The sequence below is a fragment of the Lampetra planeri genome, chromosome 17, assembly GCF_965212315.1.
Source record: "Lampetra planeri chromosome 17, kcLamPlan1.2.h2, whole genome shotgun sequence".
In the NCBI taxonomy this organism is placed as follows: Eukaryota; Metazoa; Chordata; class Hyperoartia; order Petromyzontiformes; family Petromyzontidae; genus Lampetra; species Lampetra planeri.
The window spans coordinates 12,692,213-12,764,301 of record NC_136123.1 but is presented as its reverse complement, the minus strand read 5'-3'; the positions used below and the strand labels follow the sequence as shown (position 1 = coordinate 12,764,301).

Genomic DNA, 72,089 nt, shown 5'->3' with positions numbered 1-72,089 from the left:
CATTGCTCTCTCTCGGCTTCTCCGTCTCACTCCGACTGCCTTTTTCGTTCCCATTCCACTGCTAGCCTATCCATCCTCTCATCTCCTCTTCTTCCCCTGCTCCACTGCTACCCTATTCTACCTCTAATCTCTTCCTCGTCTCCGTCTCTACTGCTACCCTATACTTCTTCTACTCCACTGCTACCCTATACTTCTTCTTCTACTCCACTGCTACCCTATACTTCTTCTTACACTCCACTGCTACCCTATACTTCTTCTCGTATCTTCTTCTTCTGCTCCAACCGTCTCCGTCTAGCTCCTAGTACAACTCCCCCTCTTGCTCTGACGCTCACGTATTTATCCCCGTCCCTATTAATTTCCAATTAATTAACTGGCGCTCCCCCAATGCTCCGCGGCCCCTGCCGCCACCTGTTCCCATTCCCAGACTTTTAGGCGCCACCACGTCCCTGATAACAACAACCGGCCAATCACTGCCCCGCATCCCATAATTACCTAATGGGCCATCTCTGTCCAGCCGTTGTCCCCCAGCAACACCAGCATGTCCTGATACGACCCCACTGTCCCCAACCCGCACGTGTTTACAATTACCCCCCTTGGCGCGCGTTAAACCACTACATATATACTGTGGCCTGCTGATGCGAGTATTTCCGTACATCACAGTTACCCTTTTCTGCCAGCAACCAGCGCTATACCCCTACAAATGTATGGTAAAAGGATGCTGAAATGTTATACTAAAGTTAAAAGGAATAAACTGTGTTATCCAAAATGTTGCTTAATTATTGTGATGTGTATATAAAGTATATCTGGAAAGACATTTTAAACTAATTTCAGAATCCACAATGGCTAAAACAGTACATTAATATTCTTAGTTCCTTTGGTAAAGTGACATAGATAGAAAATAAAAATAAAATATAAATTAAAATTACAAATAAAAGCAAAAAAAACCACGACGTTTCGATCGCAACACAAGCGATCTTCTCTCCGCCTCATGAAGACCGCTTGTGTTGTGATCAAAACGTCGTGGAGGCAGGACGGCAGGGAGTGGGTCTTGACAGTCCAGAGGTTGAAGACAAGAAACCGAAAATCGTCCTGGGCTACTCTTTTTATTCCATAAACTTCAAAGGTCCAGCGTGACGTCACACCGTGCAGCCAATCGTGCACGCTTACCTGCACCGTCGCGGCTTTGGAACTTCTCTCCCAGGGCGTAATCCCCTCACTTCAAAGGGCCGAGATGGCGTTATACCAATCGTGCGCCTACCTGTAGTTACCGCCCACCCCCCCCCCGTTACTGTGTCCTCCGTCGAGTGCCGCGGGAACGGCGCTGGCCATCCATTGTCCCTCGAGTGTCGAGGTGGTGGTGCCAGCCACCCATTATCTCTCACTGCAGGGGATCTGGAAGGGCACTCGGCTGGCGAACACACAGCCTGCGAGTGGGTATTCGGTATGAGGGCTGAGATGGGGGGCGGCAGTGGCGCTGCGATTCTCCTGACCTCATGCTCTTCTCGCTTAATATTCCACCCTCAGTTTCCCCCCCCCCCCCCCAATGTTGTTAATAACTTATTTCGGTTGGCCCAGTGAACCTTTTATTTTTGCGCCCATACAATGTTAAGCCAATTTTATGGGCACCGCAATGTAACCTGTCCTGTGAGGGTTGGCCAATCTCTTGGCACTGGGAAACTGTGGAACTTTCTCTCTAGGGGCCCTTCGGATTAAAACCCGATGTGCCAAGCAATCCCCCGCCAGGACACTACGTCTGTTTGCTGCGTCTGTGTGTGCTCAGTGTAGGGGTCAGGGGGGAGTCACGGCGATTGTGGAGTTGCTTCGCGGCCATGGCACCACACATCTAAGTTAAACAAAATTAAATCTAGGCCTACATTATAGGTCCCTCAGTGTGGATACAGGTAGTCCCCGATTAATACGGCAGATGCGTTCTTGAAAATCTTCGTGTAAGGTGAAATCTAGTGAACCGAACACTAACTTTCCTTAGCTAATTATGTAATCGGTGAGGTTGTGTTCCAAGCCCCAACTCAATCGACAAATGTATCATTATTCATTTATGACTATATTTTGGGCTGTTTCCACTTTTCTAATTGTATTACTTGCACTACCACTAGAAGCATCACCACCACGCTTCTTATCCTTACCACGCATTATGAATACACTATTTTGAATATTAAAGTAAATGCAGAGGCATATAATTGTGAGATAAAACGCGCACAGGTCTTAGCTAGCACAAGGCGGACTGAGTGGGGTGGCTCACTGCTGCTGCCCGTGACACACGTGTTGCCTCACGCTTGGGGACTGTACTGTATGTGGGAACGTGGTGGAAAATTCCGCTCCTGGAAAATGTCACAAAAATTGTGTGAAATCGTGTTAAGTCGAGCACGCAAATCGGGTTCTATACCTAGTTTGTAAATCGTGTGAAAACGGATTTGTGCTAAATGGACGCGTGTTAATCGGGGAGTACCTGTACTTACGAAGCACAATATTGTAATTTATTTGAACTTACATTGAAACACCACATTTACTTGAGAGTACATATTTATTATTTCTTAAAACTAAATTATTCACTTAAATTATATATATTTTACATACATCATTTAAATTGTATAATTCAGTTGAATTACTGGTGACCAAGTTTGAACTCTGATAATCCTCAAAATATAGTTAAGGTTAACCCTCACTCTAACAAAATATGTAATGAAGTTTGGAAAATCCCTCTTTACCTGTTCTTATTCATTTAAACGCTGGTGTTTACAAAACAACTGTCTTTAACTTCAACAGAATTTGATCTTGGTTGGACACCCATTTCCAAAATGGCATGTTTAAACCAAAGGGTGTAAAATAAATTTGTTGCTCCATATCGCTATGTGTGTTTTTCAGCCGACCTTCGCAATATTGGTTGTTCATGGGAAGATATAGATTAATGGCATGTGGCACTGGTACTCCAATGCTTATCCAGGGGCAAGGCCAACCGCTAAAATTCTAAATAAAGGTTTAAACTCGCTGCCACGCGGCATATTTTCTGTATAAAAGGGGCTGCCCAACAGCAGGGGGACAGCACCGTCTACCACAGTAGCAATGTCTCTCTTCTGGCTCGTCTCCTGCTTCGCCTTCATCGGCGCCGCCTTCGGTAAGGACTCTACTGCCGTTGCACACCTGTTGAACTCAAACACTCACAACATAAAATGGGAGTCGCACGCAGCGTGGTAAGAAGGGAAATTTACGCTTTAAGACTTAGATTGAATTCCTTTATAAGAAAAAAACATTATAGAGGCTCTTAAAGATGCGCCAGCTAATTTTTTATTCATCAATCGTCAAGCGAGAGAACCATTTGAACATGTACGCCATATTGAGGGATCCACTGAACCCTGAGTAATTTTTAGTCGATAAACCAAGACATGGTGTACTCCCAATTTGCCAGAATACTTTAACGAAATACATTCATAAATCCCCTAATTGACATGACAGCTGGGGAAGATGTACATGCATTTTGCATTGGGATGAAACTCAAAAGAAATATACTTTTTAAACTATTCTTTGGTTTTTTTTCGGTTAAGTCACGTCTAAAAATAAAATAATAAATTAAAATAACATATTACGACGTTTCGATTGCAAAACAAGCAATCATCATCAGGTATAAAAGAAATAGCAACAAAAATCTAACTAGAAAACTATAGACAGACATGCAAGCAGACAGACATCACAACGGCACACAGAGAGAGGACACAAATCGGCACAAAGAGAGGGGTCGACTTTTTAAACTATCAAGATTGTGTAGACAGTCAGTCTCAAGGGTTACAGAAGGGTTAGGTTCCCGAGAAATATCCGTAACCCGAATTTTTTTTATGTTGGAAACTAAACAATTTTCCCCAAAATCAAGGATAAAATCCATATCTGGAAATAGTTGTGCCTCCATTACCGTTTTCTCTGAGTATTGTATCACACTGTGATCAAATATCTACCCTAACACTGCCCATAATTCAACGAATGGAACATACACTGTACTGTCTAATTGTTTATGAATACCACGAAGCATAAAAAACAAACAATTACGTAATGCTCCAAAAGGAATCGAGACGATGTGACGGGTAGTCTACTCAGGGTACCAATGTGACAGCGTAACTCAAAGTGCTGTACAGGACACCACCACCTTGGGGAATATGCGGCCCAGCTTTACCCCTCCCTCCTCTGCATTCATCCGCAACCTCACCACGCTGCACCATTTGCGCTTACATAACTAATGCAGACATTTATGCACACAGTATTTCAAATTTTTTTACGTAAAGTCGGATTTCGGAAGTCGGGTCTTCCATAACAAGGGGACCGCATGCACTATAGTTTTATACACATAGCTCAAACTGCTGTCTAACTATAATTATTTAATATTGTATGTATGTAATCATGGGCAATGATCTATCCGCTGGTGGATGAATGCCCCGGCAAGCCGTCGACTTCTCTCATGGTCTAATGATGCAACAATATTTACATAGCTCCTCCACAATAGCTTTGTAGGTAAATCATTCAAGGAGCCTCTGCAGACTGCATCAGCAGTAGGCAATGCTTTCCCACCTGATGACGGACGCTTGTGTCGCGCCCGAAACGTCGTGATTTAATTTAGTTGTTTTCATTTATTTTATTTTATTTTTTACCGACGTGACTTTACCGACAAAATGAATCCTTGCAGTCACGAAAGCTTCAAATCGAGAACTGAGCATCTGTAATGTTCACGATAAATGACCGTTATCTTTACACATCACAGGGTGCGGTGTCCCGGCCATCAAGCCGGTCATCACCGGCTACTCCCGCATCGTCAACGGCGAGAATGCGGTGTCGGGCTCCTGGCCCTGGCAGGTGTCCCTGCAGGTGAGTGCTCAATGTTAGTATATCATGAGTCCACATTGACATGAACCGTATCGCGGTGTCCACGACACAAGTGAAAGTCGGCCTGTACGAACTGCTGTTTGGTATGTGAGGTGTGCTACGCGTGTCCCAGAGTGCGACACGACACCAATTCTGTCGCGTCTTGCCACTACAGGATTCCACCACATGGCACTATTGCGGTGGCTCCCTCATCGACCCCTCGTGGGTGGTGACCGCTGCCCACTGCGAGTTCAAGTAAGCGCATGCAGGAGTCACTGCACCAGCATAGCACCGCTCATTGTTAACGACTTTAAAACGAGGAAAAATATCTTTATCAATCAGTAAATGTTCGGTTTTCTTAAATGCGTCCGCAGCCCGTCCCGTGACCGCGTCGTCCTGGGCGAGCACGACAGGAACTCCAACGCCGAGAACATCCAGTCTCTTGTCGTCTCTAAGGTAAACTTGCGAGCCATGAATTGACCTCATGAACATTCCCTGCAACTTCCTAGACATTGCAATAGATGAAGTTCAACTGAGAAAAATTGTGTTGATCAAGTACCCTGAATTTAACAAATGTAGTGAGTTTAAGGTATTATAACATCTCGTTCTGTTTGCACACACAGGCCATCACTCACCAGCAGTGGGACTCCTATAACATCAACAACGACATCATGTTGCTGAAGCTGGCTCAGCCCGCTCAGATCGTGGACCGTGTCTCTCCCGTCTGCCTGCCCGCCGCCTCGGATGTCTTCGAAGATAACATGATGTGTGTCACCTCTGGCTGGGGCAAGGTCCGCTCTTCCGGTGAGCATCAAAGACCAATAATTAACACAATTTACTTTGCGCAGGATATTCATTCAGACTTCCTACAGCTAGTAGGCCTATACAACTTTGACAGTAATTCGTGCCAAATAGTTATTCAGAAATATTATTAAAGATATGATCTAACCATTATTATGTTATTTGGCATTCTTCTATGTGTGTGTTCACAGCCTTCAACACGCCTCCAATCCTGCAGCAGACCGCTCTGCCCATTGTGCCTACCCCCATCTGCCAGCAGAAGTGGGGCACCGTGAACGTCATCACCAGTGTCATGATCTGCGCTGGTGGTGCTGGAGCCAGCTCCTGCATGGTAAACGTTAACGGCCTTCCATTAGGTAGCTAAAGTGGTATCTGAAGTCAGCGTTTTAATGCCTACACCAGAAGGTAGGCGATCATCATTGGATGTATGAGGGATGGTGGGGTTTATGGGACTATGTTGTAAAAATGTAACATGTTTGAAAGTAAACCATTGATGAAAGTAGTTGTTGACAATTTAATAGGATTGAACTTTGATATATACCTCAATACTTAATTTTAAGTGTCAATATATTTAGTATTTCATCATCTAATGTAAATTGGTGACATCTCATTATTACCATGCACAATGCACATACATTATTTAAAAAAAAAAATGTAATGATTGCAGACCTGCACCACCATATAAGTGAAGTGTATCTCAACACAACTTAATTGTCATCAAAGATGGGTAGGACGGTTTTATTTTACTTTATTCTGTCTCGATATCGAAGCTCATTTTAATATGCTTGTGGCTATGCACCTTGCGTGTCTTCTCTCCAGGGCGACTCTGGCGGCCCCCTGGTGTGCGAGAAGAACGGCGTGTGGAACCTCGTGGGGATCGTGTCGTGGGGCAGCAGCTCGTGCTCCACCAGCATGCCGGCCGTGTACGCGCGCGTCACCGCCCTGCGAAGCTGGATGGACCAGACCATTGCTGCCAACTAGACACACCGATGGGCAACGATTCAGTAATTGCTTTCAATTGGTCGCATTGGATTCGTGATTGTAAAAACCTTGGATATTGTACGAGTCAATTTGTTGATGACATGTTGTATCATTAATAAAATTGTTGACCAATATTTTTTCCCAAAAAGTTTGATTTATTTTATCCTTGACTTGTTTTGGTTTAACACGTAGGCTTTCGCGACCAATATCATCCATAATACAGGTTTTTTTGGGTTAGATCGCGTATTCCATTTGTAGTCAGTTTAAGGAATACGAGTTTAAAAAATAGGAAATGTAATCTAAACATATCATACAATATAAACCACAGATTTTTTTACATCAGTTACATAGCTAATATTCCAACAAGCTAGTCGACTTTCCCAATTGCAATTCTAAATTTATACTCATGTATATTCTTCATTTATTTATAAATTGCTTTCCGTGCACATCTGAAGTTTTATTTTTTAAAGAGGATGACGTCGTCATGATTGGACTAGAGTTTGGAAACCCATGGAGAATGTTATATGTAATGAACTCTGTCATATCACTGCAATTAAACTCTAATCGTAACGTGAACAAAACTTCAAAATTTCAACTTCAAGATTAGCTTAAAACCGAGTATAATCATACACTCAGACATCGTCGAACGCAGGGGTAAGGTTCTTGGAAAATGCCATATTGGGAAAAACCACGTTCGACAATAAAGTTTATGGAAGTTGCATTTCTGTGTTTGAAATGATCAACCCCTCCCATTTTAACTAAATATACATGATTTCCACCCTTGTTATTATGCTAAAGGATGCTGAGTTACTCTCCATTTCTTGTGTTTGTGTGTACACTCTTGATTTTTCAATTTCACCTCAATTTAAACCCCCATCTCCATTCCTCTTTCCGCACCGTGACACTCATGCCCATAACTCGCCCCCGACATGTAATTGCCAGCGCGGTGCTGGCCCCTAACAAAGTCACTTGAACGTGAATGATTTGCCATTTAGGCGTCCATATGAACTGACACATTTCCTGCGTGTTCTGACTCGTAAGGATTTTTAGAATTTCTTCATTTTTGTAAAAAAATCTCCAGGACAAATAGCGCTTTGACGAATTAGCGTTGTACGGGGTCGCGCTTAGCGAGATCTGCCTGTATGTTATACCAGGCAGACAGATCTCGCTAAGAGCGACCCCATCGAACGCTAATTCGTTACAGCACTCTGTTACTATAACATATAGCACGGCCGGCCGGGCTGCAAGGACACAGCACCTATGGTGGCGGCAGTGAGGCTGGTACAACAGAATGGGGAGCCCTTCTGATGCCAGCAGGGTGTGCGGCAACAGGGCGAAAAGCCCAGAGCAGCGGGATGATGGCTGCCCGCGTCATCCCACAAACACCCACGCACACAGTGAAATAGTGCTCACCACCAAACCTATCCACATGGGTTTTTATCCTGGCAGCCTTGAAGGTTATTTTTCCATGAGTTTTTCACATGAGAGGCGAGTAGGGGGCATTGGGGGTGATAGAAAACCATTGTGTGTATGATTGAAAAATGTGAACCCAGTGTGAGGTCACCTTCAGGAAACCCCAAATAACAATTATAGTTACGTTATAAAATGAGAGGGGAGCCTGTCCTACAGATGCGTTATATTCTCCATCGGCTCAGTCCTCTTCTCTCAACTATTCTCTGCTATTGACTCCATCTCTCCTCTGTTGGTCACTCTCACCCACCGGACACTACTCACCTGATGTTCGCTGCTCACATCAGGCTTTTCACTGGCCAATGATTCTATCAGCTTCGACAATTGCGCACCATCCATCGTGCATTGATTAAAGAGATAGCGAGGATGCTTTTCCATGTGAAGTATAGTAAACTACGGCGGGAAACCACTTGACGGGTAGCACACTTTATTCACACTTGGGTTGTCACAATAACACGTGTTGTCACTACAGCTCACGCTACACGTTCCACCTGACACGGGTGGCAACTACTGCTCACGCTACACGTTCCACCTGACACGGGTGGTAACTATTGCTCACGCTACACGTTCCACCCGGCTACACACACACGGGCATTCCAGCCCCGTAGCATCCGGGGGAACCTCTAGACCCACCCAGCTTGGGTACGGATCACGACTACTGGGTCCCGTGGCCCGGTCCTCACACGGACGTCCGGCCCCCGGGTCCCAAGGTCCCGCCTCTGAGCCACACAGGGCCCCGGTCCTTACAAGGACAACGGGACTAGGTGTCTCAGGGCCCTATCTCTTCCTCCTCCGACTTCCGTTTTCACTGGTCACCAACTTCTCCCCGAGCGCCCGCGCGCACCGCCTTATATAGCCCTCCGCTCCAAGGAGACGGAGCCTATGCGGACCGCGATGCGAGCACCCACCCTAACCGACCAATCATCACGCGCTGCCACACGATCCCTTCTTGTGCCAGCGCACATAACCAATCCCCACGCGCTGCCACACGATCCATCACTGTCAGTGCGCGTCACCAACACACAGCCAATCACCATCACATAACCCATGACCCCGCGCTGACCTACGATCCCTCACCGTCAGCGCGCGTCACCAACACACAGCCAATCACCACGCGCTACCCCACGATCCTTACTACCAGCGCGTATCACCACTACACATGCATTCATCATCAGTCGCATGGACGATTGCGACAGCATCTTTTGCTGTTCTAGCACTGTGCATCTACGTCCATTCTGGCCAGTGTTCAATGCTACGGCTCACCTGATAGATCGGACGCGGAAATTTTAATATGATAACGACCTCGATATGAGACGACTTAGATTGGCTATTAAATCTAGATTTTATAAACAAAAATAAACTTTGCTTACTATTTTACAAGATGTTGCACCAATCCACTCTGTCTTATCTCACTGAGCAATGTATACTCGCCTCAATGGACCCCAGACGATGCACTCTACAATTCACAGCTCATGGTGATCTACTTTACCCATGCACACACATTGTGCTGTTTTGGGGTCTTTGGTCCGAAGACCGGTTACTTGCATATGTTCTGGATCCATCCTTGAGTCTGAGTCAGCTTGCAACAGACTTAAAAGAGTAAAACTTAGTATGCAAGATCAGTGCGCATTTACATCGTACATAGCTAACCGTGCTAATCGGAGGTGCGGGATGCTCACCTGACATCTAATGCTCACGAAACACCCCCAATACTCCCATGACACCATTCACCAGTCATCCACTTGACCCTCACCATATACCACTGACACCTAACTACTTGGTAGACACCACACCACTCTGCTGACATTTAGACACTCAACTCCTGAATTCAGTAGACATCACCCACCACTCACCTGCCACCAGCCTCATCGTTAATACATACTCACCAGACCAATTGACTTGATTATTACACCACTAAACTACATCCTCAACTCCAACTACACCAAACTGTACTCCAACAAGGCACTGCACAACGTCACAATTGTAGACTACACCACATCACTCTTAGTGTGTCATTCCTCAGCACAGGTCAACCGAAATTAAGAACCGACTTTTACCAATAAAACTTGAACAAAACAAAACACAACTTAACAATCACAATAACCAACCCACTCGCAACTCCCCCAAAAAGTCACCCAACCTCACAATAGTGTCTTGACTCTGGAAATTCTTCCGGGCCTCACGTCGGAGCAGCTTACAGTCTCAGTCAAGACTTCTGGGCTCAGGAACAACTTGCAGTCTCAGACCGCTGAGTTAGATTCAGTGAAGACAGGTGCATCTGTTCATTGTGGGACTTTAAGAAGCATTGTCTGTAAGGTCGTTTGTATATTTATAATACTGTGAATGCTGTTATAATGTTAGATTGCCATTACAATGCTGTAAATGCCTTTATAATGCTGTAAATTGTTATGATAAATATGAGGCCTAGTTAACAACGAAGCCTGCCACTTGCATTATCGTGAATGTTATTTGTAGTTGGATAAGTCGTGCCAGACTTGTGGCCATGTAACTTTAATGCAATCTTGAGAGCAAGGATGAATAAGTATCTCATCCACAGTTCAGTGTTATATGCAGCACTGTACATTTAGGCTACAGTATGGTGATTACACAAAGTGACCTTATTTAACACAGTCGCTTATTCTCTTGCTGTATAGTTATGCAGTGCTAATGTAGGTTCCTGGTCCAGCCAGGACCTATTGTTGAGATTCATGTTATCTAAGACAATGTTATGATGCTGCAATGTCCATTCATTGTATTGATATTGTAAGTATTAACAGATGCTGTATTTTGTGCTGTGTTTCTCCATCAGTTTTATTTCGTTCTATTCATTAAATACGTTGGAGTCGGATTTTCACTCTGGCTCTGAAAATGTATTGAATGCCAGGTAAACTACTTCGTGCAACGCAGCGCACAGTGAGGCCGTGACAGTAAAAATACATTCTTCTTGGAGCTCTCAACCAGCCAGCTCCTCAGGCTTAGAACTCTCAAGCAGCCAGCTCCTCAGGCTTGGAGCTCTCAAGCAGCCAGCTCTGCAGTGAGTCTACATTAAACTTGTGTTCTAAGCATCGCAGAATGGAAAGCCACAGTTCAGCAGGGAGAGATGCTGAAACAAGTGATTTAACCAATCCAGGACCTCCAATCATGCCTCAAGATAACCAAGGGAGTTCAAGGCCCCAAAGAGAAGTCAGGCTGACACAACAGGCTTTGGAAAGCTATGATGCTGAGAAGCAAGACTTTGATGCCAGGATACAAAGGGCATGGGACCGGGTTGAAGCAGGTATAACTGAAGGTCACAAAGCCTCAGACACAGTGGCCTCAATTCAGCGGGCCATACATCGAGTGAAGGTCGGCAGTTCAAGCTACAAGCTGCTGGCAAATAAATATATCTCCCACCTGAAGAAGGTGAAGACAGACGAGGGCATCGAGGGAGTGCGCATTCAAGAGCACTTCTTTAAACTGCTCGATGATAATGTGAAGGCAGTGATACAAGACACAATGGACCGTGTGGAGGGCTTAAGAGAGACACGATCTCAGCACTCTGTCTCATTCAAGTCCATCACAAGATCTAAAGGCTCAGCTCACTCACAGTTATCATCTGCCAGGATGGCAGCAGCTCAGACACGTGCAGCAGCAGAAGCAGCAAACGGCCCGTATATCCTACATGGCTGAAGAGGAAGCCATGATAATTGAAAAGGCCCGATTTCATGAAAAAGCAAGCGTAACCAAGAGTACATTGGTGGCTACTGCCACACGGAAGAAAGCAGAGCTGGATGCTAGTTAAGCACCCTACGACTCAAAAAAGAATCAGCTGCTGCAATGGCCCAGGCAGAGGTGCTCGAATCAGCAGCCAATCTGGATAAGGAAGAGAATTGGAGTGGGTTTGGCACTCAGATATCTGGCAAGGACCGTGATCAACTTACCAGAAAAAATATTTTGGACTGGTCTGAACAACGCACCAATGCTCTACCACCAACCGATACTTAGCAAAAGGCAGATGTTGAGACATCACCACCTCCATGCCGAGTGAACATGAATGATGTCCACGGGAATGGTGAAAATGCATACCCTGCCCTGGCAGTTAATCACCAACTCAGCATCTTACACGTGGGGTCAGACAAGGATGCATTAAGTCAGACCCACATTACATACAGTCACATAAAGAGATCAAACCAACGTGATCAAAGCCTTTTGGGCCCATAATCCAATGCCATCGCGAATGATGGCATGCAAGGCAATACAGCCAATAATAGCACCTCACAAGCGCCAGTATGGACACACCCTGGATTAGCAGGCATAGGGGACTTTGCTAGGTACTTGGCTCACCGCGAACTAATCAACGCAGGACTCGTAAAGTTTGATGACCACTCTGATAACTGTCGAGCCTGGAGATCTACCTTCAGGAACGCAATCAGGAATGCAGATATCTCAGCAAGTGAAGGACTCAACCTGTTGGTGAAATGGTTAAGAAACAAATCTGCAGAGTATGCAAAAAGGATCTGGTAGGCAAACATGGACGACCCTGCCTCAAGCCTGCATGCGGTGTGGGAGAGGCTTGAGGAGTGCTATGGTAGCCCATAAACCATTGAGAAGGCTCTCTTCAAGAAGTTGCAGAACTTTTCAAAAATCTCTGGTCGAGACAATAAAAGGTTACATGAGCTTGGATATCTTCTGATGGAACTTCAATCAGCCCAGGCTTATCCCTACTTACCAGGTCTCATGTTCCTGAATACCTACCATTGAGTGAACCCCATCGAAGAGAAATTGGCATTCGACGTGCAGGAGAAATGAAGAACAAAGGGTTCCAGATACAAGTCAGAGCATCAGGTTGCATTCCCCCCATTCTCGTTTTTCTCAAGGTTTATCCACAACCTGGGTCGGACCAGAAATGACCCGAGTTTCATATGAAGCACCACGGGGATCTCCAGTCCAGATCTCCCAAAATTGAAAGAGCAACGGCGAAACGAGGAACAGCGAGAATGCCATTCTCTGTACACAAGACTGAGGTCTCTCCTACATTATTCGCAAATACCGTCCAGGCAACCATCACAAAGAAAAAGATAGAAGATCCAGAAAGGCAATGCCCATTGCATGATGAACCTCACTCTCTCCAGAAATGCCGTGAGTTCAGGAGGAAGCCATTGGAAGAGCATAAGAATATGGGGGAAATCCCGTTAGGGTGTTGGTGGACACAGAAGCATCAGTCACCATAATTTCTGCGCTCATGTTCGAAATGTTACAAGTGGATAAACGTCGCCTAAAACCCGTTTCTATTAAATTTGTCACAAACGGCGGTAGTGTGGGAATTGCTGGGAAAGTAAAAACGTAAATCCACATAGGAGAAATGTGTTTATCGGGCCCCATATTGGTCTCTTTGGCCATAGCAGTACCATGCTTATTGGAAACTGATTATTTCAGTTGGCTACCCATTAAAATACTAATGGATCAGGGCTGTATTGGCACGCTGTCAGGAAGACAGATATATTTTTTGCAGCCTGACACAGAGACAGGGAAGGCCGCTAGAGTCACGCCCTGGTGAGAAAGTTGATGTCAATTCTGCTCCTAGCACAGGTTCCCTTGCAACATCGATCGCCACTAATTACCTCGGGTGCGGAATACCAATTACAGTGTCACCATTGGGACCAAAGATCAGTCGACATTTCCTAACGGCAGCGAACACCATTTTTAAATGGAACCAGTGATTATATATGCAAGTTTTGAACACATCAGAGCAAGTGCTAACAGTAATTGCACAGATTTACCTCGCAAGTGAAATAAAAAAAGATGAAGTAGTGACAGGGATACAAGAAGTTATGGATGGGGTAGGGTTTCCCTGGGCAGGGGAAATCGTTCATCGGAACCCTGATTTGACTCAAGGTCAAAGAGACCGGCTTGAAAGTCTCCTTCCCGAAATCAATTATATGTTCAATAAGGACCCGTATGATTTGGGATGCACTGACTTGATGCAGCACCACATTGAAACGTGGAATGCTCAACCCGTGAGACAGAACTCATATAGAGTGGGTCCGGCAGAAAAGGAGCAGATCATCGAGCTATAGACGAGATGTTAAAAGCATAATTCATTTCTCCATCGACCAGCCCTTGGGGAGCACCAGTAGGACTGGTGATAAAACCAGATGGCTCCATGCGGTTTTGCATGGATTTTCGACAACTAAAACAGGACCCTGCGGGGTGGGCTGGTAGGAATAATACTAATACCGGTACAGGGATATCGACCGGGTATAGAGGAGTTAAAAAGAAAATTATTTGTGCATGGGGGGTGAGCGATGACGTCCACACCCCCCTCCCCACTGACTTGCGCGCCCACAGAGCAAGGATTGCAACAGGCGATGTCATTGGCTGCGCCGGATGCGACGGCTATCTTGTTTAGTTCATTTAGTTCACTGATCGCAGGGGGAGTGGGCGGCCATCTTGTCGGACAGACGGACGGCCTTGCGAAGCCTGTCGCAGTAGGCCTCACGAAGCCTCCTGCACTAGGCCTCGCGAAGCCTCCTGCAGTAGGCCTCGCGAAGCCTTCTGCACTAGGCCTCGCGAAGCCTTCTATGCAGTAGGCCTCGCGAAGCCTTCTCTGCAGTAGGTCTCGCGAAGCCTTCTCTGCAGTAGGCCTCGCGAAGCCTTCTCTGCAGTAGACCTAGCGAAGCCTTCTGCACTAGGCCTCACGAAGCCTTCTCTGCAGTAGGCCTCGCGAAGCCTTCCCTGCAGTCGGCCTCGCGAAGCCTTCTCTGCAGTAGGTCTCGCAATGCCTTTTCTGCAGTAGGCCTCGCAAAGCCTGCCGCACTAGGCCTCGCGAAGCCTGCCGCACTAGGCCTCGCGAAGCCTGCTGCACTGGGCCTCGCAAAGCCTTCTTTGCAGTAGACTTAGCGAAGCCTTCTGCACTAGGCCTCGCGAAGCCTCTGCAGTAGGCCTCGCGAAGCCGCGCTTTTCGTGCACAAATAAGGCGATTAAATGTATCTCGTCTCTGTGTTAATAAGCCTGCCGCACTAGGCCTCGCGAAGCCTGCCGCACTAGACCTCGCGCCGTGCTTTTCGTGCACAAATAAGGCGATTAAATGTATCTCGTCTCTGTGTTAATAAATGTTTCTTGTCTCTGTGTTAAAAAAAACGTGCTGCGTTTCAGTAAAGTAATTTTTTTAAAAAACGTGCTGCGTTTCAGTAAAGTAATTTTGAAGCGAAGTTTAAAGTTTCGCCATGAGGCGCCGGAAGCGACGGCCATCTTGTTTAGCTTTAAATGTAAATGTTGCTATTTAAAAACATCAGGGAATGTAACATTGTAATTAAAAGCTATCTGAGGGAATTATAAGGGAATGTTACACTTGTTTTGCCAGGATAGCGTCACTGAGTCTAAAGGTTTTTGTAGGGTCATGCCAAGTGTTTGCAGTAGGGAGCGATGTTGATACACGGATGGACGGACGGACACATTAATCTATTGGTGGTCTGGTCCACTTCGTTCCTACCAATATAAAGAAACGATAGACGGCAACCTTCCACTGCCATGTGAAGCTTGTACTGTCGGGCCTACAATGAGAGATATGTTTGATTTGTTTATACAACGTCATTGTTTTGAGTAGGTCGTTTGAGGAACACCTGGTGAGGTTACGTCAAGTTATCTTGAAAGTGAGAGCTGCTAGACTGAAACTGAAACGCTCAGTGGGAAGGGGATATCAACAGACCCTGAGAAAACGTTTGCCGTAAAAAATTGCCCGACACCTACTTCGGTACAGGAAGTGTGACTATTCCTAGAATTTTTTCCTATTATCGTAGATTTGTACCCTCGTTTCGCTATAATAGCGAAATTCTTGCAAACCCTCACATCAAATGGGATGTGATTCCAGTGGGGGGAGGAAGAAGAGTCGTCATTCCAAGCGCTTCGCTCGAGGTTGACTGATGCTCCCCCACTAGCATATCCAGATTTCTCACTACCATTCATTTTGGATACAGATGCTAGTGATGTCGGTATAGGTGCTGTGTTGTCAGAAAAATAAGGGAAAACAGAAGTGGTAATTGTGTACGGGGGTCACGTGCTTTCCACCACTGAACAGTGCTATTTTGTGACTCATAGAGAACTTATGGCAGCGGCAAATTTTGGCACGTTTTGGTTACCAATCATGTGGCATTGCAATTCTCGCTCAGAATGGATCAACCTTTGGGACAGTTGGCGAGGTGGATTGATGTCACACACAGGAAGGGTACCCATTATCTAGGTTACCGTGCAAATACACATGCGTGTGTACAATGGGAGCGGCACAGTGGAAACTGACCAGCGACATCAATAAATGTGTAGTGGCATAACGCGCGGAGTTAGCAAAGAGAGGGTGCAACTGAGGTCGCGCAGAGGTAATAGGGGAGAAGCAATGATTTGAGCGGGTGCATTTGGGGATGAACAGGTGCAAGCGTCGAGACTTGACTTAGGCTCTGGAGAGGCGGCAGAAATTAGGTAGAAAAGCATTAATTAAGCGGGTGCATTTGGGAACAGGCAGGTGCAAGCGTTGGAACACGGGGTAAACGCCGGCGAGGTGGGATATGGAGGTGATAAGAGAGAGAGCGTGTGCTGGAGGCGCCGTAGAGGTGCCAGCTTAATGGCGGGTAATTGAGAACCCCTAATGAGGAGGGATATATAAGGGAGTGTGCGGAGCAACACCGGGTGGTTGTTGGTTTGAGGTCAAGGAATGAAGAACACAAGAGTCGGGGAAAAGACGCCTGGGACCTCGCCCTCCTCACCTCGTCCTTCCCAGCAGTGTTGGCTGATCCCCTGCTGGGGGCAGGGATAATGGTGGAAGTGTGAGCGAAGCAGGACAGATTAGTGGAGTATGGAGTGAGAGGTTAGCGGAGTATAGAGTGAGAGCATAGTTGAGTACAGAGTGAGAGGTTGGCGGAGTATCGAGTGAGAGAGATATTGGAGTATAGAGTTAGAGAGATATCGGAGTATAGAGTGAGAAAGATAGCGGAACAGGGAGTTCGGAACAAGGGTGTGTGTATGTTAGTGTAAGTGAGGAGCATCCACACTGGATGCAATGTAAATAAAGTGACACAGGAGAAAAGCTAAGAGTGTCCGTCTGAGTACTTCGCTACATTTGGTGTAGAAGTGGTCAAGAACCTATGTCGACGTCATGTCAAAGAAAGTGGCTAAGAAAATACACCTATTCGTCAACTTCTCCGATGATGAAAATGATGAAGACATCATTGTCGCCATGGCACCCGACAAGAGGGAGAGCTTGGGGAAAGTCCGGTCCACCCGCCAACAAAGGGTTGGCAGAACGTCACTAGGCATCTGGAGAGGACGCTGTTGCGCTCTTGCGCGATTGCCGTCGTTGAAGTGGCGGGAAGAGTCGGCGCATCCGCCAGTGCCACCGCCAAAGTCGTCGCCTGGGTTGCCATCATCAGCATGTTGAACAGGTAAGTAACTGCCGACAGCGTCCTCTCCAGATGGGCAGTGACGTCCCGCCAACCCTTCATGGCGGGCGGACCGGACTTTCCCCAAGCTCTCCCTCTTGCGTCGGCGGCAGCATGTCCTCCGGCGCCCATCTCGTCTATAGCTCGATGGATCTGCTCCTTTTCTGTCGGACCCACTCTATATGAGTTCTGTCTCACGGGTTGAGCATTCCCTGTTTGAATGTGGTGCTGCATCAAGTCAGTGCAGCCCATATCATATGGGCCCTTACTGAAAATATAATTGATTTCGGGAAGAAGACTTTCAAGCCGGTCTCTTTGACCTTGAGTCAACTCAGGGTTCCGATGAACGATTTCCCCTGGCCAGGGAGACCCTAACGCATCCATCACTTCCTGTATCCTCGCCACTACTTCATCTTCTTTTATTTCACTTGCGAGGTAAATCTGTGCAATTACTGTTAGCGCTTGCTGTAATGTGTTCAAAACTTGCATATATAATCGCTGGTTCCATTTAAAAATGGTGTTCGCTGCCATTAGTGAATGTTGACTGATCTTTGATCCCAATGGTGACACTATACTGTAATTGGCATTCCGCACCCGAGGTAATTATTGGCGATCGATGTTGCAAGGGATCCAACACCTGTGCTAGGAGCTGAATTGTCATCAACTTTCCCACCAGGGCGTGACTCTAGCGGCCTTCCCTGTCTCTGTGTCAGGCTGCAAAAAATATGTCTTCCTGACAGCGTGTCAATACAGCCCTTATCCATTAGTATTTTAATGGGTAGCCAACTTAAATAATCAGTTTCAAACAAGCATGGTACTGCTAGGGCCAAAGAGACCAATATGGGGCCCGTTAAACACATTTCCCCTATGTGGATTTCCGTTTTTACTTTCCCAACAATTTCCAGGCTACCGCCGTTTGTGACAAATTTAATAGAAACGGGTTCTAGCCAACGTTTATCCACTGCTAACATATCGAAGTCGAGCGCAGAAATGAAGGTGGCTTCCATGTCCACCAACACCCTAACGGGATTTCCCTGTATCGCTCCTGCTCGCAACAATGTCCCCGTAGCTGCTGCTACAACCCATCTCACAAGTTTTTTTCCATTTAGTTTTGGTTGTTGGACAAATTTACCCTGCTGTGCCGCCCTGGGTCGCCACGATTGAGTGGTATGCCGGTGATAATGGTGATGAGGCGTTTGATGATGGGGTGTGTGTGTGGTCTGGCTGGGTGTCGCGACTAGCCTGATTCGTTCTTGGGAAATCCTGCCATGTTGTCCGGAGCTGGCTTGCTTGTCTCGGATCGACTTCCCTCAACATCCTCTTGCGATATTAGCCAGCCTCCCACATCGGTAGCAGTAGATCTCTGCGTGGTTCCGGGTTCCTCCGCAGTTCTGCCATGGTCGCTGCTGTTGTTGTTCGTGCCTTGGGTGGTTGAATCTCCACTGCTATCTTCTCTACGGTCGCCTGAAGAGCACCCTCAATGCTAGGCCCAGTGGCGGCCGCCGTTGTCGCTGCTTCCGTTGACTCCACTGGTCCTCTCGCTCCTTTCCTCTCCATTGCCCTTGACACCTATCGCTTCTTCATGTGCCTGGAGGCACTTTGCGAACCACATTGAAATTTGATTGCTCTCTGGTACAATTGATAATGAGGCCTCACTGATGGATGAGGGCTTGCAGTCGAACCGCCACCAGTGCATCCTGAGCTGCCTCGTCCATCCGTGGGAACGCCACAATTGCGAGCGCCAACAAGGTGCTATGGTATGGCATTGGCAGCTCATTCTCTACTCTCTGCTGGGCTGAAAATTGCTGCCTTGCGCTAGACGGAGCGCAGAAAATCTCTGCTATCCCCTCACAAGCCTGTCTTAGCATGGCGTGTTGATTTTCCAGAATTGTGTAGAAGGCCATCAGCACTCCGTCATCCAGCACTGTGGGCAGCACTCGAATTTGACGGCGGCTTCAAATCTTCTGACAAACGCCACCCAGTCACCTCCAGAGACCGTAAACGCCTACATAGTATAGTGTACTAATTCAGAGACACGAATAGGGGGCACTCTCCCTCTTTTATTATACCCTTTATAGCCATAGGGAAAAACTAAATACCGGGTCAGGACAGCCAAAATGCTTCCAGACCCACAGCTTCAAAGAGGAGAAGACCACGATGACGGCAGCATGACGAGTTCCACTCCAGATGGCAGCAGTCCCGACTGTGAGTTGAAGTTTCCCTTTTATCCTTCCCAGCGTTTCTAGGCTCCGCCTTTGGCCAAGCACCCTTCTGGATCCCCTAGAAGGCCCTGGGCTTTGCCCACGTGTACAACTGGTAGAACGGGCGCTACCCCCACTCCCATTCTCTACCAGTCCTTAGCTTTACGCTCTCCAGTGACTCATTCTAAATCACTACATCACCGACCCCCCGTGAAAAAAAAACAGTCGTCCCAGATAACCTTCATACGTTGCGTGGCGGGAGGATGAACGCCACAATTCCAACGTAACATTCGGAACACAGGCAACAATCCAACCCCAAAATATGTAGAAACCGACCGACGAGTAGGTGCGGTCAATCGAACCGAACCGTCTTGGAACGAGTCCTTGTCGCCGGCCCCTCATATGGGCCCGGAACGAGTCGTCCATGGACCCCGGAGGTTTCTCGATGATGGCCACGGGACGAAGATGGAGAAAAGGAAGAAGCAGGTGGCAGTCATAACATCCACCCCCATCCGGCTGTGGGTGGCGCCGCTGGCGGTTCCATGGCCGTCAGGCCCTCGGATCCTGTAGATGGAGGAACAGAGCCTCACTGAGGCGCAACCAGGATAATGGGAGATCCCCACGGACTAGTTGATGGGGAGATTATATTGGCGGCCAACATCTCATCGACCGCCTGACAAACATGGTCCTTCTCCTTTTGACTAAACCGAAATGAGTTCTGACGAATGGGAGTGGCGCTGCCTGTATCAATATGGTGATACATCGGGGACGTACGGCCAACATCGAATTTACCTTTACTAAATACGTCGAAAAATTCCCGAAGCAATTCCTGCAACTCGCCCCTCTGCTCCCACAACAAATCCGGATTACCTGCACACGGATCCATCCATGAATCATCCAACACCGCTTCCCGTTCCACTGTGGCCACGTCCCGAGCGGTTACATAATCAGTCTCTCCACAACATGCAGCCGTCGTGTGGACCAACACCGTACACACCTGTATGACCGCGGTAGCTGGCCCAGCATTTAACACTTGCAGGAAGGGCTACTGATCCCCCCATCACTATCGTCTGGGACCCTATCAAGGCGAGACCACGAACTGCCCTATTTGAAGGGGTAAAAAGAACCCCTCCCCCAGTAATTTTCCAGTCCAGCCACTTCTGCAGCCTCAAGGATACGAGCATTTGTGCACCCGGGGGAACACTAACAGTTTCACGCACCAGGGCCCGAACCACAGCTTTAGCCATACACAACCCATAGGGTACTCCAAAAATCTCAACCGATACCCCAACGTTAATTCAACCAAAGTCCTGAGGGGCATCCTCTTAAAAAAATCAGTCCCCAATAAACAAGGCACCACCAATGAACTCGAAACTAACACCGGGCCCGTTCTTTCAATATCTCCAATCCGTATCGATGCCACAATTTTGCCTACAATACCTAAATTCCCACCATTACTGACCATACAAGGACTATGCACAGGACCAAGGCAACCCACCATTGATGGCAAAGTCCTATAAATAAACTCCGAAACAATGATGGCGGATGCCCCCGTGTCTATGAGCACATGCACCTCAACACCCTGAACAAATCCACTCACCGTGGCACTCACCGTGGATGATCCTGTTCCTCCTGCCATGACACGGTGTGACAATGCATTCCATTGCCCGGACCCCCGCAGCCAACTATTACACACCAATGCATTCTCTCCGCACCCCGTATCAATATGAATGGTGATGGCGTGTGCACCCGACACTGACTGCAATGGAGATGCATGAGGTGACTGCGTCGGCCGGGTGTGTGATGTATCGCGACCTGCTTTCGGCCCCAGAGGAGCGAAGGCTGGTAGGACAGAGGACGGTGAAGCCGGGAAAAGCTGTCCCAGATCAGCACGGCAGACCCTGGAGATGTGGCCCGGTAGGCCAAAAATCGCCGCCAACTGGGAGAATGCTTGCCGCAGCGTCACCCTGTCTGCCGGGGGAATGGCAAAGAACACCTCAAAGGCATCGTCATCCAGCGCAGTGGGAAGAGCACACAGTGCCTCAACATTGGACCACCCTGCGAGCTCGCAAGTGGTAGCGCTGGAAGGCCGCCCAATCACCCCCCGCAGCCGAAAATTCCTTGATAAATGGCAGCCGCTGCACGAGGGAAGGTGCCCCCGGATGAGCTGTCTGTGGCAGGTTAATTTCGGCCGGACCCGATTCCTGCCCTCGGTCGGCTGAAACGGTGGAGTCGCCCTCTAGCTGCACCTGAGCTGCAGCCCCTTCCTACAGCTCTTCCGTACGCAACTGCCCCACCAGCAACGTCACCGTGGAGAGCAGCTCCAAGATGCACGCCCTGAGTGCCCGCCGGGATCGCCTCTTCGGAACCCGCCACTGGGGTCCCGGCTGCTGGGGCTGCCCGGGAACCCTCATCGCCGTTGCCCTCTTCGCCCATGGACATGCCAGTGAGAGCCTTCCTCTTCGCAAACTTTGACATAGTCTATTTCCCCCACAAGGATTCGAAATAAAACAAATAAAGAAAATTCCTAACAACCCTACACGTTAACACTCCTGACACCAAATGTAGTGTACTATTTCAGAGATACTAGTAGGAGGCACTCTCTCTTTCTCTTATTCGGGCCTTTACAGCCATAGGGGATAACTACATACCGGATCAGGACAGCCAACAGACCCACAGCTTCGAAGAGGCGAAGACCACGACGACGGCAGCACGACGAGTTCCACTCCAGATGGCAGCAGCCCCTACTGTGAGTCGGAGCTCGCCTTTTATCCTCCCCAGCGTGGCCAGGCTCTGCCCTCGGCCACGCACCCTTCTGGATCCCCTAGGAGGCCACAGACTTCGACCACTGGTCCAACTGGTAGAACGGGCTGCTACCCTCACTCCTATTCTCGACCAGTCCCCAGCGCTACGCGCTCCAGTGACTCATTCTATGTCACTACAATAGGACCCAACCTTCGTGTGTGCTCCTGTTTGGACAAGGTGGTCAAGGTTTGTGATGCAGCTTCTATCAGTGGCTGAAGCGGTTAATTGGTTCCTGCCTGCTGTTCTGCGAGGGGAAGCAGCGGTTGCTACCTCCCCTGATTTTCAGCTTGACATGTGACCAATGGTGGCAGCGGCTCTAGCTCGGGCGTCCCTGTTCGCTGCGCTGTGAGGGGAAGCGGTGGTTGGTGCCTCCCCAGAGCTTCAGCTCGCCATGTGGTCAAGGGCGGTGGCTGCTCAAGCTGGGCAGCACCTGCTCCCTCTTCCTCTCACCTATCCACAATTGCTATCAGCAGTCGATTAATTGGAGAGGTAAGGTGGTCCATTCGTTTAGAAATTAGCCTCTAAATCTCTTCGTATGGCGATCCTGGTTCCTTGGTCTGGGGTGAGGCCTCCACTTCCCTTGGAAACGTGGCTGCCAACGGATTCCAGGTCGATGGTTCTTCTTATAAAGAGCTCATCGGTGGGTTTTCTTTATCAATACCGAAGACGGAATCCCACCGCTGCCACCAGTGTAAAGAAGCCCCTTTGCAATATTTTCAGGAGAGTAGAGCTTTATTTCTGCTAACGTATATATAGTCGGAATATAATGACTGCCACAATCATAATTGCTATGGCTATCTTCAGCGCCGATGGTTTCCATTAAGTAGGTTCTCGAATAGTCAAACCACGATGGTTTCCACTTTGTCGATCTCGAACAGTCAGCCCCGATGGTGTCCATCTCTGGTCGTCGATTAGTCCCTGAGCAAGCGCCTAGACCGCGGAGCCTCGCTCTCTTTATATACTCACTCGACCCCACCCCTATCGGACAGTGGGCAGCCCATTGAATTATAACACGTGTGTCCTTAATTGAATAATGCTTACAGTGCCTTCCGGCTACCTGTTTTCAATCATCTCAACGCGCACCTTCCAGAATCTTCTCTTGGACAGTATCCTACACATATAAGCATACAAGTTAAATAGCAGTGTTGAGGTAAAATGTATGATATACCCCCTCAATCAATTTCGTTTTTCTTTAATTCACAACCTCCCACTTGGCTCTCTTGAGGCTCACCTATGACTTCCTTGGGCAGCTATTGCTAGGGATGCCTGTTGCTATGGAGATGGTTGGTTGCCGCAAATAGCAGCAAAACATTTGTACACATAGCTTGGAAAATGTGATTTTTTTAAAGACATGTAGCGGAAGACTTCACACATGTGTAATGACACCGACACATGGTCTTGCTTTGTTAAGAGCCTTTATTTTGGACCCAATGCTATTCCTAGGCCAGGGCTTCGGTTCTTGATGCTTGAACCCTCTCTTCTCTCCAACCGTCTCTTCCCCTTTTATATCCGTCGTGCCCCCTTTCTCGAAGGTTCGCTTAATCCATTTTCTTGAGTCATTCCTCGTCCTTCTTCTCTTATGGTTGTCAACCATTACCTTGACAGTCTACCCTTATTTCCCTGCCTTTTACGTTTGAATTTCTCTCCAATCTGTTAAATTATCTGCTTTTGACTATCCCAAAACCAAGAATTGGAATAGGTGACAAAGCCTTTGCCGTTGCACCAAACGTTTTTGAAAACCCTTGTTTTCTCCCTGAACATCATGCATCTTCCTTCAAAGAATATCCTGGAGTAGAAGATTAGTGCTGGATACAGCCACATTTGCCAATGTGATGTGGAATTTTTATCCTTACTCATGTATCGATAGTTCAATTTTAATGTGCAATTATATTGAGGGACTACTGTGTGTTGTTTTTCTGTGGTCTGGGACTGTTGTTGTTTTGCTATCTTGCCCAGGCTTGCATTTATTGTTGAAAATCGGCAGGAATTTATATGTTTTTGCAATTTATACTTATAATTAATTGTTCTTATTGATTTTAGTGACTTGCTTACCTTTACTATACTTTACACTCATAGCGTGTTTTTTGTATTGTTCGTTGTTGTAACTTTCTGACCCGTCCCTACTGGATATCCGTGAAAAAGAGCTTCATACCGCTTCCTATAAAAAATAAAGATTCTGATTGTCAGTGACAGTTTCTTGTCATCTGATGGTACGACTTTGTTTGCAACACCTAAGTCTGTTTGGCCACCTTACAAGAATAGAGGTCGACACTGGCCCACCGTGCCTACTTTTAATCATCCAAAGACCACATCTCGACCATATTCATCATGGCGCCGTCCAGGCAGCCGTCCACGATACTTTTTGGGAAGCCTTCAACATCGCGCTTGAATGTAGAGGTTCTCGGTGGTGCAACGGACCTTCATCACCTACGCACTTTTGAGATGATTATGAGTGATAAAATAACTGTGACGGTCTTCTTTACCTATATTTTAACGGATAGCACAGGGGCTCGATTTAAAGGTCAGGTTTTTACATATACAAATGAAACATGTTCAAATGAATCCCTTAGATTAACAAAGTAGTTGCTGGCAGTAAAATGGGACTAAAATCCTTAAATGTCTTGAAAAAATTATTGAAGTGCCATTCTTCCTTCGGTTTCACAATTGACTATTCTGATTTCCTTAGAAATGCAATACACTCTTAACTAGAATTGAATAAGATCTCGATGCAGAACCTTCCTGCAAAAAAGTGTGAGACTTTCCTGGTTGAATTACGTGATTTGCATTATTGTCATATATTGACATGAATTTGGAACGTATGCACTCCTACTTGTTCTAGATGTTCATCCCACTTGCATAACCACTGCACATCCATATTTAGATTTCAAAGCTGTTGTTTTATCACTTCATCAATAGCCATAGGTGTGTATGCTTTCACAAGCTGACGTCATTGGTCGATACACGTATGTTTGACGAGTACTGACAACACTGTGAATATTTAACGTTTACAACACCTCATTTAAACGTTTCAAATGGGATTTATGAAATATTTTAATCTAAGGTTTTCAATGTGTTAGTGAATATAACACATTATAAGCCATGCGTGTAAGGCATTGTTGATGAGGTGTAATAATACATGGTTTTGATATGTTGATAATTGGTGTTCTGATGGTGAATGAGAATCCAAATAATTGCTTATCCTGGAGAAATCCTATGAGCCATGAGACTCTTTTTTCCCCGATGTTCAGTAGGGGGGGGGGGCAGAAAGTTACAACAAACAATACAAAACACGATATGTGTGCAAAGTAGAAATCACTAAATCAAGTATATAAGTTCAAATTGCATAAGTACACCAATTCTCAATCTTGAGCAAGGCAGAGTGGCGTGGTGGTAAGACTGCATGGTTCAGGGGATGGACAGGGTGGATTCAGTTGTCACTCACCACTTATAGCAGCAATAACTGGGAATTTAATTCAGGTCACTAGCTGCATGTATAAAAACCCACAAATGATGATGAGCTATATGTCATAAAAATGATTTTAATTGTACGATTCAGTTTCATTACTGGTGATAAAGTAAACATTTGTTATATTAAATACATTATTCCTCAATTTTGATTCATCTGTTCCCATTAATATAAATTCTGGCCTTCACAAAACAACTGTCTTGAACTCCTGAGTTTGATCTTCATTGAACACCAATTTCCAAAACGGCATGTTTTAACTAAAGGGTGTGAAAGAAAATGTGTTGCTCCATATCCTTACGTGTGTTTTTCAGCTGGCCTTTACAATATTCTTTGTTCATGGGAAGATATGGATTAGTGGCATGTGGCACCAGTACTCCACTGCTCATCCAAGAGCAAGGCCAATCGCTAGAATTCGAAATAAAGGTTTAAACTCGCTGCCAAGCGGCAGATTTTCTGTATAAAAGGGGCTTCCCAACATCAGAGCTCCAGCACCGTCTACGAAAGTAGCAATGTCTCTCTTCTGGCTCGTCTCCTGCTTCGCCTTCATCGGCGCTGCCTTCGGTGAGGATTCTACTGCCGTCACACACCTGTTGAACTCAAACACTCACAAAGTACAATGGGAGTCGCGCGCAGCGTGGTAAGAATTGGACATATACACTTGAAAACTTCAATTGTATTTGTTAGGACTTCATAAGAACAAGTATATATTCAGGCAATTCTAATGTGAGAGAATAATCATAAAATGTATACCATGGTCAGGGATTTAGCTGACAACCATGGGTAATTTCCTGTCAATAATTTTAGAATGAAAAGAGTGTGGTGTACTGGAAATTGGCGACAAAAGTATCAAATGATTTGATAAATCTCCCAATTGACATGACAAAGAGGGAATATGTACATATTTAGCTTTTTATCTTCAAAAGGCTCATCATGCAGGCAACCTATTGTCAGAACTGGCAGAACCTACTGCCAGTGAAATAAAATCAGATGCTTTTTGTAGATGCTTTTATAACAGGGGTAATGTAAAACAATATAATGTGTTTTCCAATGTAAAAATAAATTGACATTTTTAAAACGAGGGGCACTCGTCTTAGGAGGTGTCTCAAACTAAAGGTCTCAATGGTGGTGAGATGTTATCTCCCTTGCCTGGTATACAGTCAATCGTGATTTCGATCCTGACCCTGACGCCTGCTTTATAACTGGAGTCTGGGTGTTTTCTCTCTCTCTCCCCATGGTGGTGTAGATTTTTGTCCGGGTCGCTCCACATTAGAAACATTTTGAGTATTTGGCTGCTATACATTTCCACGTGATAAGCGACTTCGTTGAGCCATCATTCGTGGCCAGCTCATTTCTGAGACAGAACTAACAGCTCAGTGAACCTTACCTGGTAAAATATAGAGTTTATAGTTTTTTATAGTTTAACTAGCGGGAAGTACCCGGCGTTGCCCTGGCGATAAATATATTTAAAAACTTCTCTAAAACATTACATATACATACACAGATACTCAGCTATTTTGAAAGCTCGGTGGGCCATTTGTCCATTTCTCCACCAACGAAATTATAAGAGTCTTGCAGCTGTCCAAAAAGTTGTAGAAAGTGGGGGGGGGGGGGGTAAATAGTTGATATTAAAAATTTCCGAAAATTGTCGACTCCCCCCCTCAAAACATATATTTACCCCCGCGTAGGTATATATACCTACACACCCTATACATACAACAGAGTAAGTAGTATCTATTGACTCTGTAGTTGAATCTACTGACTGTACAGTAGTATCTACTGAGCCAATAGTATCTACTGACTGTTTAGTAGTATTTACTGACTGTAGTCACTACTTTAACGAAGTAGTATCTACTGGCCCTAGAGTAGTATCTATCGACTCTCTAATAGTAACTACTAACTCTATAGTAGTATATGCTGACTCTATAGTAGTGTAGAGGTGTAATTGTGTATGGGCGCGGATGGCTAATAAACACAAGGGGCGTGGTTAGGGCCGTACACAGAGGAGGTGCTCACACCGACGTCCGCACCTGCATCCCCCACGGGCCCCTCCCGGGGGCCGAGTACTATAAAAGGTGGTGAGCCGGAGGGCTCGAGGTCGAGTATCAGCTTAAACCAGCGAAGACTGAAGACCAGCTAGAATAGGCCCCGGAGCTCCCCTGGCTCGCTGTCCTTGTCAGGGCCGACCAGGGCAAGCCGGTGGCGTGGCCCCGAGAGCCCAGACTGACGTTCTTATAAGAGCCGGTCTGGAGACTCAGGGTGCCGGGATCCCAGCTTGACCAGGGCTGGGATAGGTAGCCTCCCCTAGCTCCGTAGTGGAGGACTTGGGCTTAGGTTAGCGGGGTTAGATGTTGTGTCTCCCTGTTAGCCGAGTAAAGGGGACGATAACCCCTTAAGTACTGTGTGTACCCGTTACTGTGCACAAGTTGGTGTTAATAAATAAGTGTGCCTCCGACCCCCGTCGTCAAAGCCTCCTGAATACTTACTACAGTAGTATCCACTGACTTTAGTAGTAACTAGTAACTCTATAGCAATATCTACTGATTCTAAAGTAGTATCTACTGACTCTATAGCAGTAGCTACTGACTGTAGTAGCATCTACTGACTCGATAGCAGTATCTACTATCACTACAGCAGTGCATACCGACTGTGGTTTCAGTTTTCATTTATTTTTTCAGTTGCATTTATTAGGTATAGTCACGTGAGTTTTGCGGCTCTGGACTCGGGTGCAACCGCAACAAACAAAAATATGAACAAAGAACATCTTAAAGTAACGACACGCAACAGAAACATCCAGGAAACACCAGTAAAATGTTCCAAAAAACCCACTGTATATCAACGCTGTTTGCAAAAATCCCAGTGAGATGCAAGTCAAACAATAACAAGCATGAGACAATTTAGATTAAAGTTATCAGGCTAACTCCGTACTTCAACAAGCAAACATGGTTTAACCATACGTTTTCGAAATCACCAAAATAAAGCTATAAAAACAATGTGTAATAAAGGACTCTCTCTCAGATGTCGATCTCCGTTGTCCTTTATTGGGTTCGTAGAATCTCGATACCACGGCGTCTCGCTCAGGCCCGCGTCCCGCTCGACGACCTCTCCACAGCCCTCGGCTGCTCCGTTATGCAGTCTCCCTGCTGCTCCAATATGCAGTCTCCCTGCTGCTCCGTCAGGCAATCCTTGCAGCCACACCGCTGCCCCGCTGTCTAGCGTCACTGCTGCCCCTTACACAGCTAGCCTCTCACTGCCCCATTAGCTCTCTTCGTCTGACACCGATGGCTGTCGGTGTCGACGTCTCCCGCCGCGTGGCGACCGCGCCACTCTCTCCGTCTTGCCCAGCGTGGCCTCCTCGAATTTCACTCCGTCTCAACTCCCCCTTCCCCTTCCGGTTCTCTCCCTAAATCCTCTCCCCCACGTGACCCTAACTCCACCCACTCCCCACGTGACCCAGACTCCGCCCCCCCTCAATCCTTGCTCGCATTACACGACCCCCCCCCCCCCCCCCCTAATGAAAACCCAGCCGTCCTCGGCTGCAATAATTACAAGAAAATAATGCGAGCAATATTGGAACCATCTGGCATCACTGGACAACGGAGAATATAAGAACGATAACAAGAACAACAAGAACAATAACAATCAATGAAAGGAAAGGGATTTGGAACGTGTGCGGGTCGCCGGCCCATCCCGAACGGGCGGCAGTATCCCCACGGACCAAGAACGCGACGGGGTCTTAAGATCGACGGTAGTAGAACCGCCCGCCGCTGTTGGAGGCCCGTCAACGCCAAGGTCCCGTTCCCCAGGGAGACCCAAGTCCGGGGTCTCTGGCAACCGTGTCTGTGGTGGGGTTAGAAGGGCAGCGGGGCCAAGTGGCCCCGTCGCCGTGGTAGGCCCACCCAGAGCAGGATTCGCCACATCCGCCTGCGTCACGGCTGGTTCGTCTGTAGAAGGAACGACAGGCGAGCTTGCAGAGTCAACAGGCAAGGGCAGAGGTGCGTCGTGCGCAACAGACACCGGCAAGGCAACATCAGGGGATGATGCATCCGTCCGCGGGGCCACGTAGGGCTTCAGCCTAGACGTATGAACGTACCAGCGCCGCGATCCAAACCGAATCCGTGCTGATTGCGGGTTAGGGACTTCAATAAGCTTAACCGGCCCCTGCCATGGTTTGTGAAGCTTAGGGGAGGTCCCCGGCCGCACCTGCCGGCAGTGCAGCCATGCCATGTCCCCCACTCGCCAGGGGCATTTACCGGTCGAGCGCCGGGCGCAACGTTCGTTTCGCGCCTCAGTTTTGGCAATAGCCAACCGGGCCCCCTCCCATGCCTCGGCGACGCGTCGAACCGTGTCCTGAATGTATTCGGGGAGAGGTTTAACAGGATCCTTCGCCCCCGTACTCAGCTGTACTTCTACCGGCGGCACATTCTCGCGGCCGTAGATGAGAAAAAATGGAGAATACCCAGTGGACGCATGAGGCGTCATCCGATACGCGGAGAGTACCCCAGGTATATGCAAGTCCCAATCAGCTTCTTTCTCATCAACCGTGTGACATAGCATGGCCGACAGCGTCCAATTAAGGCGTTCCACCATGCCATCCGTCTGCGGGTGGTAAGGAGACGTACGAACATTCTTGGTTCCCAGAGCAGCGCACACTTCCGCCAACAATTTGGAACAAAAATTTCGCCCCTGATCCCTGAATAGCCTCTCCGGCGCCTCTTTGTCCATCACATATCCAAATAGGAAGGCGTCCGTGATAGACGCCGCCGACTGGTCGGGTAAGGGCCAAGCCATCGGCCAGCGCGAAAGATATTCCACCCGGACCAGCAAATATTTATTACCCCTAGCGGATGGCGGGAAAGGTCCCAAAATATCCAGCGCCACCAACTCGTTGATTCGAGACACTTGTATAGACTGCACCGGCGGCACGTAAGGGTTTTTAGGCGGCTTCCGCCGGGCACACTCGGGACACGCCCGAATGTGTCCGACGACATCCGTCGTCATGCCGTGCCAGAAGTAGTCTCGCTGTAATGTTAACAAAGTCTTCTGCACCCCGAGATGTAATAAAGTGTCGCCGTGCAGAGTCCGAATCAATTCGTACCATAGCGACGACGGTACTACCAGACGCCAGCGGTCATGCAATCCCTCTCTCCACATGAGCAAACCATCCCGGAGAGCGGCCCCCGGCGTCCCACCGGACACCAATCTCCCCGCTCCCTTCGCAGCCCGACTCCGTAAAGCCCCCAACGAGTCGTCAAGCAATTGTTCGCAAATCCATACCGAGCGCGGAAAGTTCAGAACCCCATTCGACCGGTCCTGGGCACACCGGAGCCCCAGGCACCTCGACAGCTGACACGACAGGCCGAGGGGGTATCTGAACCGGCGTACACCTATTCGTACCCGACGCGCAAGCGCAAGGGGACCCCTGTGGTAATCTGGAGAGTGCGTCCGCATTCGCGTGACGCGACCCCTTCCGATATTGTAAGTCGAAGGAAAATTCCTGCAGGGTCTCCAACCATCGTGCCAGTTGGCCAGATGGTTGGTCAACCCTCAGGGCATATTGCAGAGCCGCATGGTCCGTGCGCACAATAAATGACCGGCCGTAAAGATACGGCCGATATTGGCGGAGAAAATAGACAATAGCCAATAATTCGCGGCGAGTGACGCAGTAGCGGGTTTCTGCCGGGGACAGTACACGGCTACCATAGGCTACCACCCGCTCCACACCGCCCTTGGACTGTGACAGAACGGCCCCAATCCCAGTGTCACTAGCGTCCGTATCCAGAATAAAAGGTCGATCAAAATTCGGATAGTCCAATGTTGGCGCCGTTGCCAACCGATCGCGTAGGCCCTGAAACGCCACTTCCTCCGGCGGGCCCCAACTGAACCTCCGACCCTTACCCATAAGGAGATGCAAGGGCCTAGCGATCATAGCAAAGTTCGGGACGAACCTGCGATAGTATGACGCGAACCCCAAGAAGCGACGTACGTCCCCAACCGTGGCCGGGGTTGGCTAGTTGCGGACGCACGCCGTCTTCTCCGGGTCCGTGGCCACCCCGTCCGCACTGACTATGTGTCCCAAATAACGCACGGATCGTTGCACCTCGACCCCCTGAATGGAACCCGGTACCGTGGATGACCCCGTAGCGGCCGCAACTACCCTGCGTGCCAATCGGCACCATTGCGTCAGCGAGCGACACGGGTCAACCGGAGGCACCTCGTTGTTAACGACACACGGACCGCGCGGCGATGGTGATGCATGAGGTGACAGGCCTTGCCAGGTGTCTGGTGCGCACCGACTTGCCTGTACTGGTGGGTCTTTTCGCGCGACGTCTGTGGTCGAGGCCTCCTGCTGGGGCGGCCCCGGGATGCGAGCCCAACAGTCCCTGGTGAAGTGGCCCTTACGGCCGCAGCGGAAACACTCCACGTTGTTCCGACGCGCGGCACCCCCCCTGTCCCGACGCTCCCGCGCCGGTGGCCCGGACCTCGGCCCTGTTCCCCCCCGAGCAGGCCACTGGGCGGAGGCGGCCGTCAACTCCTGCGGACCCTTGTCGTCAGAAACGTAGATCGCCTTCGTAGGATCCCACCCCGTAGCACCGCCTTCAACGACGGCCCCCCCCCCGTCCAAGCTGACACCTGCTTCCAGCATCGGAGATTAAATTGAGTGTCCAAGCACTTAGCCACAGCACGGGATGTCAATTTATCATGGCTGCACACCGGCATGGGGATCCCCAGGTCTCTAGATAATTCGAGCATTTTGCCCAACACGAGGGGCTCCAACAAATCGGGCTCCGTCTTGGGGTATGCCGCCATCGCCAGTTCCAGAACTGCGCCTCTGAAGGCCACCGGCGATTCATCAGGCGCCCGTTGGCGCTGAACAAATCTCCGATGGGAGTCGTCCGGAGGCTCGTACGCATCCGCCATCTCCTCGAAGACACCCTGCAGCGTCTTCTTCTTGTCGGACTTGATGGAGCGGAAGAACCGGACGGACTCGTCATCGAGAAGTGTTGGTAAGACTTCCAGGGCCTCCGCATCCGTCCATTTGGCGGAGCGTACGGCCGCTTGAAAATGGCAGGCGAATGCGCTCCAATCGCCGCCGATTGAGAATTCTTTGACCGTTATTAAATGACGGCTGCGGGTTCTTGCTCCTCCGTCCTCCTCCGATGGTGACACGCGCGGCAGCGACAAGATGGCGTCGCTCTGCGACGTGTGCAAGATGGCGGCTTCCCGCGGCGGAGGGCGCAAGATGGCGGCTTCCCGCTGTTCTTCCTCGGCCACGCCCAAGATGGCGTCTTCGTGCCGCGTGGTCGAGAGGGCTGATGGCGACGGCAAGGCCCCAGCCCGTTGTTCCTCGCCGGGCCTCCCCGAAGTCGTCGCCGGCGTCACGAGGATGCACAATTGCGCCAACACCGTCTTCAGCGCCTCCAGTTGCGCCGCCACCTGTAGCCATCCGTCATCAGCGTCCAGTCGCGTGGATGGGCCCACCGAGGCGGCCAAGTCCTGCACGGCTGGAACCCCGCTCGTCCCCGCTCCGCTTTCCTCCTCCATCGTGGGTAGCGCCACCGCTGGAGGGAGGTCGTCGTCGGAAGATGTTGCCGAAGATGGTGCAGGGACGGTCTTCTTCCTGAGCTGTTTTGACATGCCGTTTCACTTCTGACACCAATGTAATAAAGGACTCTCTCTCAGATGTCGATCTCCGTTGTCCTTTATTGGGTTCGTAGAATCTCGATATCACGGCGTCTCGCTCAGGCCCGCGTCCCGCTCGATGACCTCTCCACAGCCCTCGGCTGCTCCGTTATGCAGTCTCCCTGCTGCTCCAATATGCAGTCTCCCTGCTGCTCCATCAGGCAATCCTTGCAGCCACACCGCTACCCCGCTGTCTAGCGTCACTGCTGCCCCTTACACAGCTAGCCTCTCACTGCTCCGTTATCTCTCTTCGTCTGACACCGATGGCTGTTGGTGTCGACGTCTCCCACCGCGTGGCGACCGCGCCACTCTCTCCGTCTTGCCCAGCGTGGCCTCCTCGTATTTCACTCCGTCTCAACTCCCCCTTCCCCTTCCGGTTCTCTCCCTAAATCCTCTCCCCCACGTGACCCTAACTCCACCCACTCCCCACGTGACCCATACTCCACCCCCCCTCAATCCTTGCTCGCATTACAAATGTAACAGTGATCATAGGAACTGTGATTCGCTCCATAACAGCAGTAGTATCAGCAGAAGTATCAACAATGTTAAATGCACCTTTAAAGATCAGCACACTTTAATCAAAACTCAAGATCATACTTTGCAACGGACATCCGGAGAGATGCATTTGATTTCAGGCCACTCTGCATAGCAGTGGCAGTGGGGGGTGTACAGCTCCTCAAGAGCAGTTTTGAGTGCAGATCTCACAGGTAATGATCCAAGTTGCAGTTTATTGGCGATGGCATTCCAGACCCTGGGAGCGTAAACAGCAAAGGATCTTCCTCCAGTATTTGTATGGCAATACGGAATGTGAAGCTGGTAAATGAGCGAGGACCTTAGGTCACACTTGTTTTTCGAAACAGTGAGGAGATCCAGCAGCTTGTCTGCTGATTTTTCGTAAGTACATCGTGAATAAATAAGATCTGATGCACAAGTCATCGATCATTAAGAGATGTTAAGTTTGATCCAATGTTGAGATCGCAGTGGTGGGTCCTATATGGGCAGTTCAATGCAAATCTTAAGGCCGAGTGAGTCAAGTTTTACAGGTAGGAACAATGTTCCACACTGCCCACCAGGGATTTTTTTGTCTGTCTGTCTGTCAGACTGTCTGTCGTGCATAAATACATATATAATACAAACAGCTCTTTGATTGGTGGAGACATACTGCCGGGTACTGAGAGGGGAGGTGCTTAAGGGAGGAGGGTCAGGGGAAGGGCCTAAGTAAGGGGGGTGTCAGGAGAGGGGCCTGAGGGGGGGGGGTCAGCGGAGGGGCCTGAGGGAGGGGGGGTCAGGGGAGGGGCCTAAGGGGGGGGGGGTCAGGGGAGGGGCCTAAGGATATGGGGGGGGGGTGGTCAGGGGAGTGGCCTAAGGGAAGGGGGGTCGGGGGAGGGGCCTAAGGATATGGGGGGTGGTCAGGGGAGGGGCCTAAGGGAGGGGGGTCAGCGGAGGGGCCTGAGGGAGGGGGGTAAGGGGAGGTGCCTAAGCAAGGGGGAGGGGCCAATAGCTAAGGGGGTTGAGGATGTCGGGGAGGGTGGGGGGAAGGTAAACACGCCCACTCATCCAACTGCCCCCCCCAAACGCCGAGCGGGGCCGCCATTGGTAGAGGTAGGGTGGAAACACGCCCACTCATGCAATCCCCTCCCCACTGAACACCGAGCAACGCCGCGATTGGTTGACGATGTCGGGGAGGGTAGGGGGGGGAAGGGTAAACATGCCCACTCATCCAACTGCCCCCCCCTGAACGCCGCGCAGAGTGTGTGTGTGAGTCTGAGAGTGTGAGGGTGTGTGTGTGTGAGTCTGAGAGTGTGTGTGTGAATCTGAAAATGTGTGTGAGTCTGAGAGTGTGAGAGTGAGTGTGTGTGTGAGTCTGAGAGTGTGAGAGCGAGTGTGTGTGTGTGAGTCTGAGAGTGTGAGAGTGAGTGTATGTGTGTGTGAGTATGAGAGTGTGAGAGTGAGTGTGTGTGTGTGAGTCTGAGAGTGAGTGTGTGTGTGAGTCTGAGAGTGTGAGAGTGAGTGTGTGTGTGTGAGTCTGACAGTGTGAGGGTGAGTGTGTGTGTGTGAGTCTGAGAGTGTGGAAGTGTGTGTGTGTGAGTCTGAGAGTGTGAGAGTTAGTGTGTGTGTGTGAGTCTGAGAGTGTGAGAGTGAGGGTGTGTGAGTCTGAGAGTGTGAGAGTGAGTGTGTGTGAGTCTGAGAGTGTGAGAGTGAGTGTGTGAGTCTGAAAGTGTGATAGTGAGTGTGTGTGTGTGAAGACCTACATCTCTGCTTTATTGACCTAGTCAAGGCCTCTGATACCATCAGTAGGCCTGGGTTGTTCTTCATGCTTTCGGAGTCTCTGACCATCTGCTCACGATCATTAAGGACCTTCATGATGGTGAGCGGGCCCGGGTTAAACTACGTAGAGGGGAGTCAGAGCCTTTCCCTCTACACCTTGGAGTGCGACAGGGATGTTATCTCGGCCTCGCTGTGCGCTGCGTTGCACCGCTAGTCGAGTAGATAACCTTGCGTTCAATAAACCCTCGGAGCCAGGATGAACGTCCAACTCCAATCGTCATTTATTGATTGTAACAAGGTAAAGCTGGTGAGAAAACACAGATACAGCATCTGTTATAATCCAGAAACACCAACACAATGAAACCACAGCATCAGAACATTGTCTTAGATAATAATAGATCCTGGACGGACCAGGCCCCTACATTACCACTGAACAACTAGACAAAAGCACAAGCCGGTGCGTTGCATACAGGCACATCGTGTATTCATCCCACTGCACCCCAAAAGTACAGCATTACACATAACACTAAACTGTGGATGAGATACTTCGTCATCTTTACTCTCAGGACCGCAACATAGCCACCTGGGCACAAGTCTGACTCGACCTACTAAATCACAAGTAATATCCACAATAAGGAAAGTTGCAGGCTTCGTTTCTAACTAGGGCTCGTATTTACTACAACAACTTAACGGCACCATAAAGGCATTTACATCACTATAACGGTCATTCCAACATTACAACAGCATTGCCAATATTATAGGAATATAAACAAACTTACAGACAATGCTTCTTAAACTCCCACAATGGACAAGTGCGGCTGTGGTCTCACTAAGATGCGATGCGTGCCGCCATCTTGAATTATCAGTAAGATGGCAGATGCTCGCGTGGTTCACTGAAAATCTAACATCGTCACTTCCTGGTCACGTGACCAAAATTAGCATAAAAAAAACAGGAACTTCCTGTGAACGTACGCTCCACATCTGCCGTGAGTCAAGACACTCCCCGTCTGGTATCTAGGAGATACCACCATTTATTTCCTATCTCATTAACAAGTGTATAACAACTTCAACTTTGCGAGAGAGAAGTAGTACTATCTCGACTATGGGCCTGATGAAAGTTCTTGCGACACCTTGCTTCGGAATCATAACCTAGACCTTTCGAACTTTTCCATCGGCACTTGGAATCGACTTGAGGATGCAGCCCATTGGCCACTCATTCCGTTTGGCTTGGTTGTCCTTCAGTAGGACGAGGTCGCCTTCTTGGATGTCTGGTCTGTTAGACTGCCACTTGTTGCGCACTTGGAGTGCCGCAAGGTACTCGTTTTTCCAGCGATGCCAGAACGTGTTTGCAAAGCTCTGCACTTGTCTCCATTGACGTCTGTAGAGGTCTGCAGTGCTGGCCTCCTCGGTAGGTGCTGTGAGCACGTCTGTCTTCTGCGTAAGAAGTGTAGCAGGAGTCAAGATGAATGGTGACTCCGGGTCGGTTGAGACGGGGATCAGGGGTCTTGAATTAATTATGGCTGAGACCTCGGCCATGAGAGTGGTTAAGACCTCGTGAGAAAGCCGTGTGGACCCGACATCACATAGCATGGAGTCGAGAATGCGTCGAGCAATCCCGATCATGCGTTCCCAAGCTCCACCCATATGCAAAGAGTGGGGAGGATTGAAGATCCATGTGCAGCCTTGGTCACTAAGGTATTTCCTGACAGAATCATCTTCGATATTCTCCGTATTGATCTTAAGCTCTTTACATGCTCCAGTGAAATTGGTTCCACAATCAGAACGGAGTTGCTTGGCTGGCCCTCTGATGGCGAAGAATCTCCGGAGTGCATTTATAAAGCTCGAAGAGTCCATGGACTCGATGACTTCGATGTGCACTGCTCGTATACTCATACAGGTGAACAGCACTGCCCAACGTTTGCTGTTCGCGAGCCCTCCTCTGGTGCGGCGGGAGATGACTGTCCATGGTCCGAACACGTCGATCCCTACAGAGGTGAAGGGAGGTTCCACACTGAGTCGATCGGCTGGGAGGTCTGCCATTTTCTGTTCTTCCTGTTTTCCACGAAGCTTACGACACCGGATAAACTCGTGGATTGTGCTGGCGATGCACCTCTTTGCTCCAACGATCCACAGCCCTGCAGATCGGATTGCTCCTTCTGTGAAGTGCCGACCTTGGTGCTTGACCTTCTCGTGGTAGTGACGCACAAGTAAAATTGCGATGTGGCTCTGGCTTGGGATTATGAGGGGGTTTCGTTCATTCTCATCTAATTTGGCATTCCCTAGCCGACCACCGATCCTGAGCAAGTCGTCTTTATCCATCCTGGGGTTTAACTTCCTGAGGGTGCTGACCCTAGGAAGGTCTTCTCCCTTGTTGATGGCCTTGATCTCACTTGCATAAGCTGCCTGTTGCACACAGCGGAAGATTGATTTCCTTGCTCTGGAAAGCTCGTCTTCAGTGCGTGGCACTGTGCAGTGATGCCATCCATTGCAGCTACCAGTGGTGCCTCTCATCGGGCGATGGAAGCAGTCTGCGATATGCGTTAAATGTGCTATCGCTCGCACGAGCGTCGTCCATTTCGAGAAATGTTCAAAATGGTGTGGACTCAGTGGACTTCTTGGTCGCACATTTGTTACGAAAGTTGTCACTTGAGGACGAATCTCCTTGTCGGACTCGGGCTCTATGAGTCCAAAGGTCTCCTTGGTAGTACATGGGCCACCGTCACGTCGTAACAGGAACGCTGGACCCGTCAGCCAGATGGTTTGATTCAGCAGAGATGCAGGGACGGACCTAGTTGCGAGATCTGCTGGATTCTGGTTAGTTGGAACGTAATTCCATTGCTCCGGCTGCGTCGATCTCCTGATGCGCTCCACACGGTTGCTGATGTAGGTGTAGAACCTTCTGGTTTGGTTGTTTATGTAGCCTAGTACGACCTTACTGTCCGTGTAGAACTTGACCGCGTCCAGTTTGACGTCAAATTCGTCTAAGATCAGTTCCGCCACCTCTGTAGCAAGAACCGCTCCACACAGCTCAAGCCTTGGGATGGTATGGTCCGGTTGTGGGGCCTTGCCGTGGAACTCCTTCCAGGATTCCCACTCGGACGACAGCTCCGGGTCTAGGAACGAAGAGGCTACGGCCGCAGCAACCACCGCCACGACCACCAGCAGAGCGACGAGCAGCGGCTTCGTCTTTGGCTTCCTCTTGTCAGTGAGGACTGGCTTGAAGAAACGTGGAGGAACAAAATTCAGCGAAGATGGTGGATGTACGTGCGAAGTTGTGGTGGTTTCTTTGTAAGTCTGCACGGTACAGCCTTGACTTCTCTCTTTGAGTTTCTCTTCCAGCATGAAGTGGTTGGGGCACGGTTTGAAGAGCGACGTGCGTCCATTTATGAGCACACTCGTTCTGAATGTGCTAATGTGGTCTGGTTTGTGTGTTCCATCGAGACAAACGTCACCTATGATGACCCATCCTAGATCGAGTCTCTGGGCGTAGGGAGCGTCGTGAGGTCCATTGCGTTGATCGCGAACCTTGTGGACTCTCAGCATGTCCCTGCCGAGCAGAAGTAAAATCTGTGCCACGTAATCCAATGGCGGGATGAACTCTGCTAGGGGTTTCAGGTGTGGGTGGTGACGTGCAACTTCGGGCGTGGGAATCTCACTCCCGTCGTCCGGTATCTCATTGCACTCTGTCACCGTAGGAAGGGCTAGTCATTGCACTCTGTCACCGTAGGAAGGGCTAGCTTCATGGTGCTATCTATGGTTTCCACCATGAGGCCACTCGCTCTTCTTCCCGCTGTCTCCATCAGTCCTGAGCATGTTCTGAGCGTGTATGGAAAGGAATTCCCACCTACACTTAGCTGATCAAAGAACTCTGACCTTGCCAAAGACCTGTTGCTCTGGTCGTCCATAATGGCGTACGTCCTCACTGCCCTTTCAGGATGTCCTTTGGGATAGACTCGGACGAGGCATATCTTTGAGCAAGATCTTCCTTTGAAGCCTTCTCCACAGACTTCTGTGCATTTGGTTGTGATTGACGAAGTGAGTGCGGCAGTCTCGCCTTGCTCCCCGCCGTGCTCTGCTTCGGGATCGGAAGCCTTAGTGCCACTGGGTCTGGAGTAAAATGTGTGCAGAGCAGTTGCGTGTTTGTCGCTGCCACATTCCTCGCACTTGATATCTGCCTTGCAATTCCTTGCAAGGTGGTTTGTCGAAGCACAGCATTTGAAGCACACTCCAAATTCTTTCAGCATGTTCGTCCGCTCTTCCAATGGCTTCCTCCTGAACTCACGGCATTTCTGGAGGGAGTGAGGTTTATCATGCAATGGGCATTGCTTCTCTGGATCCTCTATATTTTCTGTGTGGTGGTTGCCTGGACGGAGTTTGCGAATGTCGTAGGAGAGACCTCAGTCTTGTGTACGGAAATTGGCACTCTCGCTGTTCCTTGTTTCGCCATTGCTCTTTCCATTTTTGGGAGATCTGGACTGGAAATCCACGTGGTGCCAAACATGAAACTCGGGTCATTTCTAGTCTTAGCCAAGTTGCAGATAAACTTTGAGAAAAAAGAGAATGGGGGGAATGCAACCTGATGCTCTGACTTGTATCTTGAACCCGCTGTTCTCCATTTTTCCTGCACGTCAAATGGCAATTTCTCTACGATGGGGTTCACTCCATGGTAGGTATTCAAGAAAATGAGACCTGGTAAGTAGGGATCAGCCTGGGCTGATTCAAGCTCCATCAAAAGATCTCCAAGCTCTCGTAACCTTTTATTGTCCCTACCAGAGATTTTTGGAAAGTTCTGCAACTTCTTGAAGAGAGCGTTCTCAATAGTTTCTGGGCTACCATAGCACTCCTCGAGCCTCTCCCACACCGCATGCAGGCTTGAGGCAGGGTCGTCAATGTTCTTTGCGTACTCTGCAGATTCATTTACTAACCATTTCACCAACAGGTCCAGTCCTTCACTTGCAGAGATGTCTGCATTTCGGATTGCATTCCTGAAGGTAGATCTCCAGGCTCGATAGTTCTCAGAGTGGTCATCAAACTTAACGAGTCCTGTGTTGATTAGTTCGCGGTGAGCCAGGTACCTAGCAAAGTCCCCTAGTCCTGCTGATCCAGGGTGTGTCCATACTGGCGCTTGTGAGGTGGCTTTATTGGCTGTATTACCTTGCATGCCGTCATTCGCGATGGCATTGGACTGTGGGCCCAAAGGGTTTCGATCACGTTGGTTGGATCCCCTTATGTGACTGTCTGGAATGTGGGTCTGACTTGGTGCACCCACGTCTGACCCACGTGCGCGACGCTGAGTCGGCGACTAACTCTCAGGGCAGGATATGCATTTCCACCATTCCCGTAGTCAGCATTCATGTTCATTCGGTGTGGAGATGGCGATGCCTGAACGTCCACCCTTTGTTCATTATCGTTTGGTGGAGGAGCATTGATGCATTGTTCAGACCAGTCCAAAATATTTTTCTGGTGAGTTGATCACGGTCCTTGACAGGTATCTGAGTGCCAAACTCACTCCAATTCTCTTCCTTATCTAGGTTGGCTGCTGCCTCGAGCACCTGTGCCTGGGCCCTTGCAGCAGCTGCTTCCTTTTTGAGTTGTAGGGTACTTAACTTAGCATCCAGCTCAATTTTCTTCCGTGTGGCAGTAGCCACTAATATACTCTCTTGCTCTTCAAGCTCTGCTTTCTTCCGTGCGGCAGTAGCTGCTAATGTACTCTCTTCTTCTTGTATGCGAGCCTTTTCAATTAGCATGGCTTCCTCTTCAGCCATGTAGGCAATACGGGCGTTTGCTGCTTCTGCTGCTGCGCGTGCCTGAGCTGCTGCCATACTAGTAGATGATGTATTTGAGTGTGCTGAGTCTTTAGATCTTGTGGTGGACCTGGATGAGACAGAGTGCTGAGATCCTGCCTCTCTTAAGCCCTCCACACGGTCCATTGCCTCTTGTATCACTGCCTGCACATTTTCATCGAGCAGTTCAAGGAAGTGCTCTTGCATACGCACTCCCTCAATGCCCTCATCTGTTTTCACCTTCATCAGGAGGGAGATGTATTTATTTGCCAGGAGCTTGTAGCTTGAGCTGCTCACCTTCACTCGCTGGATCGCCCGCTGAATTGAGGCCACTGTGTCTGAGGCGTTTGAAGCTTCAGATAAATAAGCTTCAACCCGGTCCCATGCCCGTTGTATCCTGGCATCAAGGTCCTGTTTCTCAGCATCATAGCTTTCCAAGGCCCTTTGTGTCAACCTGACCTCCCTCTGGGGCCTTGAACTCCCTTGGTCCTCTTGAGGCAGGATGGGAGGTCCTGGATTGCTTGGTTCACCTTCTTCAGCATCTCTCCCTGCTGAACTGTGGCTTTCCATGCTGCGATGCTTGCAGCACGATTTTAATGTAGACTCGTTGCAGAGCTCCTTGCTTGCTGCAGACTGACTGCAGAGCTGGCTGCAGAGCTGGCTGCAGGGCTGGTTGCAGAGCTGGCTGCAGGGCTGGCTGCAGGGCTGGCTGCAGGGCTAGCTGCAGGGCTGGTTGCAAGTGTAGTGGTGGTGTTGACGTGCGCCGACTGTGACAGTGATGGATCACGGGGCGGCGCGGGGTGCGGGGTTGGGCACGCGTTGTGGGCGTGGTGTGGACGCGCGCGCCGGGAGTGACAGCTGACGGGGCGGCGCGGCGTGGGTGGTGAGGCACGCTGAGATGTGGGAAAACAGGATCGTAGCCAGCGCCCAGTGATTGGTCGAATAGGATGGGTGCTCGCAGCGACGTCCGCAGGTGGGGTATAAAGGGGGACGCGCGAGAGCACTCGGGGAGAAGTTACCCAGTTGAAGACCAGAAGACGGAGCTGAAGACCTAGTGCCCCGAGACCCCTAGTCCCGCCGTCCTTGTAGGGACCGGGGCCCTGTGTGGCTCGGAGGCGAGACTGTGGGACCCAGGGTCCGACGCCCACGTGGGTCGGGCTGGGGACCCACAGTCAAGACGGACACCCCGGGCAGGGAGTGTCCCGAGTAGCTCAGGGGCGTTAGTCGCCGAGTAGCTAAGTGGGTGTTGGTCACCCGAGTAGCTCAGTGGGCGTTAGTCGCCAGGGTAGCTAAGTGGGTGTTGGTCACCCGAGTAGCTCAGGGGCGTTAGTCGCCGAGTAGCTAAGTGGGTGTTGGTCACCCGAGTAGCTCAGTGGGCGTTAGTCGCCGAGTAGCTCAGTGGGTGTTGGTCACCTGAGTTGCTCAGTGGGCGTTAGTCGCCAGGGTAGCTAAGTGGGTGTTTGTCACCCGAAATACGAAGTGGGTGTTTGTCACCCGAGATACTAAGTGGGTGGTTGTCACCCGAGATACAAAGTAGGTGTTAGTCACCTGTGAACGAGTTTGGTAAAATAAAGAGTGTGTTACCCGTGAAGTCGTCTCCCGCCGAGTTACTACATTACAACTGGCGTCAGAAGTAAACCTGTCTTCAAGAAGTATGGACACGAGGAAGACTACCCGTACCCACGAGCGAGGTCGGGACGACGACGGCGTACCGGGGACACCAACCTCGGGAGGAGAGGACGAGGAGTTGCCGCCGATGCAGCACTTCGCGGTGATGGCCGACGCTCCGCTCGCCTCCGACACCAGCCTCCAAGACGAGCACTCCCGGTTGGCGGAGTTGCTACTCGCCGCCGCCGCTGTCTTGGCGGACATCTCCGTTCCGGCGAGCGGAAAAACGGCTGCGGGGTTGGTGGAGAAAGCGACATTGGAGGGATCCCGCCAAAAGGCGCTTCGCGCCAAAAGTCTGGAAGTTGCCGCCGTTTTTGAGGGGCCGCCATCGATTGGCGGGAAACACGGACACCACGTGGCCGGAGACCTCCGCTCAGCGCAGCCCACGTCATCAGCGCGCGCCGGAGCTCTCCATTTTGCGCCTGACAACCGAGCCGACATTTTACACAACTACAGCGGAGCGCGGAAAAATCTCTCCGACGTCGACGACGATCGGGTCCTCCAGCAAAGATTGCCCGCGCTGTCGGCGTTCAAGGCGGATGGGGGCGACTGGGGAGCCTTCCAACGAAGGTTCCTCGCTCATCAGGAGATGTCGGGGTGGTCCGACACCACTGCCCTGCGTGCGTTGCCAGCGATGCTCGACGACGACGCGCTTGCAGCCTTCACATCTGCTGCAAGGTCGTCCCGCTCTACGCTCCAGGCCGCACTACACCTGATGGCGAAGGTGTTCGGACCGCCCTCAACGTGTCGCCACCAGTTCTACGATCGGTGGAAGGTGGCTGGAGAAACGACGCTCGCCTATCGCACGGCACTGCTCGCCTTGGCGGACGCAGCTTTTCCCCGCATGGATAAGGAGGGGAAGGACGCCATGGTGACGGAGCAGCTGCTGGCGTTGGCCCACGAGTTGGGGGTCCCCATCAATGTGGCGGACGAAATGGATATCTGCTCCCTGGCGATCGCCACGAGCATTCACGCGTACGAGGTCCTCAAACGCAAGCCGGGGGTCGTCTGCAAATGGGCGGGGAACGCGGCACTGGCCGCCACGATCGCCGAACCTCAGCCAGCTGCGGATCAGGAGCAGGCCTTCGCTGCATCGCGTCCGGGGGAGTGGAGAACGGGAGGTCGTTCGCCCACACGTTCATCCCGCAAGCTGGAGCAACCGAAACCTACGACGTCCCTCGTCGTCTGCTACAACTGCGGCCTTCGGGGTCACGTCGCAGCCGGGTGCCGGGCCCCGCGTCAGCGCGCCACAGGACCACGTCGGGACGACGACCAGGGCCACAAGTCATCCCAACAAAACCCGGCAAGTCGCGGCACCTCACATGTTCGGTCCACAAACACGGCACATTCGGGTCGCCGCTTGGCGGTGGGGGGTTCGCGGCTGGGTGCCGGGGGTTCACTTCGGCGAGGGGGGTCCGTACACGGCCCGCAAGCAGTCGAGTGGTCCGAATTGGCCCACAGGATAGTGGCTGCGTCGGCCAGGTCGTCCGTGGTGACGGGGTTTATTGACGGGGTTGAGGTCCGGGTGCTTGTGGACACGGGTGCGTCGGCCACTATCATCTCGGACCTTATTTATAACATTCTTCCCGTCCAAAGTAGACCCCTTCTGCCAGTAGACGTGCCATTTTATGCGGCGAATGGGGGATCCCTGGGGATCATCGGCCAGATTCGGGCGACTATTTGCATTGGTGACATCAAATTGGCGGGCCCTATTTTTGTATCATCATCGCTGGCCGTTCCCTGTTTGCTAGGTACGGACTTTTTGTCCAAAATGCCCATCAAAATTCTTATAGATCAGGCCTGCATTGAGCTTCCGTCAGGTCGGCGGGTTGCGTTCTTGACGAGCCCTACCAAAATACGCACGGTTTGTGCGACGGTGCAGGCGCTGGCAACTCACACTGTACGGGTGCCCCCGGGATCGCAAATGTTGGTACCCCTTCGGTTGAGGAAACCACTCGAGGTGGGTGCGGAGGCACAGGGGGTGCTGTTGGGGCCGTCTAACAGGGCCAGAAGGGGCCTCGACTTAGCGGTTGCTCAAACCATGGTGAGAGGGGACAGTGAGCCGTTCGTAATGGTCCTGAATACGGGCTCGCGGCCGGCCGTAATTGCGCAGGGAACGGTGCTGGCTCACGCCGCGCCGCTACCCGTTGAGGAACGGCTCGTGGCTCAAGCAGATTTCACTGTCGAGTCGCATCCTCCAAGTGATGAGGGGACTGAGTGGTTGGACTCGTTGTGTGCCGGTTCGGCTAACTTGTCCAAGGTGCAATTGGGAGCATTGAGGGGTTTGCTACTCGAGTTTGCTGACGTGTTCAGCAAACATAAGTACGATATCGGCTGCACTGACCTGTTGCGCCACCACATAGCTACAGGGGACGCGGCCCCTATTCGTCAGAATCCCTTCCGGCTCAGCCCAGCCGAGAAGGAGCATGTGCAATCGGCGGTTAATGATATGTTGGCGGCCGATATCATTTCGCCCTCTTCTAGTCCGTGGGGTGCTCCTATTGTCCTAGTAAAAAAACAGGACGGGTCCTTGCGGTTTTGTGTCGATTTCCGCCGCTTAAACAAAATCTCGATGGCGGATGCGTATCCGCTCCCCAGGATGGATGAGTCGCTGGATGCCTTGGCGGGAGCACAGTTTTTTTCCACACTCGATCTGCTTTCCGGATTTTGGCAATTGCCACTCGATAACGAGTCTAAACCTAAAACCGCTTTCCGGACACCTGGTGGCCTATTTGAATTCAACCGGTTGCCCATGGGCTTACATTCCGCTCCCGCCACGTTCCAGAGACTCATGGAATTGGTTTTGTCGGGCCTCCAATGGGATACCTGTTTGATTTATCTCGACGATATCATCGTCTTCAGTCGGACTTTTGAGGAGCACCTCCAGCGATTGAGAGCGGTGTTGCTCAGGATGCGTTCCGCTAAGCTTAAATTTAAACCGGCTAAATGCTTTCTGCTTCGGGAATCGGTCAGGTATTTGGGCCATATCGTGAGTCGTTCAGGGATCTCGACGGACCCTGCTAAGACGCACTGCGTCAGCTCATGGCCAACGCCAACCTCGGTCACGGAGGTTCGCAGTTTCATTGGTTTCGCATCCTATTACCGTCGTTTTGTCAAGCAGTTTGCCACCATAGCCAGGCCCCTGCACGCTTTGACGGCTAAGGGTGTGCGGTTTCACTGGGGGGCGGAAGAGGAGGCTGCGTTCTGCTCCCTTCGTGACGCCTTGGTGCAGGCTCCCCCCTTGTGTTACCCCGATTTCACACAACCGTTTTTGCTTGACACAGATGCCAGCAACACGGGTATCGGGGGGGTGCTTTCACAGTTGGTCGGGGGGGTTGAACGGGTGGTCGCCTACGGTAGTAGAGTTCTTTCCCCCGCCGAACAACGCTATTGCGTAACTCGTCGTGAATTGTTCGCGATTGTGTTTTTTACACAGCAATTCAGGCCGTATCTTTACGGCCGTCATTTTATGGTCCGTACGGACCATGCGGCTCTACAATACGCTATGCGCGTGGCACAGCCATCGGGCCAATTGTCCCGATGGTTGGAGGTCCTTCAGGACTACCAATTCACGACGATTTACCGCAAGGGATTGCGACACTCAAATGCGGACGCCTAGTTGCGGACGCCTAGTCGCGGTTGCCACCGTGCACGGACTGCACATGTTTGTTGGGATCGGCGCGGTGCAAACCCCCGGTCGCCGGCACCCCGGGAGTTGCGCTCGCCGCCACTGACACCCCGGGAGTCGACGCCCCCACGGGGAGGGATTCGCTGTTGTCGTTGCCCCTCATTGAGTGGGGCCGTCTCCAAATGTCCGACAGCTCCCTACTTACGCTACGTCGAAAAGTTGGCGCTCCCGAGGTAGGGGATGCGCGGGTCGGTTCCTCGGTGTGCAGACAGGGCCTTTTGATGAAGTGGGACAACATGTCCCGGCGTCACGTGCTCGTTGTGCCTGTTGCTATGCGGGGTAGGGTCGTTCTGGCAGCTCATGAACGGCTCATGCATCTGGGTTTTCACAAAACGCTCGCCCTAATCCAGCGAGACTATTATTGGCCGGGGATGGGTAACGACGTGGCGAATATTCTTAAGGGATGCGTAGGGTGCGCCAAAAGAAAACCGCCACCATTGGCAGCTAATCCACGCTGCAATCCATTCAAGTTTCGCGCATAAACGAATTAGTTGCGTTGGACATCTTGGGGCCCTTTCCTGCTACACCAAGGGGAAATAGGTTCCTGCTGGTTGGCGTAGAATACTTCACCCGATGGCCCATGGCATGGCCACTCGCCAACCAGTCGGCTGCAGCGGTGGCGGACGCCTTCGTCCAGGGTTATGTTTTGGACAAGGGCGCCCCCGAACGCTTGCTGACGGATCAAGGAAAGAATTTTTCGAGCGTTTTGTTGCGCGAGGTGTGCGACCTGTTGGGTACAAAGAAAGTGCGTACTTCCCCCTACCACCCGCAGACTGACGGGATGGTTGAGCGTCTGAACAGGACGATTACGTCTATGTTGTGCCAACAGGTCTGCGACGATCAGGTTGATTGGGACTTACAGGTGCTGGGGGTACTCGCGGCCTATCGAATGGCCCCTCATGCGGCGACGGGGTTTTCCCCATTTTTTCTTATGTATGGGCGGGAGGCCGATCCGGCCATGGACGTCCAACTGGGGATTTCCCAGCCACGTGCAAAATCAAAATTGGCAGACCACATCAAATTTAATATCGCCAAATTGACTGAAGCGCGGGAGGCGGCGAGGTTGAATTCGCGGTCTCGGCAAATTGCGAACGAGAGATTGCATGGGCGGAGGGTGCATACGCATGATTGGAAACCAGGCGATAAGGCCTGGCTGCATTGTCCACATGCACCGTTGGCTACGTCCCCCAAGTTGTTGAGACCTTGGAGGGGACCGGTGGAAATTGTGCGGGTTGCACGACCCCAGAGTATACAGATTAAATGGGAAAAACGCCGTTGGTACGTGCACCCCTCCCGACTGAAACCCTATGCGGCACCGTGTGACCCCGTTCTGTGCCGTAACGACCGGGCGTGTGATGTGACCGTCGACTCGGGGAGGGAGGTGTCGCAGGCTGATCCTCACGTGTCTCCACCTGACCCACCCACAGGTGCCTCGGGCTTGACGGCTGCTGACCGTCGGGAGCCTGAACCCCGCGGCACGCACGGGTCCTCGATGCCTGGCCGATGTCTTCCTGAACCGCCGGCACCACCGGACGTTCAACCGCGTCTGGTGCCGTACGACGGACCGGCAAGGCGGACTCGGGCTAGGGCACAACAATTTTCATGAAGACGTTTTTTTCTCAACACCGAGCTCGCCCGGTGTTCCCCTCTGCCGCGGTAATGTCCCGTTGTAGGGACGCTCGGAAAGAAGGGGACGCTGCACGAGTCGAGGAAAAAATAAGAATTTTTTTTTTTTCCATTTATTTTTCTTTCTGCATACACATTGCTATTGTCACTCGCCGGATTGTATATATTGTTCTATTGTCGCGGTGGCATTGGTTGATGGTAGTGTTCGCGTCGTGTTGTGTTGTTACGTTAGTTGTTGTGTTATGTTACGGGGCACACATGGGGGTTTGTATATTTTTATAGCAGCCGGGTCGGCTGCGAGCTATGTGGTAGGGGGTGATGTAGTGGTGGTGTTGACGTGCGCCGACTGTGACAGTGATGGATCCCGGGGCGGCGCGGGGTGCGGGGTTGGGCACGCGTTGTGGGCGTGGTGTGGACGCGCGCGCCGGGAGTGACAGCTGACGGGGCGGCGCGGCGTGGGTGGTGAGGCACGCTGAGATGTGGGAAAACAGGATCGTAGCCAGCGCCCAGTGATTGGTCGAATAGGATGGGTGCTCGCAGCGACGTCCGCAGGTGGGGCATAAAGGGGGACGCGCGAGAGCACTCGGGGAGAAGTTACCCAGTTGAAGACCAGAAGACGGAGCTGAAGACCTAGTGCCCCGAGACCCCTAGTCCCGCGGTCCTTGTAGGGACCGGGGCCCTGTGTGGCTCGGAGGCGAGACTGTGGGACCCAGGGTCCGACGCCCACGTGGGTCGGGCTGGGGACCCACAGTCAAGACGGACACCCCGGGCAGGGAGTGTCCCGAGTAGCTCAGGGGCGTTAGTCGCCGAGTAGCTAAGTGGGTGTTGGTCACCCGAGTAGCTCAGTGGGCGTTAGTCGCCAGGGTAGCTAAGTGGGTGTTGGTCACCCGAGTAGCTCAGGGGCGTTAGTCGCCGAGTAGCTAAGTGGGTGTTGGTCACCCGAGTAGCTCAGTGGGCGTTAGTCGCCGAGTAGCTAAGTGGGTGTTGGTCACCCGAGTAGCTCAGTGGGCGTTAGTCGCCAGGGTAGCTAAGTGGGTGTTTGTCACCCGAGATACGAAGTGGGTGTTTGTCACCCGAGATACTAAGTGGGTGGTTGTCACCCGAGATACAAAGTAGGTGTTAGTCACCTGTGAACGAGTTTGGTAAAATAAAGAGTGTGTTACCCGTGAAGTCGTCTCCCGCCGAGTTACTACATTACACAAGCATCAAGAAGTATTTTTACTATCTCGGCTTCGCTGTGCGCTGCGTTGCACCGCTAGTCGAGTAGATAACCTTGCGTTCAATAAACCCTCAGAACCAGGATGAACGTCCAACTCCAATCGTCATTTATTGATTATAACAAGTTAAAACTGGTGAGAAAACACAGATACAGCATCTGTTATAATCCGGAAACACCAACACAATGAACACCACAGCATCAGAACATTGTCTTAGATAACAATAGATCCTGGACGGACCAGGCTCCTACATTACCACTGAACAACTAGACAAAAGCACATGCCGGTGCGTTGCTTACAGGCACATCGTGTATTCATCCCACTGCACCCCAAAAGTACAGCATTACACATAACACTAAACTGTGGATGAGATACTTCGTCATCTTTACTCTCAGGATCGCAACATAGCCACCTGGGCACAAGTCTGACTCGACCTACTAAATCACAAGTAACATCCACAATAAGGTAAGTTGCAGGCTTCATTACTAACTAGGCCTCGTATTTACTACAACAACTTAACGGCACCATAAAGGCATTTACATCACTATAACGGTCATTCCAACATTACAACAGCATTGCCAATATTATAGGAATATAAACAAACTTACAAACAATGCTTCTTAAGCTCCCACAATGGACAAGTGCGACTGTGGTCTCACTAAGATGCGATGCGTGCCGCCATCTTGAATTATCAGTAAGATGGTAGATGCCCGCGTTGTTCACTGAAAATCTAACATCGTCACTTCCTGGTCACGTGACCAAAATTAGCATAAAAAAACAGGAACGTCCTGTGAACGTACGCTCCACATCTGCCGTGAGGCAAGACAGATGTTTTCTGGCTCCCACATTATTTAACATCTATTTTGACCACGTAGTTTGAGAAGTCTTCAATAGCTGGGACCGGGGGAATCTCCATTTGGTACAGATATAATGGGAGGCTGATCGATGCCCGGGTGCGATCAAGGGATGGCTCCCTATTGGTCAACCACGTTATGTATGCCGATGATTTGGTAATAGCTGCTCATTCAGAGGAGGAGTTGGAGACGCTGCTGCTGAGACTGGAGTGTGCCACTAAGAGGTGGGGCCTTACCATCAGCCCCACCAAAACTAAGCACCTGCCTGGGTATTTTGTACCATCGGACACTCCACCCCCACAACTCTCAATCGGTGATGGGACAGTAGTGGAGAGAGTGGAGAGTTTCCCATACCTGGGCAGTGTGCTAATGAACGGCTCCAGTTTAACAGCAGAGGTCTCACTCCGAATCAGTCGAGTGGCAATATCTTTTCATCGGTTGCGTAACGCTGTGTGGAAGCTACCTGGTCTGTTGCTCCGCACGAAGCTTCAAGTCTTCTCGGCCACAGTCATTCCCTCCCTTCTCTACGCTTGCGAAACGTGGACCCCCCTAATGGAGCATCTTCGCCGGTTGGAAACATTTAGGCTGGCCTGCCTACGATCCATCCTGGGTTTAACCAGGCTGGATTGTGTTCGGAGCTCACAAATCCTTGAAAGATCTGGGAAAAGTCCCATCGGTGAGCTCCTCCGGCAGGCAAGGCTGCGTTGGCTGGGTCATGTAGCCCTCATGCCCAGCCACCGCATGCCGAAACAGCTTTGTTCGGCCGGATCGAGGGGGCTAAATGGGCGCGGCACAAGGCTAGAGAAGAGATGGAGTGATGTGGTACAGGAGGACGTGGAGCTGAGTGGACTTGCCGATGACTGGTACCAGCGGTGCCAAGATCGGCCTCTGTGGAGGAGGCTCGTGAAGGACGCTACTACTGGGCAGTTGGAGGCAGTCGCCCTCCAGCAACAATGGAGGGCGGAGGAGCTACGCTCACAACAACGAGCCGAGCGCCGGATGGCTAAAGCACAGCAAGTTGGCACAGTAGGGGGCACAGGTGGTGCATCAACCAGTCATCTCGGTAATCTCAGTCAGTCGACCCGTGGCACCTGGGTCTGCCCCGTGACCTCCTGCCAGCGAGCGTTCGACACTTCACGTGGCCTCAAGGTGCACATGACCTGGCACAAGCGTCGTGGTGACGTCACCGCCACTTAGTGGCGAATGGCGGTTGTTGTTGTTGTGTGCGAGTCTGAGAGTGAGTGTGTGTGTGTGAGTCTGAGAGTGAGTCCGTGTGTGTGAGTCTGAGAGTGTGTGTGTGTGAGTCTGAGAGTGTGATAGTGAGTGTGTGTGTGAGTCTGAGAGTGTGAGAGTGAGTGTGTGTGTGTGAGTCTGACAGTGTGAGGGTGAGTGTGTGTGTGAGTCTGAGAGTGAGTGTGTGTGTGTGTGAGTCTGAGTGTGTGAGAGTGAGTGTATGTGTGTGTGAGTCTTAGTTACCTAGAGTGTTATACAGGTAGGAACAACAGGTTCCACACTGCCCACCAGGGATTATTTGTGTGTCTGTCGTGCATATCCGGAATTCCGCCCACCCATGCACCTCCCCACCGAACACCGAGCTACGCCGTAATTGGTTGACGATGTCGGGGAGGGTGGGGGGAAGGGTAAACATGCCCACTCATCCAACTGCCCCCCCCCTGAACGCCTCGCTGTCCAACCAAGTTCCTACCTGCCCACTCCGAAGGAACGTGTTTTCAGTACAGTACTGGGGCTGATTTATATACGATGTCACAGTAATCAAGTAGAGGAAGTATGGTAGCTTTTATCAATTCCAAACGGAACATAGGGGGGAAGCAATGCTTGTGTTGCTACAGAAAACCAATTTTTTATTTTGTGTTTTTACCAATAAAATTAATGTGATCTTGAAAATTCAGTTTTGAATCAAAGATGACCCAAAGATACTTATAGAACTTGACTTGCTCTATTTGATAATTATTTAAGGAATCTAATTGAGGAAAAATTACTTCCTGCTTTAGTCCTGGTGAAAAGCATATCACCTTGGTTTTGGAGATATTCAGGACTAGTTTAAGAGAAACTAGCTGATGTTGTAGTTTGTTAAAATTACCCTGGAGCTTAGCAATCACATCATCCAGAGAGCGCCCAGAAGTAATCAGTATCGTGTAATTTGCAAACAGATTTACCCAAGTCATTTACATGAAGAGAGAACAAGAGGGGGCCTCGGATGGAACCCTGTGGAACCCCTTTTGTTCCCTTAACACTGTTGACCTCCAACCATCTATGAATACAGTTTGTGTGTGAGAAGAGAGGCAATTTTTTAAGCATTCCATTGCGTGTTTGGAGAAACAGAGGGAACTTAGTTTAATAAGCAGAGTGTTGTGGTTGACTGTATCAAAGTCTTTGGACAAGTCAAGAAAAAGACTGGCGCAGTACTGCTTATTATCAATGCTAATGTAAATGTGATTTAGAGAGTCTAATGCAGCAGATGTGGTGCTATATTTTTTTCGGAACCCAGATTGGTTGGTACCTGCTATCACTACAGCAGTGCATACCGACTTTGGTGGTACCTACTATCACTGCAGCCGTGCATACTGACTGTGGTGGAACCTACTATGACGACAGCAGTGCATACCGACTTTGGTGGTTCCTGCTTTTAACTAAAGTGGTGCATACTGACTGTGGTGGTACCTGCTTTCACTATAGCAGTGCATACTGACTGTGGTGGTACCTGCTATGATTACAGCAGTGCATACTGACTGTGGTAGTACATGCTGCCTTTATAGCAGTATATATTGACTCGATAGCACAAACTACTAACTTGACAGAGTGACGTCATGAGGCCTAGTCCCGTGCAGAGCCCCCGGCCTCGCCTAGATTGTCCAGCCGGCCGAGGTGGCACCTTGGCAGGCTGAGGCTGAGCCGCTACCCTCGCCCTCCCCCACCATCCCCCGGCCCGCTCTACAAAAATACTATCCAAGCCCTATAATATTAGTATCTACCGACCCTATAGTAGTAAGTGCACACATTGGGGTGGGGGGAGGGGATAAGAGGACATGACACTTTTTAACGCGAAACAAACATTTTCCCCTCATCCCAACGAAGGCGTGTACTTTGCTAGGAACAACCCCCGGTCAGCTTTGTTGCGCATGTGCAAATGCGTGTTTGGCGCGCGCTCATCGGCGTAAGGAAATAATTCATCATAATAAAGAGTACTAAATGGTTAAGTAAACTACTATAAAGTTGACAGATGCAACATCAGAATAGCGTTGGTACCTGGCTAAATCCTTCGCATGTTTTGTCCACACACAGACAGACACACAGACAGACACACAGACAGACAAAAAATTACGTTTATAGGTAAGATTTTGGATATTACAAATAAGAAATACCTATTGTGTATGGCATTGCAGTCCTCAATATTGGTACTTTTACATAATTCAGTTATCTTAATACTTAGAAGGCCCACGTACTGCATGCAGTTGCAAAAGTATAACTAGTACATGCTATAAAGGCATGCATACTACGTTTAGCATTTGTAAGATTTAACGCCTATGACAATTAATTTTAATATAAGCTTCCTTCATTCTGTCTTTAGTTTCCCAACTTTCAGTAAATAACACTGCGCACTTCATGCATTCATTTAAAGATGAGGATGAATCTTTAAAGTTAACATTTTTTAACCATCAAGTCTATGTACACTGTAGTTTTTATCCATCTTGCTAACAGTACTTATTATAATTATGTAATTTTGTATCCATGGACACCCTGTAATCATCATCTGCCATAATCTATCCACTGCCGGATGAAATGCCCCACCAAGACGTTGCTTTACCGAGTTCCTCCACACTCTGTCTATTACCTTCACTATATAAAGTGCTAACTTTGTAGGAAATTCATGCAAGGAGCATTCTGTAATGTTAACGACCAATCACCGTGTTCTTTACACATCACAGGGTGCGGTGTCCCGGCCATCAAGCCGGTCATCACCGGCTACTCTCGCATCGTCAATGGCGAGGATGTGGAGTCAGGCTCCTGGCCCTGGCAGGTGTCCCTGCAGGTGAGTGCTCCTAGTTAGAATATCGTGAGTCGACATTGACATGAACCGTATCGCAGTGTCCACAACACAAGTGAAAGTCGGCCCGGCCGAACTGCTGTTTGGTATGTGAGGTGTGCTACGCGTGTCCCAGAGTGCGACACGACACCAATTCTGTCGCGTCTTGCCACTACAGGATTCCACCACATGGCACTATTGCGGTGGCTCCCTCATTGACCCCTCGTGGGTGGTGACCGCTGCCCACTGCGCGTTCAAGTAAGCGCATGCAGGAGTCACTGCACCAGCATAGCACCGCTCATTGTTGACCACTTTAAAACGAGGAAGAATATCTTTATCAATCAGTGAATGTTCGGTTTTCTTAAATGTGTCCGCAGCCCATCCCGTGACCGCGTCGTCCTGGGCGAGCACGACAGGAACTCCAACGCCGAGAACATCCAGTCTCTTGTCGTCTCTAAGGTAAACTTGCGAGCCATGAATTGACCTCATGAATATTCCCTGAAACTACCTAGACATTGCAATGTATGAAGTTCAACTGAGACCAATTGTGTTGATCAGGTACCCTGAATTTAACAAATGTAGTGAGTTTAAGGTATTATAACATCTCGTTCTGTTTGCACACACAGGCCATCACTCACCAGCAGTGGGACTCCTACAACATCAACAACGACATCATGTTGCTGAAGCTGGCTCAGCCCGCTCAGATCGTGGACCGTGTCTCTCCCGTCTGCCTACCCGCCGCCTCGGATGTCTTCGCTGATAACATGATGTGTGTCACCTCCGGCTGGGGCAAGGTCCACTCTTCCGGTGAGCATTAAAGACCAATAAACACGTTCCTTCGGAGTGGGCAGGTAGGAACTTGGTTGGCCAGCGAGTCGTTCAGGGGGGGGGGGGGGGCAGTTGGATGAGTGGGCATGTTTACCCTTCCCCCCACCCTCCCGACATCGTCAACCAATCGCGGCGTAGATCGGTGTTCGGTGGGGAGGCGCATGGGTGGGCGGAATTCCGGATATGCACGACAGACAGACACATAATCCCTGGTGGGCAGTGTGGAACCTGTTGTTCCTACCTGTATAACACTCTATGTAACTAAGACTCACACACACATACACTCACTCTCAGACTCACACACACACTCTCACACACTCTCACATTCTCAGACTCACAGACACTCACTCTCACACTCTCAGACTCACACACACACTCACTCTCACTGTCTCAGACTCACACACACACACTCACTCTCAGTCTCAGACTCACACACACACACTCTCAGACTCACACACACGCACTCACTCTCACTCACACACACACTACCTGTATAACACTGTAGGTAACTAAGACTCACACACACATACACTCACTCTCAGACTCACACACACTCACTCTCAGACTCACACACACTCACTCATTCTCACACTCTCAGACACACACACACACTCACAGTCTCAGACTCACACACACTCACAATCTCACACACACACAATCACACTCTCAGACTCACACACACACACACACTCTCACACTCTCAGACTCACACACACACTCACTCTCAGACTCACACACACACTCTCACACACTCTCACATTCTCAGACTCACAGACACTCACTCTCACACTCTCAGACTCACACACACACACTCACTCTCACAGTCTCAGACTCACACACACACACTCACTCTCACAGTCTCAGACTCACACACACACACTCTCAGACTCACACACACGCACTCACTCTCAGACTCACACACACACTACCTGTATAACACTGTAGGTAACTAAGACTCACACACACATACACTCACTCTCAGACTCACACACTCACTCTCAGACTCACACACACACTCACTCTCACTGTCTCAGACTCACACACACACACTCACTCTCAGTCTCAGACTCACACACACACACTCTCAGACTCACACACACGCACTCACTCTCACTCACACACACACTACCTGTATAACACTGTAGGTAACTAAGACTCACACACACATACACTCACTCTCAGACTCACACACACTCACTCTCAGACTCACACACACTCACTCATTCTCACACTCTCAGACACACACACACACTCACAGTCTCAGACTCACACACACTCACAATCTCACACACACACAATCACACTCTCAGACTCACACACACACACACACTCTCACACTCTCAGACTCACACACACACTCACTCTCAGACTCACACACACACTCTCACACACCCTCACATTCTCAGACTCACAGACACTCACTCTCACACTCTCAGACTCACACACACACACTCACTCTCACAGTCTCAGACTCACACACACACACTCACTCTCACAGTCTCAGACTCACACACACACACTCTCAGACTCACACACACGCACTCACTCTCAGACTCACACACACACTACCTGTATAACACTGTAGGTAACTAAGACTCACACACACATACACTCACTCTCAGACTCACACACTCACTCTCAGACTCACACACACGCACTCATTCTCACACTCTCAGACACACACACACACTCACAGTCTCAGACTCACACACACTCACAATCTCACACACACACACTCACACTCTCAGACACACACACACTCTCTTACTCACACACACACACTCACTCTCACACGCTCAGACTCACACACACATTCACTCTCAGACTCACAAACACTCTCAGACTCACACACACACTCTCACACTCTCAGACTCACACACACACTCAGCGCGGCGTTCAGGGGGGGGGGCAGTTGGATGAGTGGGCATGTTTACCCTTCCCCCCCACCCTCCCCGACATCGTCAACCAATCGCGGCGTTGCTCGGTGTTCAGTGGGGAGGGGATTGCATGAGTGGGCGTGTTTCCACCCCACCTCTACCAATGGCGGCCCCGCTCGGCGTTTGGGGGGGGGGGGGGCAGTCGGATGAGTGGGCGTGTTTACCTTCCCCCCACCCTCCCCGACATCCTCAACCCCCTTAGCTAGCGGCCCCTCCCCTTGCTTAGGCACCTCCCCTTACCCCCCTCCCTCAGGCCCCTCAGCTGACCCCCCTCCCTTAGGCCCCTCCCCTGACCACCCCCCATATCCTTAGGCCCCTCCCCTGACCCCCCTTCCTTTAGGTCCCTCCCCTGACCACCCCCCCCATATCCTTAGGCCCCTCCCCTGACCCCCCCCTTAGGCCCCTCCCCTGACCCCCCTCCCTCAGGCCCCTCCGCTGACCCCCCCCCTCAGGCCCCTCTCCTGACACCCCCCCTTCCTTAGGCCCCTCCCGTGACCCTCCTCCCTTAGGCACCTCCCCTCTCCGTACCCGGCAGTAGGTCTCCACCAATCAAAGAGCTGTTTGTATTATATATTTATTTATGCACGACAGACAATCAGACAGACAGACAGACAAAAAATCCCAGGTGGGCAGTGTGAAACATTGTTCCTACCTGTATTAACACAATTTACTTTGTGCAGGGTATTCATTCAGACTTCCTACAGCTCGTAGGCCTATACAACTTAGACGGTAATTCGTGCAAAATAGCTATTAAGAAATATTATTAAAGAGATGATCTAACCATTATTATGTTATTTGGCATTCTTCTATGTGTGCGTTCACAGCCTTCAACATGCCTCCCATCCTGCAGCAGACCGCTCTGCCCATTGTGCCTACCCCCACCTGCCAGTAGAAGTGGGACACCGTGAACGTTATCACCAGTGTCATGATCTGCGCTGGTGGTGCTGGAGCCAGCTCCTGCATGGTAAACGTTAACGGCCTTCCATTACATAGCTAAAGTGGTATCTGAAGTCAGCGTTTTAATGCCTACACCAGAAGGTAGGCGATCATCATTGGAGGTATGAGGGATTGTGGGGTTTATGGGACTATCTTCTAAAAATGTAACATGTTTGAAAGTAAACCATTGATGAAAGTAGTTGTTGACAATTTAATAGGATTGATCTTTGATATATACCTCAATAACTTAATTTTAAGTGGCAATATATTTAGTATTTCATCATCTAATGTAAATTGGTGACAGCTCATTATTATCATGCACAATGCAGATACATTATAAAAAAAAAAATTTGTAATGATTGCAGACCTGCACCACCATATAAGTGAAGTGTATCTCAACACAACTCAATTGTCATCAAAGATGGGTAGGACGGTTTTATTTTACTTTATTCTGTCTCGATATCGAAGCTCATTCCGATATGCTTGTGGTTATGCACCTTGCGTGTCTTTTCTCCAGGGCGACTCTGGCGGCCCCTGGTGTGCGAGAAGAACGGCGTGTGGAACCTCGTGGGGATCGTGTCGTGGAGCAGCAGCTCGTGCTCCACCAGCATGCCGGCCGTGTACGCGCGCGTCACCGCCCTGCGAAGCTGGATGGACCAGACCATGGCTGCCAACTAGACACACCGATGGGCAACGATTCAGTAATTGCTTTCAATTGGTCGCATCGAATTCGTGATTGTGAAGACCTTGGATATTGTACGAATCAATCTGATGATGACATGTTGTATCATTAATAAAATTGTTGACCAATATTTTTTCCCAAAAAGTTTGATTTATTTCATCCTTGACTTGTTTTGGTTTAACACGTAGGCTTTCGCGACCAATATCATCCATAATACAGGTTTTTTTTGGGTTAGATCGCGTATTCCATTTGTAGGCAATTTAAGGAATACGAATTTAAAAAAGTAGGAAATTTAATCTAAACATATCATACAATATAAACCACAGATTTTTGTACAACAGTAACATAGCCAATATTCCAACAAGCTAGTCGACCTTCCCAATTGCAATTCTAAATTTATACTCATGAATATTCTTAATTCATTTATAAATTGCTTTGCATGCACATCAGAAGTTTTTTATTTTAAAGAGGATGACGTCGTCATGATTGGACTAGAGTTTGGAAACCCATGGAGTATGTTATATGTAATGAACTCTGTCATATCACTGCAATTAAACTCTAATCGTAACGTGAACAAAACTTCAAAATTTCAACTTCAAGATTAGCTTAACACCGAGTATAATCATACAGGCAGACATCGTCGAACAAATGGGTAAAGTTCTTGGAAAATGCCATATTGGGAAAAACCACGTTCGACAATAAAGTTAATGGAAGTTGCATTTCTGTGTCTTAAATGATCAACCCCTCCCTCTTTAACTAAATATACATGATTTCCACCCTTGATATTATGCTAAATGATTCTGAGTCACTCTCCATTTCTTGTGTTTGTGTGTACACTCTTGATTTTTCAATTTCACCTCAATTTAAACCTCCATCTCCATTCCTCTTTCCGTACCGCGACACTCTTGCCCATAACTCGCCCCCGACATTTAATTGCCCGCCCGGTGCTGGCCCCTAACAAAGTCACTTGAACGTGAATGATTTGCCATTTAGGCGTCCATATGAACTGACACATTTCCTGCACGTTTTGACTCCAAAGGAATTTTAGAATTTCTTCATTTTTGTAAAAAAAAAAACCAGGACAAAGAGCGCTTTGACGAATTAGCGTTGTACGGGGTCGCGCTTAGCGAGATCTGCCTGTATGTTATACCAGGCAGATCTCGCTAAGCGCGACCCCATCGAACGCTAATTCGTTACAGCAATCTTTGTTACTATAACATATAGCACGGCCGGCCGGGCTGCAAGGACACAGCACCTATGGTGGCGGCAGTGAGGCTGGTACAACAGATTGGGGAGCCCTTCTGATGCCAGCAGGGTGTGCGGCAATAGGGCGAAAAGCCCGGAGCAGCGGGATGATGGATGCCCGTCATCCCACAAACACCCTCGCACACAGTGAAATAGTGCTCACCACCAAACCTCTCCACATGGGTTTTTATCCTGGCAGCCTTGAAGGTTATTTTTCCATGAGTTTTTCACATGAGAGGCGAGTAGGGGGCATTGGGGGTGATAGAAAACCAATGTGTGTATGATTGAACAAGGGTGAACCCAGTGTGAGGCCACCTTCAGGAAACCCCAAATGACAATTATAGTTACGTTATAAAAAATGAGAGGGCAGCCTGTCCTACAGATGCGTTATAGTCTCCATCGGCTCAGTCCACTTCTCTCAACTATTCTCTGCTACTGACTTCATCTCTCCTCTGTTGCGCACTCTCACCCACCGGACACTACTCACCTGATGTTCGCTGCTCACATCAGGCTTTTCACTGGACGATGATTTTATCAGCTTCGACAATTGCACACCGTGCATCGTGCATTGACTAAAGAGATAGAGAGGATACTTCTCCATGCATTCATCATCAGTCGCATGGACGATTGCAACAGCATCTTTTGCTGTTCTAGCACTGTGCATCTATGTTCACTCCGGCCAGTGTTCAATGCTACGGCTCACCTGATAGTTTGGACGCGGAAATTTTTATATGATAACGACCTCGATATGAGACGACTTACAGTGAGGGAAAAAAGTATTTGATCCCCTGCTAATTTTGTACGTTTGCCCACTGACAAAGAAATGATCAGTCTATAATTTTAATGGTAGGTTTATTTGAACAGTGAGAGACAGAATAACAACAACAAAATCCAGAAAAACGCATGTCAAAAATGTTATACATTGATTTGCATCTTAATGAGGGAAATAAGTATTTGACCCACTTTCAATCAGAAAAATGTCTGGCTCCCGGGTGTCTTTTATACAGGTAACGATCTGAGATTAAGAGCACACTCTTAAAGGGAGTGCTCTTAATCTCAAAGACCAAAGAGCTCTCCAAGGATGTCAGGGACAAGATTGTAGATCTACACAAGGCTGGAATGGGCTACAAGACCATCGCCAAGCAGCTTGGTGAGAAGGTGACAACAGTTGGTGCGATTATTCGCAAATGGAAAAAACACAAAAGAACTGTCAATCTCCCTCGGCCTGGAGCTCCATGCAAGATCTCACCTCGTGGAGTTGCAATGATCATGAGAACGGTGAGGAATCAGCCCAGAACTACACGGGAGGATCTTGTCAATGATCTCAAGGCAGCTGGGACCATAGTCACCAAGAAAACAGTTGGTAACACACTACGCCGTGAAGGACTGAAATCCTGCAGCGCCCGCAAGGTCCCCCTGCTCAAGAAAGCACATATACATGCCCGTCTGAAGTTTGCCAATGAACATCTGAATGATTCAGAGGACAACTGGGTGAAAATGTTGTGGCCAGATGAGACCAAAATGGAGCTCTTTGGCATCAACTCAACTCGCCGTGTTTGGAGGAGGAGTAGGAATGCTGCCTATGACCCCAAGAACACCATCCCCACCGTCAAACATGGAGGTGGAAACATTATGCTTTGGGGGTGTTTTTCTGCTAAGGGGACAGGACAACTTCACCGCATCAAAGGGACGATGGACGGGGCCATGTACCGTCAAATCTTGGATGAGAACCTCCTTCCCTCAGCCAGGGCATTGAAAATGGGTCGTGGATGGGTATTCCAGCATGACAATGACCCAAAACACACGGCCAAGGCAACAAAGGAGTGGCTCAAGAAGAAGCACATTAAGGTCCTGGAGTGGCCTAGCCAGTCTCCAGACCTTAATCCCATAGAAAATCTGTGGAGGGAGCTGAAGCTTCGAGTTGCCAAACGTCAGCCTCGAAACCTTAATGACTTGGAAAAGATCTGCAAAGAGGAGTGGGACAAAATCCCTCCTGAGATGTGTGCAAACCTGGTGGCCAACTACAAGAAACGTCTGACCTCTGTGATTGCCAACAAGGGTTTTGCCACCAAGTACTAAGTCATGTTTTGCAGAGGGGTCAAATACTTATTTCCCTCATTAAAATGCAAATAAATTTTTCAACATTTTTGACATGCGTTTTTCTGGATTTGTTTGTTGTTATTCTGTCTCTCACTGTTCAAGTAAACCTACCATTAAAATTATAGACTGATAATTTTTTTGTCAGTGGGCAAACGTACAAAATCAGCAGGGGATCAAATACTTTTTTCCCACACTGTAGATTGGCTATTAAATCTAGAATTTATAAACAAAAATAAACTTTGCTGACTATTTTACAAGATGCTGCACAAATCCGCTCTGTCTTATCTCACTGAGCAATGTATACTCGCCTCAATGGACCCCAAACGATGCACTCTACAATTCACAGCTCATGGTGATCTACTTTACCCATGCACACACATTGTGCTGTTTCGGGTTCTTTGGTCCAAATACCGGTTACTTGCATATGTTCTGGATCCATCCTTGAGTCTGAGTCAGCTTACAACATACTTAAAAGAGTAAAACGTAGTATGCAAGATCAGTGCGCATTTACATCGTACATATGTAACTGTGCTAATCGGAGGTGCGGGATGCTCACCTGACATCTAACGCTCACGAAACAACCCCCAATACTCCCATGACACCATTCACCAGTCATCCACTTGACCTCACCAGAAACAACTGACACGTCACTACTCGGTAGACACCACACCACTCTGCTGACATTTAGACACCCTAAACTGATGAATTCAGTATAAATCACTCACCACTCACCCGCCACCAGCCTCATCGTTAATACACACTCACTATACCAATTGACTTGATAATTACACCACTAAACTACACCGACAACTCCAATTACACTGAACTGTACTCTAGCAAGGCACTGCACAACATCACAATGGTACACTACTCCACATCACTCTTAGTGCGCCATTCCTCAGCACAGGTGAACCGAAATGAAGAACCGACTTTTACCAATAAAACTTTAATAAAACAAAACGCAACTAAACAATCACAATAACCAGCCCACTCGCAACTCCCCCAAAAAAGTCACCTAACTGCACAATTGGGTCTTGACTCTGGAAACTCTTCCGGGCCTCACGCCGGAGCAGCTTACAGCCTCAGTCAAGACTCCTGGGCTCAGGAACAACTTGCAGTCTCAGACCGCTGAGCTAGATTCAGGAGCGGCTTGCAGCCTGTTGTATATATAGGCCTTTTTCAAAAACTTATATTAAGAATAATTATGCCAATAGATCTTTAATAATAATCAATCGGGGTGTAGCATGGGGCACAAAAAAGGTGTAACAAAACACCATCACCCAAGCCATACAAGAAGGCAGCTGGAGATAAGCCATAAAATGTAAAAAAAAACCCGGTGCAAGGCGGGGGGGAGGGGGGGTATAAAACGCAGACAGAACAGGGCAAACGGACGTTACAACTGGCGTTTTTTTTTACATCGGTAAAAGTTCGAAACTTAGCAACAAGAACAAATCATATTCTTATATTCTTGGTTTTTTCGGTAAAGTCACGTAGAAGGGAAATAATAAAATAATAAAAATTTTACATAATAAAAGAATTCTCACGACGTTTCGGCCACAACGCAACCAACCGTCCTCAGGCGAAGAATGAAACACCACAAAGTTTGGAGAGTATATTAAAGCTGGGTTGGAGGGGGAAGAAGAGCGCCTTGACAAAATAATTTGCATATCAAGAGGAATTTAGCATATTTATGGGAAATGCGTAGGAGGTGGGTGGGGGAATTCAAAGTCATATTATGCCCGTGCATTATGCAGGATTAGCAGCATCAAAGGGAGGGGATAGGGGGTAGCATTAACAAAGGGAAGGAATGTTGATAGTATGTAGCTGCAGTTACTAAACCACCACGTAAAAAACTAAAGTATAAACTACATAGTATCATCAGTATACTAAATATATTCTCCAATAAGCTGAGCTACTAACAGTACTTCTAGATTTGAAGCTTTCGTGACTGCAAGGATTCATATTCTTAGGTTTTTTCGGTAAAGTCACGTAGGTAAAAAAATTCAAATTAATAAAAGTAAAATAAAAGAAAAATAAAAAAAACAGTAAGTAATACATTACAATTCTATGTCGCAAAAATATAATATGCTTCCAGCTAAACTTTTTTTTCTTTCTCTTACATCACACGGGTCTACCCCATACTATATACTACCATAGACAAACCCAACATTAAATTATATACTGTATTACTATACACACTCTATACCTTCGACTATAATATTACCCTAAGTATTATTCTACCCACCCTACTGTATACCACACTGCTGTATATTCACTATACAATTACGATACTGTATATTACCTTATACATTGTATCAAACATTAAAATTTTATACTATTTATACAATCTGTTATACACTATACCATTGACCGTCGCGTGAAAGATACTAAAAGGAAGCAACGAAATATGTCAATGGGAGAGTGGTGGTAGGAGACTTGCAGCGGAGCAAAGAATCCATTCCCTGTGGAGAATACAAGATATATAGTCAATGCCAGTGAGTGGACTGCGGTCTGAAAGTCACCGTAAACGTGAACACAATCAGTTAAGATCCGAAATGGTTTATTACGTCCTTCCAATGATTGCTGAGCCAGAATCCATCTTCTCGGTTGAAATTTTCTCTGTGTTTGTATATGTGTATGGAGAAGTCAATGTCATGTGAGCCCACTGAATTGTAACAGTGATCTGCCACGGCTGAGGTGTTTGTCCTACCGTGTTTCTGGTCTGCTTTATGTTCACGGATGCGGTCCGAGACATGTCGTTTGGTTTCTCCAATATAACTGCTACCAGAGAGGCAACTTAGTTTGTAGACGCCAGGGTACTGTATGTCTGGAACCACATCTTTTACAGACGGGACCAGATCACGGATTTTATGTACTGTGTTGAATCGGACCTGGATCTTGTGTTTAATCAGGATTTTGGAGATCTTTTTGTGACCCCAGTAATGTAGGGTAAGGTGATGATTTTGAAAGACTCCTCAACAGGATCCTTCTTGATGGTTGGAGTGATGGCTTTGCGGATTGTGTAGTCGGAGTAACCATTAGCCTTAAGAGCTTGGCGTACGTGTTTGAGTTCACTGGCAATGTGTTCCTGGTCGGAGATGCATTGGGCTCTATGGTATATAGTCTTGATGAGGGAGTTCTTCTGGGATGGATGGTGGTGGGCATCCGGTTTTAGGTAAGCATCCGTATGGGTGGCTTTCCTGTAGACAGAATGGCTCATTGAACCATCAGGTCTCATTTTAATTAGGACATCCAAAAAGGGTAGATTGCCATCATTTTCGACTTCCATGGTGAATCTGATGGCTGGGTGTATGGAATTTATGTGGTCGAGGAATTGGTCTAGAGCAGACCGGCCATGTGGCTAGATGACAAAAGTGTCATCTACGTACCTCTTCCATAAGGTCGGGCGTAGAGTGGCAGTCTGGATGGCGTCAGTCTCAAATTTCTCCATGAAAACGTTGGCTACAACCGGAGATAGGGGGGAGCCCATTGGGGTGCCCTCAGTTTGTTTGTAGAAAGTTCCATTCCAGGTGAAGTATGTATTGGTTAAGCAGTGCCTCACCAGGGGGGGTACCCCAGTATTCAGTCTTTGATGAACCAAGTCTTCTATGATTGCGATGGTGTCAGGTACAGTAACTTTGGTGAATAAGGAAACCACATCAAAACTGACAAGCAGGTCGTCTGGGGACAGGGAAATTCCCTTGATTGTCGATACCAGGTCAGTAGAGTTTAGTACCGCAAAGGTGGTTTTTCCAGTGAAAGGCCGCAGGATTTCAGACAAAAAACGAGCCAGTTTGTAAGTGGGGGAGTTGATAGTAGAGACAATGGGACGAAGAGGTGCATCTTCTTTATGTATCTTTGGCAGGCCATATAATCTTGGTGGCCTGGCTGCAGAAGGTTTCAACGAGAACTGTTTGGTTTGATCAATTAATGCGGTTGAATCAGACATGATTTTGTTGGTTTTAATGACGAGGCTGTTGGTGGGGTCTCTTTTTATTTTTGTATAGCTGCCATCGTTGAGTAGTTCTTGAATTTTGTTGTTGTATTCTATTTTGTCCATGATGACAGTGGCATTGCCTTTGTCGGCTGAGAGGATGACAATGTCATCCCTCTTTTTTAATTGAGCTAATTCAAAACGCTCATCTTTGCTGATGATACTAGCTGGCATCTTAGCGTTTTTGAGGGTTGCAGCGATTTCAGATCTTGCTACGTCTGCATCGATGTGACCCAGGCCCTTGAGAGCCACATCTACTCGGGCAATGCTATCATTAACTGGTATGTGTCTAGGTGTGACTGCAAAGTTTAGTCCTTTAGCTAAAACGGATTTCAGACCACCAGAAATAGAACTGTTACTGCGATTAATTACGAATTTGTTAACGTCTAGCTTTTTAGTGTGTGGGTCCGGTCTCTTATTTGAGAGGCGGTTGAATTTGGAAATCAAGTTGTCCTTACATTTGGTCGACATAGCGGCAGCTGAAGAGGCAGTCATATTGTCTACATGTTCCCAATTCGATGTGGACATTGTTGCAGTCAAAGATAAGTGTGATTTGTAGAGTGTCTTGTCTAACTGATCTAGTTCGGTGCGCGTAAGTCTGATTTTCTCTGAGATAAGAGCTAAGCTAGTTCTAGACAGAATTCGTTTAGCATTAGAAGAAGTTACAGCGCAGAGGTTAGTGTACATGCGATTGGTATTACCTTAGAGTCGCGGCATCTCTTCAGAAAGGTGAGAGACTCGATTAGCTGAGCCTTCTTATCCCGGAGCTTGTTGAAGGATCTTAAAGTTTTATGGAATCCCACCCCGTAGTGGTGGTTAAATTTCGATTTAAAGCTTTCGTGACTGCAGGGATTCATCTTCTTGGTTCTTTCGGTAAAGTCACGTAGAAGGGAAATAATAAAATAATAAAAATAAAACATAATAAAATAATTCTCACGACTTTTGGCCACAACGCAAGCAGCCGTCCTCAGGTGAAGAATGAAATACCACCAAGCTTGGAGCGTATATTTAAGCTGGGTTGGAGGGGAAGAAGAGCGCCTTGACAAAATAATTTGCATATCAAGAGGAATTTAGCATATTTATGGGAAATGCGTAGGAGGTGGGTGGGGGGTTTCAAAGTCATTTTATGTCCGTGCATTATGCAGGATTAGCAGCATCAAAGGGAGGGGATAGCGGGTAGCATTAACAAAGGGAAGGAATGTTAATAGTATGTAGCTGCAGTTACTATACCACCACGTAAAAAACTAAAGTATAAACTACATAGTATCATCAGTATGTAATAAAGGACTCCGTCACACGCTGTTGATCTCCCGTTGGTCCTTTATTTGTGTTCGTCTTCCGCTTACCCCGCTGGCCTCCTCCTCGGTCCAGCGTCGTCTCTCCTTGCGCCCCGCGCACTCTCTATGCAGCTACTCTGCTGCCCTGTGCAACCTCGCACCCTCTGCTAGCCTCCGCTAGTCTGCAGCTACTCGGCTGCTCCGTGCAACCTCGCACGCCTTGTGCTAGCCTCCGCTAGTCTGCAGCTACTCTGCTGCCTGTGCAACCTCGCACCCTCTGCTAGCCTCCGCCAGTCTGCAGCTACTCGGCTGCTCCGTGCAACCTCGCACGCCCTGTGCTAGCCTCCGCTAGTCTGCAGCTACTCGGCTGCTCCGTGCAACCCCTGCACGCCCTGTGCTCCCCGCGCACTCTGCTCTCTCCTCACCCCGCTGGCTGGCGCCGTCATGAGCCCCTCAGCCACCAGGCTGAGGCACGGCGACCACCCAACGTGGTCTCCCCTCTTCACTCCCCCGACTGCTCCTCGATGTCTTTCTGTCTCCCCCGCTATAACTTCTCCCCCACGTGACCCTGACTCCTCCCTCTCCCCCGTGATCCTGACTCCTCCCTCTCGGATCGTCACATCCGACCTGCCCATTTACGCTCGCATTACAAGTATACTAAATATACTCTCCAATAAGCTGAGCTACTAACAGTAAGTAATACATTACAATTCCATGTCGCAAAAAATATAATATGCTTCCAGCTAAACTTTTTTTTTCTTACATCACACGGGTCTACCCCGTACTATATACTACCATAGACAAACCCAACATTAAATGATATACTGTATTACTATACACACTCTATACCTTCGACTATAATATTACCCTAAGTATTATTCTACCCACCCTACTGTATACCACACTGCTGTATATTCACTATACAATTACGATACTGTATATTACCTTATACATTGTATTAAACATTACAATTTTATACTATCTATACAATCTGCTATACACTATACCATTGACCGTCGCGTGAAAGATACTAAGAGGAAGCAACGAAATATGTCAATGGGAGAGTGGTGATAGGAGACTTGCAGCGGAACAAAAAATCCATTCCCTGTTTCATGAGGCGATCCACATATGCAAACACGGAGACAATTTCAACCGAGAAGATGGATTTTGGCTCAGCAATCATTGGAAGGACGTAATAAACCATTTTGGATCTTAACTGATTGTCTTCACGTTTACGGTGACTTTCAGACCGCAGTCCACTCACTGGCATTGACTATATATCTTGTATTCTCCACAGGGAATGGATTCTTTGCTCCGCTGCAAGTCTCCCATCACCACTCTCCCATTGACATATTTCGTTGCTTCCTCTTAGTATCTTTCACGCGATGGTCAATGGTATAGTGTATAGCAGATTGTATAGATAGTATAAAATTGTAATGTTTAATACAATTGTAATAAACGACTGGACCACGATGTCTGGCTCAGTGTCCTTTATTCGGTTCGTGCTGTACACCCACACGGCTGTCTTTACTCTGTAGCTTCTCCACGGTGCTGACTCCAATGTCGGCCCGATCCACAACAGCAGCTCCGCTGCTGTTTCTCTCACACAGCCCCCCTTGGCTGTACTCGCTGCAACTCCTCTCCCTCCGCAGCTCTGACAGCCTCTTGCTGTCTCTCTCTCTCTCCGCAGCTCCTCCTGGCAGCCACACCGCTGCCTCTAACATGCAGCCCTTCTGGCTGTCTCCTCTGCAGCTGCACACCACTCCGCAGCTTCCTCTTATCTTCGGGGTTGGCTCCCGATGGCCGTCGGCGCCCCCCCTCTCCACACTCGCCCGCGTGGCCTCACTCTTTTCCGCTCACACCCCGACTCCCTTCCCCTTCCGGTTTTCCCGCTTAAGGACCCGAACCTTCCCCCCACGTCACATGACTCCACCCCCCGTGACGTCACATCCGGAAGGTCGCTTACGCCCGCATTACACCACCCTCCCCCGTAGAAAAATCCCAGCCGACCTCGGCTGACCAATAGCAAATCGTAATGCGGCGAACCGAGCTTCCCCCCCTAAAGGACACTAAGCATACAATGTAACAGCAAGAACAACAACAACAACGCAATTAACATCAACGAACGTACAAAAAGCATGCAATAAATACAACTGTAAGAAAAAAATAACAAGACAACAACAATCAACGAAACGTAAGCGATTTGGAACGTGTGCGGGTCGCCGGCCCGTCCCGGACGGTCGGCGGCCCACTCGCAGAACGGGAACGCGATGAAAGTCGAGGAATGACAGGGGGTAATCCCCCTGTCGCAGCTGGAAGTCCACCGCCGTCCCGTGTCTCTAAAGAGTTAGTCTTGGGCTTGTCCTGTGACCGTGCCCGCAGCTGGGTCGGAAGGGCTGCAGGGCTCGAAGGTCCCGCAGACCTGGCAGGCGTCCTCCGAGCAGGGCCCCTCGTCCCCCGCAATGTCACGGCCGGCCTGTCTGGAACAGGTACGACAGGCGCTCTAGCAAGATCAATGGACGCAGGCAGGGGAGAGTCAGCAGCAACAGACCACGGCAAGGCAACATTGGGGGATGACGCATCATGTAAGGGAGCAACATATGGTTTCAAGCGCGACGTATGCACAACCCAGCGACGAGACCCAATCTGGACGCGTGCTGACTGTGGGTTGGGAACCGCAATGAGGCGTACGGGACCATGCCAGGGTTTGTGCAATTTCGGCGAGGTCCCCGGACGTACCTGTGGACAATGAAGCCAGGCTAGGTCCCCAACCTTCCAAGGGCACTCCCCCTCAGACCGTCGCGCATATCGCTCGTTCCGGGCCTGGGCTTTGGCCGTAGCCACGCGGGCATTCTCCCGCGCCTCCGTGACTCGGCGAACCGTGTCCTGAATGTATTCAGGAAGTGGTTTACGAGGTCCCTTCACCCCAGTTCCCAATTGCACATCTGAAGTATTGGAAAATGACGGCAGGAAACTCCTTGACGGGAACACACTTCTTTTATTAAATCTTGACTTGTAACAATACAACGCGTGGCCTCTCTTCTTCACAATGCGCTTCTCTTGACTCTGGATTCTGTGCTGCCGGCTCTCTGTGCCTCGTGTAGACTCCGCGCCTCGGCTACACTCCTCTCTCGCCTCGTGTAGACTCTGCGCCTCTGCTACACTCTCCACTCGCCTCGTGTAGACTTTGCATCTCTCTCTCTGGCTACACCGTATGCATACTCGGCTCGTGTAGACCTTCCTCTCTCGCTGGCTACACCGTATGCATACTCGGCTCGTGTAGACCGTTCTCTCTCGCTGGCTACACACTATACATTACTCAGCTCGTGTAGACCGTTCTCTCTCGCTGGCTACACACTATACATTACTCAGCTCGTGTAGACCGTTCTCTCTCTCGCTGGCTACACACTATACATTACTCAGCTCGTGTAGACCGTTCTCTCTCGCTGGCTACACACTATACATTACTCAGCTCGTGTAGACCGTTTTCTCTCGCTGGCTACACACTATACATTACTCAGCTCGTGTAGACCGTTCTCTCTCGCTGGCTACACACTATACATTACTCAGCTCGTGTAGACCGTTCTCTCTCGCTGGCTACACACTTATACCTTACTCTCCTCTACTCTCCATTACTCTCCTCTCCGGGCTCTATCTCTGCACCTTCGTCTTCATTCTTAGATGGTTCCACTTCCTCTCTGCTCCTCTGTGCATCACCTTATATACCCCTTCTTCCCGGGAGACGGAGCGGATGCGGACCTCAACGTCGGCACCGCTCCTCAGTTACCCAATCCCCACGCGCTATCCCTACGATCCGGTTCCGCTCAGCGCGTGTTTCCACTCCCCGACCAATCACACCGCGCTGCTACCCGATCACTCCCTCTGGGCGCGTCACCGGCACACAGCCAATCAGCAGCACTACCCCCACCCGCGCACTGACGCCTGCTCCTCCCCGTCAGCGCGCGTCACCACACACACACCCGTACATACGCGCTGGCACACGACATATACACCCAGCGCGTATCACCACTACATCACCCCCTCCCACATAGCTCGCAGCCGGCCCGGCTGCTAACAACAACCAACCGCGACGATAAAACGACAACCAACAAAAAAAAACCCCGTAACCCCCCGAGTGTGCCCCGTAACATAACACAACAACAACAACAACAAGAATAACTATGTACAGATTGACAATGAACCCGAAAAGTCAACAATAACACGATACGAGCAAATTCGAAACGAACGCGCCCCACGTCCCTGCGAC

At 49.4% G+C, this 72,089-nt stretch overlaps 1 protein-coding gene, 1 long non-coding RNA gene and 1 pseudogene across 3 annotated transcripts; 2 read left to right on the top strand and 1 right to left on the bottom strand.

The window, feature by feature from the left end:
- The first annotated feature begins 2,987 nt into the window (after positions 1 to 2,987).
- LOC144723385 (chymotrypsinogen B-like) lies at positions 2,988 to 6,779 on the top strand. Its single transcript, XM_078602124.1, has 7 exons — positions 2,988 to 3,133; positions 4,763 to 4,866; positions 5,039 to 5,118; positions 5,238 to 5,319; positions 5,487 to 5,667; positions 5,856 to 5,995; positions 6,484 to 6,779. Exons 1-7 carry the CDS (start codon positions 3,082 to 3,084, stop codon positions 6,643 to 6,645), a joined length of 801 nt encoding a protein of 266 aa, XP_078458250.1. The 5' UTR covers positions 2,988 to 3,081; the 3' UTR covers positions 6,646 to 6,779.
- Positions 6,780 to 19,490: 12,711 nt separating this feature from the next.
- Positions 19,491 to 22,509, bottom strand: LOC144723389 (uncharacterized). The gene is made up of 3 exons (XR_013586159.1): positions 22,375 to 22,509; positions 21,539 to 21,694; positions 19,491 to 20,287 (listed from the first exon to the last, which is right to left on the bottom strand). It is a non-coding gene; the product is annotated as an uncharacterized LOC144723389 (long non-coding RNA).
- Positions 22,510 to 26,456: 3,947 nt separating this feature from the next.
- On the top strand, positions 26,457 to 59,498 carry LOC144723387 (chymotrypsinogen B-like; annotated as a pseudogene). Its single transcript, XR_013586157.1, has 7 exons — positions 26,457 to 26,555; positions 54,726 to 54,829; positions 55,002 to 55,081; positions 55,201 to 55,282; positions 55,450 to 55,630; positions 58,413 to 58,552; positions 59,042 to 59,498. The product of XR_013586157.1 is annotated as a chymotrypsinogen B-like (transcript).
- The last annotated feature ends 12,591 nt before the right edge of the window (positions 59,499 to 72,089 follow it).

Excerpts from the sequence above, each read along its gene's own strand:
- LOC144723385 (XM_078602124.1), top strand. The coding sequence starts at position 3,082 with ATGTCTCTCTTCTGGCTCGTCTCCTGCTTCGCCTTCATCGGCGCCGCC. Across the intron at positions 4,867-5,038 it reads CCTGGCAGGTGTCCCTGCAG|GATTCCACCACATGGCACTA; the intron begins GTGAGTGCTCAA and ends TTGCCACTACAG. Across the intron at positions 5,996-6,483 it reads CTGGAGCCAGCTCCTGCATG|GGCGACTCTGGCGGCCCCCT; the intron begins GTAAACGTTAAC and ends TCTTCTCTCCAG.